The following is a 62,588-nucleotide window of genomic DNA, read 5'->3' on the forward strand; positions in this document are numbered from 1 at the left end:
ACGTGCCTAGAGACTGTGCTCCGCAACAAGAGGAGCCACCGCGATAAGCCCGTGCACCACAACGAAGAGTAGACTCCGCTCGCCACAAGTAGAGAAAACCCACGCAGCAATGAAGACCCAACGCAGCCAAAAGTAAGTAAATAAATGTATATGTATGTATATATATATATATATATTAAAAAAAAGGACTCTCCTGTCCACTGTCGCAGCACCAGCAAGCAAAGGACCCTAGATTCAAATCCTAGTGTCCAACACAAAAGTCTATGTTTACTGCCGCGGCCTCTCCCATTGCGGAGCACAGGCTCCGGACGCGCAGGCTCAGCGGCCATGGCTCACGGGCCCAGCCGCTCCGCGGCATGTGGGACCCTCGCGGACCGGGGCATGAACCCGTGTCCCCTGCATCAGCAGGCGGACTCTCAACCACTGCGCCACCAGGGAAGCCCAAGTCTATGTTCTTAACTACCAGTAAAGCATCCAAGAGCAACTCAAAGACCACAGAAAAAACAAAAAATAAGAACTTTCCAAAGCAAATAATTTATTTCATCGTGTCTCCTGCATTCAAAGAGCAATGTCAAAATCTAAGTAAGCTTAGAAAAATTACTAAAAAAAAAAAAAGAAAAGAAAAGAAAAAAATGCAACAGGTAGCTCTCATAGAAAAGCAAATCTCTTGTTTAGTAAAGCTTGTTTTTCTGTGCATGGTACACAAGAGGGGATAGAAAATGAGGGTGGAAATTGTACTGTTTTGGTATTAGTTAAATTTTACAGTTCCTGAAATGACACCATTGTATTTCTATTTTAATGCAAATTAAATGAAAACTTTCCTCTGCTATATTGGCATACTTGTTGTAAGAGGCCTGACATTTAGCATGTATTGGCTACTCTATGCATACAAATAGAACATTCTCTGAAAGAGAACGGGCTGAACAAATCTCGACTGCAGATAGCATAATTGATCTGTTTAATAGCTCAATAATTTTTCTGCAACTGATTTTGCATAACAACTTGCAAAAGTATTTTAAGATGAGACTGTTGCTCAATACTCACTTCTGGTAAACCCTTTTTTGCACCATAGTCCTGTCTGCAGAACTGATAAAAGTGAAACAAAAAAAGCGTAAGCAGAATGTAACAAACAAGCCAAGCCAGAATGTAACAAACAAGGTAATATTTAGTCATAAGCCTTTAAATACTGGTTTTGAATTTGAGTAATTAAATTAGTTCTCAAAAGTGTGGCTTTCACAGACTAAGTATTTTTACATCCATATTTTGTTCATTTAGAAGAATTTGTGCTATCCATTTAGAAACTATGTTTCTACAGCAAAAAGCCTTACTTAAGTTGTGCTATCCATTTAGAAACTACATGTTTCTACAGCAAAAATATGTGGTTTTCTTCTCTTTTTCCTCTTCATCCATTTTGTCCCCTTGCTGCAGCTCCATGTCTTTGTCTTATTTTTCCCTTTAACACACTCTTCAGATGGACTGATTCTTTCCTCAAAGATGGTTTATAATTTCTGTGAGTTCATGGACCACAACCAGCATTCTTTCATGACCCTAAAGAAAATGTAAAAATACAATATTGGTACCACAAAAAAAAAAAGTGTTTCAAAAGATGAGTATTTTTAAGATGAACTTAGTAAAAAGTGATACAGTGAAAATAGCTTGAAGTCTGAGAAGTGAACTCATAGATTCAATGCACAGTCTTTCCTTGAGGATACCTGCTCTTGCGATGATGATCTTGTTGAGAAGACTTTGGAGAAGCTGACAGATGTTCCCCTCAGGTCCACAGCTCCTTACCTTACTTACGTGTCCCAGTGTGAGCAGGAATCCTTGGTAGGAGCTGACCTGGTCCTGCATCACTAGCTCTGGGTGTTGAAAGCAGGCCACTCCATCTGACTTCTTGAAACCCTATTTTCTATAAGTTGATGGTGGCAAAGGTCAATTATGAAACAGGAACTTTTGACACAACTCAACATCCCTAGTCACAAAGAAACATTTAAAACACATGCCCCCGTGCAAATCAAAATTCGTAATTGATTACAATGCAGATATGAGTGCTGAACATAATCTATTCACGCCTTATTTCTTTCATGGTCATAGTACATCATTTCTCCAGCCTAAGTAATGAGTACACTCCTCTTCAAGGAAGAATATATGGCACCCAGTGTTGACAAATTACCCAAACATAATATAAATGCAAGGTAACATATAAACATGGTACAAATTCCTTATGACTACAGACTCTTTAAAAAAACTATAAAACCCAAACCAACCCACACATTACAAGTATAAAGTTAATAATATTAAAATAAACAGCATTGATTTAATGTACTTTTTTGTATTTTTTTAAATATTTGGCTGCGTTGGGTCTTCGTTGCTGCGCATGGGCTTTCTCTAGTTGCTGCAAGCGGGGGCTGCTCTTCATTGCGGTGCACGGGCTTCTCATTGCGGTGGCTTCTCTTGTTGCAGAGCACGGGCTCTAGGCACACGGGCTTCAGTAGTTGTGGCACGTGTGCTCAGTAGTTGTGGCTCGCGGGTTCTAGAGCGCAGGCTCAGTTGTTGTGGTGTACAGGCTCAGCCACTCTGCGGCCTGAGGGATCTTCCCAGACCAGGGCTCAAACCTGTGTCCACTGCATTGGCAGGCAGATTGTTAACCACTGTGCCACCAGGGAAGCCCTTGATGTTTTTTTTTGATGAAGCAAAACCACAAATGTTTGTTCCAAAAGTAGAAAAGGGCATTGGGGTTTTTTGTATTTCACTTATCTATATGGCTGTCTTTATTTTGAAGACAATGCTCATTTGAATGATCCTCCTTATCATGGCTATTATTTTTCCTTTTATTTCATTTTTTTAATATTTATTTATTTGGCTGTGCTGGGTCTTAGTTGCAGCACGCAGGATATTCGTTGCCGCGTTCGGGTCTTGCAGCATGTGGGCTCCTTTAGTTGCGGTATGTGCGATCTAGTTCCTGACCAGGGATGGAACCCAGGCCCCCTGCATTGGGAGTGCAGTCTTAACCACTGAACCACCAGGGAAGTCCCTGATTTTTCCTTTTAAACTATACATTCATCTTGAATCATTAAGGCAGCTTGATGATTTTTTTCAGCTTTATTGAGGTATAATTGACAAATAAAATTGTAAGCAATTTAAAGTATACATGGTGGTGATTTGATATATGTATACATTGTGAAAGGATTCCCACCATCTAGTTAATTAACACATCCATCACCTCACATATTTATCCTTTTTTTTTTTGGTGAGAACATTTAAGTTCTATTCTCTTAGCAAATTTCAATTATATAATGCAGTTGACCCTTGAAAAATATGGTGGCTAGGGGTGTCAACCTCCCACACAGTAGAAAATCGGAGTATAACTTTATAGTCAGGCTTCTGTAACCGCAGTTTCACATCCAAGTATTCAACAAACCACAGACCGTGTAGTATGCGTTTAATTGAAAAAAAAATATGTGTGTAAGTGGAACCATGCAGTTCAAACCCATGCTGTACAAGGGTACAAGGGTCAACTGTACAGTGTTATCAGCTATGGTCACCACGTTTTACATTAAATCCTCAGACCTTATTCATCTCATAGCTGAAAGTCTGTAACCTTTTACCAAACTTTCCTTATTTCCCCCAGCCTGCAGATTCTGACAACCACTTTTCTAATCTCTGTTTCTATGTTCGACTTTTCTTTTTTTAAATTAAAAAAAATTTATTTTGGCCGTGCTGGATCTTAGTTGCTGTGCATGGGCTTTCTCTAGTTGCAGTGAGTGGGGGCTACTCTTCGTTGCGGTGCGCAGGCTTCTCATTGCGGTGGCTTCTCCTGTTGCGGAGCACGGGCTCTAGGCGTACAGGTTTCAGTAGTTGCAGCACACGGGCTCAGTAGTTGCGGCGCGGGCTCTAGGGTACGCAGGCTGCAGTAGTTGTGGCACACAGGCTCAGTTGCTCCGCAGCATGTGGGATCTTCCCAGACCAGGGATAGAACCCGTGTCCCTTGCATTGGCAGGTGGATTCTTAACCACTGTGCCACCAGGGAAGTCCCATATGTTTGATTTATTTTAAAGATTCCACATATAAGTGATATGATGAAGTAATTGCCTTTCTGTGTCTGGCTTACTTCACTTAGCATAATGCCCTCAAGGTCCATCCATGTTGTTGCAAATGGCAGGATTTCTTTCTTTCTCATGGCTAAATCATATTACATATGTACTTTATGTATTGTTTATATTTATTATATAAATATAGATAGGTAGGTAGATAGATAGGTGTTTATGTATAACATATATTCCTTACCCATTTATCTGTTGATGGGCACTTAGGTTGTTTCCATATCCTGATCATTGTGAATAATACTGCAGTGAACGTGGGAGTGAAGATATATCTTTGATATCTTGTTTTCATTTCCTTTGGATTTATATCCAGAATTGGGATTGCTGGGTCATACAGTAGTTCTGTTTAATTTGAGGTGGAACTTCCATACTGTCTTCCATAGTGGCTGCACCAATTTACATTCCCACCAACAGTGCACAAAAGTACTCTTTTCTCCTCATTCTCACCAACAGTTTTTATCTCTTGTCTTTTTTTTTTTTTTTTTTTGTGGTACACGGGCCTCTCACTGTTGTGGCCTCTTCCGTTGCGGAGCACAGGCTCCGGACGCACAGGCTCAGCGGCCATGGCTCACGGGCCCAGCCGCTCCGCTGCATGTGGGATCTTCCCAGACCGGGGCACGAACCCGTGTCCCCTGCATTGGCAGGCAGACTCTCAACCACTGCGCCACCAGGGAAGCCCTCTCTTGTCTTTTTGATGATAGCCTTTCTAACAGGTGAGGTGATAACTCATTTTGTTTTTGATTTGCATTTCCCTGATGATTAGTGATGTTGAGCACTTTTTCATGTGCTGTTGACTATTTGTATGTCTTCTTTGGAGAAATGTCTATTCAGTTCCTCTGCCCATTTAAAAATCTGATTGGTTTTTTGCTTTTGAGTTGTATGAGTCCTTTACATATTTTGGACATTAACCCCTTATCAAGATATATGATTTGCAAATATATTCTCTCATTCGGTAAATTAACTTTTCATTTTGATGATGGGTTCCTTTGCTGTGCAGAAGCTTTTTATTTGATGTAGTCTCATTGGTTTATTTCTGCCTTTGTTGCCTTTGCTTTGGTGTCCAATCCAAAAAATCATTGCCAGTGTCAAGGAGTTTACCCCTATGTTTTCTTCTAGGACTCGTATGGTTTCAGGTCTTATGATCAAGTGTTTAATCCATTTTGAGTTGATTTTTGTGTATGGTGTAGGATAGAGGTCTAGTTTCATTCTTTTGCATTTGGCTGTCCAGTTTTCCTAACACCATTTATTAAGGAGACTGTCCTTTTCCCATTGTATATTCTTGGCTCCTTTGTGGAAAGTTAATTGACCATATATGCATGAGTTTATTTCTGGGCTCTCTATTCTATTCCATTGATCTATGTGTCTGTATTTATGTCCAATACCATACTGTTTCTGTGAAAATGCCGTTGGAATTTTGATAGAGATTGCATTGAATACCTATCAAACTGCTTTGGGTGTATGGATATTTTAACAACATTGATTCTTCTAGTTCATGAGCACAGAATACCTTTTCATTTATTTATGTCTTCTTCAATTTCTTTCAATTTTCAATTGATTGAAAATCAATCAGTCAGAATGGGCAAAAGTGTTAGGATTGGCCGACAAGTATATTCACCTCCTTGGTTAAATTTTTTCCTAGGTATATTATTCTTTTTGATGCAATTGTAAATAGGATTATTTTCCTAATTTCTCTTTTTAATAGTTTGTTCCTAGTGTATAGGAACACAACTGATTTTTGTATATTAATTTTGTATCCTCTACCTTTACTGAATTCATTTGTTAGCTCTAACAGTTTTTTTTGATGGAGTATTTATAGTTTTCTATTTATAACGTATCATCCACAAGTAGAGAAAATTTTTCTTCTTCCTTTCTGATTTGGATGACTTTTATTTCTTTTTCTTGCCCAGTTTCTCTGGCTAGGGCTTCCAGTAGTATATCAAATAAAAGTGACAAGAGTGGGCATCTTTGTCCTGTTCCTGATCTTAGAGGACGAGCTTTCAGCTTTTCACCATTGAGCATGATGTCAGCTGCCGGCTTGTTGTATGTGGTTTTTATTATGTTGAGGTACATTTCCTCTATACCCAGTTTGTTGAGAGATTTTATCATGAATGGATGTTGAATTTTGTCAAATGCTTTTTCTGCATCTACTGAAATGATTATATGATTTTTATCCTTCATTTTGTTATTGTGATGTATCGCATTGATTGATTTACAGATGTTGAACGATCCTTGCATCCCTGGAATAAATCCCACTTGATTGTGTACGATCCTTTTACTGTATTAGTGAATTTGGTTTGCTAATATTTGTTGAGGATTTTTGCATCTATGTTTATCAGGAATATTGGCCTGTAATTTTCTTTTCTTGTAGTGCTCTTGCCTGTATTTCGTATTAGGGTAATGCTGGCCTCGTAAGGTGAGTTTGGAAGTGTTCCTTCCTCTTCTAGTTTTTGGAAGAGTTAGAGAGGATTGGTATTAATTCTTCTTTAAATATTTGGTAGAACTCACCGGTGAAGCCATCTGGGCCTGGGCTTTTGTTTGTTGGGAGGTTTTTAAATTACTGATCCAATCTCCTTATTAGTAATGGAACAGTTCAGATTTTCTATTTCTTCATGATTCAGTCTTAGTAAGTTGTATGTTTCTAGGAATTTTCCATTTCTCCTAGGTTGTCCAATTGGTTCATATATAATAGTTCCTAGTGACCTCTTATAACCTTTTGTATTTCTATGGTATCAGTTGTAATGTCTCCTCTTTCAATTCTAATTTTATTTATTTGCGTCCTCTCTCTTTTTTTTTTTCTCGGTGGGTTTAGATAAAAGTTTGTCAGTTTTGTTTCTCTTTATTAAAAAAGAAAAAAAACCAGCTCTTAGATTCACTGATTTTTTTCTACTGTCATTATTCTCTATTTCTTTTATTTCCATTCTGATATTTCATATTTCCTTCTGGTAACTTTGGACTTATTTTATTCTTCTTTTTCTAGTTCCTTGATGTGTAGAGGAAGGTTGTTTATTTGAGTCTTTATTTATTCTTAATATAGTCATTTATTGCTGTGGACTTCCCTGTTAGAACTGCTTTGCTGTATTATATATGTTTGGGGATGTTGTGCTTCCATTTTCATTTATCTCAAGATATTTTAAATTTTCTCTTTTGACTTCTTCTTTGACCCATTAGTTGTTCAGTGGCATTGTTCAATCTCCACATATTTGTGGATTTTCGAGTTTTCTTCTTGTAGTCAATTTCTAGTTTCATACCATTGTAGTAAAAAAATATGCTTGATATGATCTCAATCTTCTTAAATTTATTAAGGGGTGTTTTGTGGCCTAATATATGATCTATCCTGGAGAAATTTCCATGTGTACTGGAGAAAGGGTTTATTCTGCTGTTGAATGGAATGTTCTATAAATATCTGTTAAGCCCATCTGGTCTAACATGCAGACTAACTCCAATTTTTCCTTATTGATTTTCTGCCTGGGTGAATCTATTCATTGTTGAAAGTGTCAAAGGAAGCTCTGCTTTGCATTTATAGTCATCTGGAAGAGAAGAATATGTAGATTTATAACAAACACTGTATAAAGCTCCATTTTGGATTAGAAATAAATGTTTCAAGATAGTTCTGTTTGATATTACCTATTTTATTGCTGCTGCTGCCATAAAGAATCAAGATGCTTATCAGATGGAGTGGAAAAAATGTTGATAGAGACTGCCTTTACAATCTGCTTCTAGTCACACCAATTTTCATCCCCTGACAGCTCCTCATTGAAAGCCCGCCATCTTGTCTCAATCTGGGTCTTACCTCTGTCTAAATGTGACCCAAGATGTGGGGAGGAAAAAAATCCCCCCTGAGAATTTGCATAAAGTTGATAGTCATAGAAATTTGAAGTCGGAATTCACATTACCTGTGTGGGACAAAGAGCCTCAAGGAGACAGTTTAATTTATAGTGGAATTGGTTTGGTTATGCCACCAGACTGGCTGAAGCAAAGTCACACCCTCTCTGAAATTTTATGCCATTTTAGCTTCCCTAGTGCAGTCTTGAGACTGTCATCCTCTCTCCTCTTCCTTCAGACTCCTCCAGCGGCTTCCAATTCTTTATGCAGCAATCCCTCCAGCCTGCCATTTAAAACATTCAACAAACTAGCCTCAACTTACCTGATCATACCTCCCCCTGCATTCCCCTCGTGCAGCCCAAGACTAAGTCCCTGCCAATTTATGCAACTTGCTGTTCTCTGAATGCATCTTCAGGCTTTCCAAGTTCTTTATGTAATTTCCAATTTCTTTATATAATTATTTATATAACTGTCCACCTAAATTCCCTTTTCTTTATCTTTGCTTATTGAAATTCAAGACTCCTTGATGTAACCTGTTCTTCTTACTCCACCTACTCTAAAAGAATCCTTCTTTTTCTGACCTTTCTGAACCCCTGTTTGTATATTCTTTCACCCTTCTTTCCTTCCTTCCTTCTGTCCTTCCTTCCTTCCTACCTTCCTTCCTTCCTGTCATTCATCAATCACTCAATAAATTTTGCCGAGCGTTTATAGTACTGAGCACTCTACTAGAACAGATGGTTCCTGTTCTGGAAGACGGTCACAGGTGGATGGGAGTACATCTAAGTGGGACCTGATGAAGGCCTGGGCTGGAGGGCAGTAAGATGCAGAGTATAAGAGTCAGACCACCTGGGCTCTGCCAGTACTAGCTGGACCAAGTTACTCACATCCCTCTGCTTGCTTCTTTATTTGTAAAATCAAGATTATAAGGGCACCTACCTCACAGGATCCATATGATGATTAAGTGAGTTTACTATGTAAAGATCTGAGAAGAATGTTTGGCAAGAAGTAAGTACTCAATAAATACTATTAGTATTATATTGTGAATGGAGAGAAAGTGGTGAATGAGAGTAGATTTTCCTGAAAATAAGTGTCTGAGAAACCCTACCCTCTACCCTGCATTCTCCACTACTTGTTGAAGATTAAATAGACAAACAGACTTTTGGCAAGACACCTCTTTCGGGTTGATTTAGGAGCGGGTTATGTACGTTTCAGGTGCATTTGATGACTTCTGTTCCTATAGCGAAGTTATTATCTCTTGACCTAGAGTGGCTTTTAAAGGTCACTATTCATGCTTGAAGTTTTTTAAGAAAGTCACTGTAGAACTGATAAATTTACAAAGAAGTTTAAAAAAATTTTTTTAAGCTTTTCTGTGAGGCTATATTAACACAGCCCTCTAGCAAAGCAGGGCGATCATAAGAGTGAAGCTAGAAGACTGATTTTTAAGATGACAGGTCACAGAAAGTATAGGTTACAGAGTCAGCAGGCAGGTAAATGGTGTTTTAAAATATTACAAAGTATTTTAATTAAAGTAGGGAATTTTGGAAGCAAATTATCTGCTTTCAATTTTGGGTTGTACCTTCCCTAGCTAGATACAGTGGGCAAGTTATTCAAAGTTCCTGGGCTTCAGTTTTATCATCTACATTATGGGATAATACCTCTATTCGGGATTAAATAAGACAGTGTACATAAAAGTGCTTGAAAATAGAGACAGAAGGGAAGAGAGGGAAGGAGGGAAGAAAGGAGGAAGGGAGGAAGGAAGAAAGGGTGAGTGCCAATTATATTCCAAAGAAAGAGCCAGAGAGTAATGCTTGACTTTTTAAACTTATACTCAAGGTTAGAGTGTACTTGAGAGGTGTTTTGTTACGGCATTGACTTTGTGAGTTAAATCCACCACTTTTCAAACTAAGTGCATAGAGTGCTTTGACTTTATTGAGCTGCTTGCTTTCTTATGTTATTACTTGAATGATGTATTAACCCATCATACACTTTCATCTTTGTAATAGTTGAATTGCATTTCAATGCCTGACCATGAGTTACTGTGGCTCAGAACACTTAAGAAAGTTGACTGCATGGAGAAAATTTGAGTAGCCGAGTGAGAACATGGCAGATTTCCATAAATCACTTTTATTGAGAGTTGAGTCCGTCTTTCCTATGAAAATTATTTTTAGGGCAATGTTCCATTTGAGGGAAAATGAAAATTAATGGCATTTGTCAAGATGATGATGAATATGTTTCAACACCAGTGGAAAAGAACAAGTTTCACAGAAAATGTAAACTCTGTACTATATATTTACCATTATAACTATTTCAGGCTCTTTGGTAAAATGTTAGGAAGTTTGGCTGAATTAGATATCGTTCACTGTGCTAGCTATTCTCTGTGTGTCCTCCCAGGTTCATTTTCAGCCATTCTATCTGCTTCTTTGATCCCCAGGAGTTCCAAAGGCAGGATGAGACCAGACAGAATATTTCTTTTCCACTCCCTTCCAGGTGACACCAAGGTTCTGGCAGTAACAGTGTCCCTGATCACTGTGGCTCCCGTGGAGCCTGGGGCCTGCTTGCAGCTCCGGAGAAGGAAAGCCTTCCTGCCGGTTCTGGATGCCTCAAGTTTCCTTCCTGGTTCTCTTCACCTGTCTTCACTTATGTAAACTTAATAGATTCTCACCTAAATCCTGCCTGGAAGGAAATTGTTTTTTGCTGGGGCCTAGCCGGATATATTCTCCATTAAACAAAGTGTTTAAAACCCTTCTGGGGTACTTGCTCTTACTCTCCCTCACTTTATGCCCATATTCCTTTCCTGTCTGCCTGTCTGGACTTCAGGCTCCAGTATCAGCCTTGCAGAGTCTGCTTAACCAGCAATCCAACTGTGTAAGGTCGACCCCCTGTGTGTATATGTATACACACATATTCATATATATATTCATGAAATTAAAATATCAATAATTCCTTTTGTACCTTCTCTTTCAGCACTTTAAAGTCTATATTTAATGTACATTTTTTCTAAGTTCCTTTTAAGGTTTTCCTCTATATTACTAACTTTCAATAGGTTGGTTATTATGTGCTTTTTGTTTTTGTGTATTCTTTGGAGCAGGGCTAGCTAGGCAAGTTCTTAGACATAACACCAGAAGTATGATCATTAAGGAAGACGTTAATAAATTTCCAGAATTTAAAACTTTTGGGCCTTCCCTGGGCACAGTGGTTGAGAATCTGCCTGCCAATGCAGGGTACAAGGGTTCGATCCCTGGTCCGGGAAGATCCCACATGCCGCGGAGCAACTAAGCCCATGCGCCACAACTACTGAGCCTGTGCTTTAGAGCCTACGAGCCACAACTACTGAGCCTGCGTGCTGCAACTACTGAAGCCTGTGCGCCTAGAGCCCGTGCTTCGCAACAAGAGAAGCCACCACAGTAAGAAGCCGCACACCGCAACGAAGAGTAGCTCTGCTCGCCACAACTAGAGAAAGCCTGTGTGCAGCAACGAAGACCAAACACAGCCAAAAATAAAATAAATAAATTTTAAAAAAAAAGAAAAACTTTTGTGCTATGGAAGACCTTGCAAAGAGGATGAAAAGACAAACTGCAAACTTGGAGAGGATTTGCAAGCCATATACAGTATCTAACAAAGGCCTTATACCTAGAATATCTAAAAAACTCTCAAAACTCAATAGTAAATGATCCAGTTATAGAGCAAACAAAAGGCATGAAAAAAATATTTCACCAAAAAGAAATAAGGATGGCCGATAAGCACGGCCATGAAAAGATGTTCAACATCATTAACCATTAAGGAAATACAAATTAAAACTACAATTAGATAACACTACACACCTATTAGAACTACTAAAATTAAAAATAGTGTTACCATAAAAGACCATATATTGATTCCATTTATATGAAGTGTCTAGAATAGGCAAGTCTATAGAGACACAAAGTAGACTGGTGGTTGCCAGGGGCTGGGGGGAGGGGTGGGGAGTGGGTAATAACTGCTAATGGGCACAGGGGTTCTTTCAGGTACGATTAAAATGTTCTGGCATTAGATAGTGGTGATGGTGCATATGTGAAAACCCACTGAATTGTATGATTTAAAAGGGTGATTTTTATGGTATGTGAATTGTATCACAATTTTTCAAAAAACAGAAAAAATAGTGATAATGCTAAATGCTAGCAAGGATACAGAGAAACTGACTTTCTCATACATTGCTGGTGGGAATGTAAAATGGTATAGGTACTCTGGAAAAGCATTTGGCAACGTTTTACAAAACAAAATATGCACTTACCATATAATCGAGCAGTCACACTCTTTTATCCCAGAGAAATGAAAACTTCTAGTCATACAGAAATCTATATGTGGGTGTTCATAGCAGCTTTATTCATAATATAACAAAACACTACAAACCACCCAAATGTTCTTCAACGGATGAATGGTTGAACACACTTACATCCATACAATGTAATGCTACTTGGTAATAAAAAGAAATGAACTGTTGATACAGGCAGCCACCTGTATAGACCTCAAGGGCATTATGCTCAGTGGAAAATGGTACTGCTAAAAAGTTACATACGGTGTGATTCCATTTATAAGGCATTCTCAAAACGATAAGATGATAGAGATGGAGACATTAGTGGTTGCTAGGGGACAGGGATGAGAATGGTGGGGTGGGGGAAGGTGAGAGGTGGGTGCAAATACTAAGAGTTTGTTCATGGAATCACTCTGTATCTTGATTGTGGTGGTGGTAGCATGAATCTATATATGAAATAAAATTGCATAGAACTATAGACACACACATATCAACAGTGCCTGAAATTTTTTTAAATGGTGAAAAACCAAATAAGTATAGTTAACAGCAAGTTACCAACATCAATTTCCTGGTGTTGATGTTGTGCAGTTATGTAAGATGTCACCAAAGTGGGGAGGGTACATGGAACCCTGTGCTATCTGTGCAACTTCCTGTGAGTCTATAATTATTTCAAAACAAAAAGCTAAAAGAAAAACACAATTACAAGGTCATCCCCAGGAATAAATACTAAATTTGAGTGTGCAAAGTCCAGATAAACACACACATATATGAAATTCTTTTATGAGGAATTTTTTTAATGTGCTATTTCAGATCAGAGAGGGAAATATATACCTCAGCAAGTGGTATTAGAATAACTGACTAGTCTATGGTAAAATAATATGAAATTAAACTGTGTTGTTTTTTATTTCCTTCACCAAAATAAACTGTAGAATATAAATTCCAAAGTAGGTACTCAGTAAATGTTGAGTCACTGGATCAGTGGGCATAGAGTTTATTTGTTGTTGAGGAATTGTAGCTAATACAGAAAGCAGAAGACAATAGGTGTTGACCACTCTGACATTCTCTTTTCTGGGAGCTTCCATCTCTAGGGACAGCCATCTCCCCAGAGGCCTCCTGAAAAGCTCCAGGGCAGAAACAACACATCCCCTTGTATATGTAGGATAACCAGGAGAGAGAGGTTGCTTTGCGGGGAATCTTGGAGTGTTCTTAGGGACAGGCTATTCTACTCATAGAGATGTACTGAGGATTCACTGAGATCATGCATATAAAGGGCTTAATACACTGCCTGGCACATAGTAAATACTCCATGATTGCTAGCTCCTGGAGAGCCTTGTCTGCAAGGCAAAGGAGTTTCAACAAGAAAGAGTTTGAAAGAGCACTATTAGCATGAACAAATAAATAAGCGGGCAAACTTTTATGGAAAAACAAAACTCTACTTGAGAATGTTGAAGACAATGTCATGGGACTAGGTCTTGAAGGTGAAGTCTTTCTAATCCGAAGGCATAGCAAGAGCAAAAATGTGGGAGCTGTGAGAGGACTGTGGGTATATTCAGGGAATGACATCACATTTAGCCTTTCATTCCCGCTAACCCACTGCTGTCCAGGTCCATCTCAAACCAGATTTGCTGACGTAGCCTTCCAAGGTGTGTCTCTGCCCGGAGTTTTTCATCTCTCCAGTTCTTTCAAGATATGGCGAGCAATCTTCTACAGTAGATTATATTCATAATTTCATTCCTCTGCTTAAAACTTTTTGTGGCTCTTCACAGCTCATGGATGGGGTGCTGTATTTAGGATTATGGCCAGCTATGAATGACAGAAAGCCGCAATAACGATGGCTAAAACAAGCCAGAAGTTTATTTCTCTCATATGAAGTTCTAGAGATAAGTATTCCAGTTCTCATATATAGAGCCAGGATGTCAGGGACTCGGGTTCCTTCTATCTTGTTGCTCTACCATGCTTGGCTTCCATGTTTGAGCTTACCTCATGGCCCAAGAGCATGACTGCTCCAGTTCTAGTCATTACGTTCCTATGTCTTATTCTGTTCAGGCTGCTATAACAAAAGTACCATAGGGCTTCCCTGGTGGTGCAGTGGTTGAGAGTCCACCTGCCGATGCAGGGGACACGGGTTCGTGCCCCGGTCCGGGAAGATCCCACATGCCGCAGAGCAGCTGGGCCCGTGAGCCATGGCCACTGAGCCTGCGCGTCCGGAGCCTGCGCTCTGCGGCGGGAGAGGCCGCAGCAAGTGAGAGGCCCGCGTACAGCAAGAAAAAATTAAAAAATAAAACAAAGATTTAATTAAATTATTATCTTGTCCCATAATCTTCAATGGGTCCCTATTACTTACATATTAGGTCCAAACGCTTTTACTGAACACAGTATTAAAATCCTTCATAATACCATTTCAACTTGTTCTCCCTCTTCTTCCCTACCCTACTTTATCCCTTTCAACTGGCCGTTCTCTGAATATACCATGACCTTTCCATTCTCCATGGTTTTTCCCATGACAGACCTTCCACCAGAATGATCTCCTAAAAGCCCAACACCAACTTTTGAAATGCTGCACAGACATCCAAACCTCTTCCAAATTATATTTCTTTATAAAGTCATTTTTCACCACTTCTACCAAAAATAACCTACCAGTTCTCTGAATAGTTGCTGTTTTTATGCTGCATTCCTTTATAATAAATTGTAAAATGTTCATATTCATAGCAACAATTATATTGTAAATTACATAGTACCCACTACATGTTCCTCACCTTTGTAGTACTGGGAACACCTAATCTCTGAATTTTTACCTAAGAGCTGCATAATACATATTCATTAAATGAGATTGGTATATAAGCACTAAATTTATAGAAAGAAGGAGAAAAACCTCAAGCCAGCTCACTTTGGATGAGGCACTCATTCAAATTGGATTAAAGGCTTTATCAACAATCTAGTATTAATTCTGTCTAAGTCTATATGTGCTCATTTGGAATTGTTTTGAGTGATTTGTGTTAATAATACAAAGCTGAATATGGATTTGCATCGGGAAGAACAACTAGTAAGAGCTATTTTCAGCTCTAACAGGGAAGTGACAGTTTTTCAATTTTTAGCATAGGTGTTATAACTTATCTCAGTCAAACACTTGCTAGGTCATTTAGTAGGTCACTTATGTTACTTAACTTTCTATTTTAATCTCTCAGGCCTATTCAGAAATAGGAAGAAAAGAAAATTATAGTTTTGAGTGCTACTAATTTTTTTGTGACAGAGAGTTGAAATGAAAATAGTTTCAACGTTGAATTGTCTGTATGTTAAAATAGGACTACAAATTCTATTTCATATTAATCATTTGTCCATGTTGGCCATGTTGGCTCTTTAATAGGTTAAGACAGGAAAAATATGGCTATATTTGTTAAAATAAACAAACTCCAAATTTAAGATTAATAAATTATTTGAAAATAAACCCCACATTGGCTTTATAAGGACACCTCTTCCTAAGAAATGGGATTTCATATTAACCCTTTTGTAATTTTATGTTATTTGTCCCTCTGTCTATCCCACATCTGACTTCTTTTTGTGGCCATAGTTCTTGTTTCTGATCTGATTAAAACTATTTCATGCACTTGTATTACCTTGGTTTTAAGGGAGGACTGGGACACCCGTCAGAGCTCAGGATTACACATCACTCCAGCAGAATCCTAAGCTAGAAAAGAAGGCTTAGGTAAATATATGGATGGAATGAAAATAAACCATAAGGCTGATATTTTTAGCTCTAATTCTATCCAATGTTGAGTCATTTTTTGATACAAGGAAAGTCAGTTATCTTTCTAGGGCAGGGGAAAACAAAAGAAAAGACAAATCATTCAGCCAGTGACTCATGGAATCATCTAGGTACAAAACAAAGCATTACAAAAACAACAAACCAGTATCTTTTTGCAAAGGTTAGTTTTGAACACTAGATACTCTAGGTTTTTGGTTCCTCTACTCACTTTGAATAAATAGTTGCCATTTTGGAATTTAATTTAAAAAAAACAGATTTTGACAGAGAGTTTATCATTAAATGAAAGAATTTGGGAGGGTGTGTCTGGGAGCTAGAGTGTTCCTTAAACTGACAGTAATTAAAATGTGTATTTAGGGTGCCTCCTTGGTGACATAGGGGCTCGAGTTTACGACACTGAATTGGGGAGGATGAATGGAATAATGGGTGGAATAATGGGAGTAAAGCTTTTGCACACCCAGCTGAATGTTCTCGACAGGCTAGAGCTGTAACCAAGCTTCCCCAGGCTTCATCAACCTGAAGCTGAGGAGGGGGCCTGGAGAATTTCTGAGAGTTCCCAGAGGGTTCACACATGTACTCACGAATGTGCACACCTGTCACCTGCTGCCACAGTCCTGCAGAGTCACAGTGCTATCTATTGACAAGTCTTCCCAGCACAGCTGTCTACCATCACACTGGAGGCAGTGAAGCCCTTAAGATGACAAAGCTGTTGATGTTCTGCTGTGAAGTGGGAAGTAGCTGCCCTGATCCCCACCCCCATTCACATGCAAGACTTCGTTAGATGAGTCCCTAAGTTGTGCTCCTTGTTTCCAGTATATTAGAGATTTTAGTAAAATACCCATTTGTTTTTCCTTATTGCCCCCAGTCTTTGCAGGTCTCCGACTTGGGCAGGCTCATCATGCCTGATTCATGTCCCAGGGCTTCTCAGCTCCAAGACAGAGAGGAAAGGACTTCCGATAGGTCACCTCCCCAACTTCCACACATTTAAACCAGTCAGAACATCCACAGCCTAGCAGAGTGCTGACACGTGAATGAAGAGCCCTAAATGTCTGTCAGGGAGTAAATGACCAAATGAATCTTAATAACAATCACAATTTGAATCTTCTCCCACAATGCTTTTTAATCTACATGCAAACAGGCTACTGGCAGACTTTGTCAACCCTTTTCCCCAGACATCCTGGCTTGTCCAAATTCCACTTAGATTCAAGCTGCCTATCATTTTATTTCCCAAATAAATCCGTGAACTAAGTATTGATATCCCTATTTTATAGATAAAGGAAAGTAACACGCAGAAGTTTCAGGATCTGCCCCCCCCTCAGATCACTTTTATCACATCCTTGTATCCATCCCCCAGCTGCTCTAGGCATTGGCTGCTATCAACTTTTGAAGAAGTGCTTTCTTCTCCAGGGAATTGCCCCATATTGAATAGGAGCCACCTTGCCCTTGGTGCAGACCACAGCTAGTGACTAACACTGGGATACTAAATACTGAGCTCCTTGTCTCAAGAAGGGACCAACTCTGAGGTGCAATTAATGCTCCAGAGTTCCCACTGAATCAATGTCATTAAGAAGTTCAGTGGTGGCTCTCTTCTGTAGGCTGGAATTGATGAAAGATTCTGTTATAGAACTAGGATCCCTAATAGCCATGGAGATGATAGGATTCCCAGAAGAGAAGAAGCCATATGGTAGCCCTTTACCACCAAAATCAACATGGGTATAATGTTCTTAATGGGCAGCAAGTTTGGAATGGAGTGGATAGGGGGCTGATCTCTAGGAATCTATGGAGATATTTAATAGAAGAAGGTGTTCTAAGGAGTGAGATAGATGTGCATCCACCAAGGATATTGCTTAAGAGACCAAGAATAGATGAGCAGAAGCCTATGATCAGCTGCCTCAATGGAAAGTCATGATCCCTTGCCCATTTTTCAAGCCTGAGCCAATTTTCAAACCGACCAGAGAACATCTCCATTGTCTGAAAAAGAGGCTAGATCCACATGAAGAAGGACCCTGCAACACCGTGGCAAGTGTATATAGTACTCATTCTCCCAGTTCTTCCCCAAAGGGTCTTATGGCTGTGCACTAGGGTAGCCATGCACTAGAGACAGGGGAATACATGGCTCTTTTAAGGACTATTAGATACAGAGTCTGAGTTGATGTTAATATCCAGAGACCCAAAGCACCTTCTGACACCCTTGTTAGAGTAGGAGTATGTGAGGGTCAAGGTATTAATAGGGACCTAGCCAGGTATACATGTCTACTCATCCACAGATCTACACAGAGATCATTTCCCCAGTGTTTGAAAGTATAACTGGAACAGACATTAGGATTTTACAGAACCTTCATATTAGTTCCTTGACTTGTAGAATAAGAGTTATTGTACTAGGAAAGGCAAGTAGAAGTCCCTGAAACTACACCCTCACCTCTCAGCCAAGACTGTAAATCAAAAACAATATTACATCTCAGGAGTGGAGTGGCAGAGTTTAGTGTCACCCTCAAGAATTCAAAGGTTGCAGTGGGGATGGGTCTCATGTCCTCCATTTAATTCATCATTCTGGCCGAACTAAACCAGGTGAATTGTCTTTTTTCTCTGCATATGACCTTGATTTTTAATAATAAAATAAAGGCTCTCATGTATGAATAAACTTCAGATGCTCCTACTTTACCCCCTCAGTGACATTTCTGCATTCCTTCTCTAGTCTTCAACAAAGGAGCACCTCTTTTCTCCTCAAATAACACCCTCCCATTTAGATTTTATCTGACCTTCAGCTTATTCCATCAACTTATTCTCCTTTCTTTTAACTTCATCTTTTCCCTTGACTTGTTCTCAATCCTCAGTATATAAAGATGCTTCAGTTAGTCCGAAGTTAAAAATGAATTTACCATTCTACTAGTAATGGACATTTGGGTTGTTTCCATTTGGGAATCTGCTATAAACTTTCCGTTTATGTGTTGTTCTGTATACATGTACAGAATAATCTCTAAGTCAGTGGTTCTCAAATTTAGTTTTCATCAGAATCATCTAGAGGACATGTTAAAACAGATTTCTGGGCCCCATTTCCCAAGTTTTTGATTCAGTAGATCTGATTAGGGCCCAAGAATTTGCATTGCTAACATGTTCCCAGGTGATGCTGATGCTGCTTGATCCAGGGACCCTACTTTGAAAACCACTTCTATACATCCAGTAGTGGAACTGCTTGAACATAGGGTATGGATATCCTCAATTTAGATAATACCAAACTGTTTTCCAGAGTGGCTGTACAATTTACAGTACATTTCCACCAAAAATTAGAATTCCTCACCAATATGTTGTATTATAAAACTTTTGATAGTTTGCTAATAATGGTGGGCATATAGTGGTATCTCATTGTTCTAATTAACATATCTCTGTTTACTAATTATATTAAAAACACTTTTTAATGTTTATTATCCATTTGGATTTCCTCTATTGTGTATTGCATAATCAAATGATTTATTTTTCTATTGGATTTTCTACCTTTTTAAAAAATCAAATTGTAGGGCTTCCCTGGTGGCGCAGTGGTTGAGAGTCCACCTGCCGATGCAGGGGACACGGGTTCGTGCCCCAGTTCAGGAGGATCCCACATGCCGCGGAGCGGCTGGGCCCATGAGCCATGGCCGCTGAGCCTGCGCATCCGGAGCCTGTGCTCCGTAACGGGAGAGGCCACAACAGTGAGAGGCCCGCATACTGCAAAAAAGAAAAAAAAAACAAAGATCAAATTGTAGAAGTTCTTTATATATTTGGAAACAAACTTTTTATTGTTGTTATTGATTGGTTACATAGGCTGCAAATATCTTCTCCCAGTCTATGGCTTGTATTTTTATTTTTTAATGGTATATTTTGTTAAGCAGAAGTGCTTTCTTTTAATGTAATTAATGTACTAATCTTTGCTTTAAAAAAAAAATACATGATTGCTAAGTTTAATTTAACTGCTCTACCCAATCCTGCCTTATGAAAATAACAAAATGTTCCTATCAAAATTACATTGCGGGCTTCCCTGGTGGCGCAGTGATTAAGAATCCACCTGCCAATACAGGGGACATGGGTTTGAGCCCTAGTCCGGGAAGATCCCTCATCCCGCAGAGCAACAAAGCCCATGTGCCACAACTACTGAAGCCCGCGCGCCTAGAGCCCATGCTCTGTAACAAGAGAAGCCACTGCAATGAGAAGCCCGCGCACTGCAACGAAGAGTAGCCCCTGCTGGCCGCAACTAGAGAAAGCCCACGCGCAGCAACGAAGACCCAATACAGCCAAAAATAAATTAAATAAATAAATAAAATTACATTGCAATGTTAGTACAGGTTTGATGTTTTGTTTTTGATACAACTCTACTAAAGTTTGGCACCAAATGCACTTTTAGAAAGTTTTAAGGCTTAAAAGAGACTAATAATTTCTCAATGCAGCCTAGAAGTTGAGAAAAGAATACTAAGAATTCTTGAATCTTCCAAATACAGGCAGTCCCCAATGCATAGAATTTCTTCTAAATACAAATGACCACCCCCATCAGGCTCACATTATAGAAACGCCTCTTCTGCTTCTCCCAGTGACCAGACTACCCAGGCATTGTAAACCCATGCTGACGGCCTCACAGAGGAAAAGAAGGGGGGAAAGATGAGAAGAAAGTAAGGCAGAGAGCTCTGTCACTGCCGCCAAGAGGCTTTTGCTATAGTTCACGTTTTACTCTTTCCCCCAGGCCTATATTCCCACCTCCTGTTTTCCCCATCTCCACTCCAGAAATCCCTGCCTTTGGGTAGAGCTAAGAGATTTTCCTATCATTTGGCCGACAGCAGTGAGTGGCTTGAGAGGGGTGGACCACAAGGGCCAGCGCTGCAACTTCAGGTTTCTTCTTGACAGTCCAATTTGGAATTCACAAACAATTTTCTTCTGTATTAAAAACAAAAACAAAACCACAGTTATAAATGGTAGCTCATTTCTACAACTAGAACATTACACTGTAAGTTAAACAAGTTAGTATGTTTGGGCTTAAAAAGCTAATCACCATTTATGACATTTTTTTAATGGGAGAAAAAATGCTCTGAATTCCAAACAACTTTCTTATAATGACTTTCGAACCACAAGCCACTTAAAGGATGGAGACAGGAAGTACTCAATAGAGTCACATGGAATGAGTTTCTTGGCTCCAAAGTCAGCGGGGCAATTGAAAGAGGGAAAACTATCTGGTTGACAAAGCCGCGTGCAAATCCCTGCAACGTGCCAAGTATAAGAAGTGGAGTTTGGCAGGTAGCTCTTGCAGGCACTTAAGCAGCTAGACTGATGGGAATATGACTAAATACAGTTACTGCTTTCCTAAATTTTTATAATGATGAAGGTATAATGATGGCCTCAGCTTTGTAGGCACTCATACCAATAGCTCCACCACCCTCTCTCCTTTGTTAACAGTTGGTCCAACAGGAGTGAAGGGTGGGAATTGAGACTGTAGCCCTTTAGGCACTCACTGGGAGAAACTTTTCACCTGACAGATTAAAGCAACATGACTCTTGCCATTACCTTTGGGCAAATATCATGGATTTGGCAGGCTGAAACTTTGCTGCCAAACTGCTTAACTTCCTGGCCTAAGGTCTCCAAGTCTCTTCTGGAAATTGTTTGTAAATATGGTCCAGAGGTTCTGCAAAACTTTATAAAGTGGTCTAAGCGAAATTTTCTTCCCCTTTGGTGTACCTGAAGAGCTGACTTTTTTCTGGAAAAGTATCAGAAACAGACCAGAGTCAGTAGTCATTTATGTGAAGCATAAATTGCTTTTTAGATATTATTAAAGAATTCAAATCTCAGAGCCCAAGGTTCTTGAGCATCTTCTTCCCACCATTAACAGGAAGAAAGACCTATGAAGGTTTTAAATAACCCATTGCCTGAATATATCTGGATAGATTTAAAATCTTGCAGAAGTCAGTGGGCCCAGAGAGAGGAAGAACGGTAGCTTTGGAAGGGAAATGTCCATGTCATTGGGAAAGAATAAAGGCCAAGACTTAAGGCTGGTGAGAGAATCAAAGGAACAATTCACAAGCAAAACCGCCTGTAAAGAGACCAAAGTCAGTCCCTTGTGAACGAAAGGCAGGCATTCCTATGTAAGACCTGGGAAAGGTTTTCCATGGCAGAAATAGGGCACCTCAGAAGATCAGGGTACAAAATCTTTCCATAATGCATAAGACCAAGAGCAACTTTTTGGTTTTTCTTGACAGCTACCGAGGAAAAGCAATCAAGATGTTCCAAGAAAAGACCGCAGAACAATAGGCGGGGATAAAATAGAAAGGATGCGTTGGGGTTTAGCAGTGGCAGTCTCAGGAGTGGAGACAGAATGGCATTCGGACTTAAATGCAGTATCCAGAGACTCCTCACAACCTTTAGTGTTACTGCTTATACCTTCCTTCTCTATCCCACAGCAATGGACAGATTGTTTGTTTTTTTTCAATGGCTTTAAACTCTGCTACTATTTTAGTCATTTCTAGATACCCAGTTAGCTGACAGATCGCTGGTGCAACAAGGATGCGGAAGGTCCCACTTCATCAAGCCTCACTGTGGCCTTGCACCCTACACCCCCCTCCCCAGCTCTTCTTACACTTCCCCTCGTAGGGAATTACAAATGAGCATCGCTAGGGAGTCACGCTGGGCAGTCTGGAAGGCAAAGCCCTCTGTGCAGCTCTCAGGAGACTTCAAATACACAAGCCCTCTTCCCACCCCACTCCTCTGGGCTAAGAGACACATTCATATTTGACAGCCTATCCCTCGAGTTTCTTGCTTGGCTACGGGGAAGCAAGTTGCTTCTCTTAATGGAAGGAGTTGAGGCCCGTACCGCAAAAATACAAAAAAACAAAACAAAACAAATAAATCAATTACATGTTTTAAATAAATAGAACCGTATTTATCTATCATATAGTCTAAAAGGCAAAAGTCTCTTAAGTATTACAAATACTTTGTTTTGTTTTGTTTTTTTGGCGGTACGCGGGCCTCTCACTGTTGTGGCCTCTCCGGAGCACAGGCTCCGGACGCGCAGGCTCAGCGGCCATGGTTCACGGGCCCGGTCGCTCCGCGGCACGTGGGATCCTCCTGGACCGGGGCACGAACCCGCGTCCCCTGCATCGGCAGGCGGACTCCCAACCACTGCGCCACCAGGGAAGCCCATAAATACTTTTTTTATTATTATTATTTTTTTCATGTTTCTCACTGCCTCTTTGATCAGGTCTTTATTCAAAATTAGCTGTCCAAAATGATTTGACCTTTACTGAATAAACAAATTTAAGCTTATGCAGCAGCCTTCTTTTCCTCTGTGCTGGGTTTCTTTTCTGTGGGCTTCTTTTTTAGCAGGCTTCTTTTCAGCTGCTGGTTTCTTGGTCACTGCAGCCTTTTTTTCCACCAAAGCCTTCTTTGGCTTCTTCAGCTTCTTAACGCAGACAGCCTCCTTTCCCTTCCTTCCCAGCACAGGCTTCTTGCCTGGAATCCCCTTCTCATCTGATTTGGCTTCTAGTGCTGCTGCTGCCCTATCCATCCGGATTTTGTGGTTCTTGGCCTGGCGAAGAATGGTGTTCTGGCGCATGGTCTTTGCATATGGGTTTAGCTTCGACATGATTCTCAGGTTTTTCACTGGATTCTTCTTCAAGACGGCGATGAATCTTCTTGCGTGGTGCTCGGAGGGCTCTTTGGATCTCTGGGCTTTTCAAGATTCTGCTAAGGTCTGTATTGAGCATCTTGTGCGTGGGGAGGTTGTAGTTACTCTTGAGGGAGGCAGCTTTACGCCAAGTGCCATGCAGCTCCTCTAACTTGCGGAAAAGCACTTTCAGTCCAAATGCAGAAACGCCCCACATGCCCACCAGGAGCCAGTTTCAAAATGTTCAGTTTGCTTACATTAAGCAGAGTAATTCCAGGGATGTTTCTGAAGGCCTTGATGATACCGTTGTCCTCATTACAGATGATGCAGGGTCCCCTGCGCTGGATATGGTGACAGTTTCTCATTTTGCCTTTGCCAGCTCTCATTCACTGCGACGCGTAGACCTTTTTGATATCATTCCAGGCCTTAAGTTTCTTCAGAAGCAAAACAGCCTCCTTGGTCTTCTTGTAGCCTTCAACTTTATCTTCAACCACCGAAGGAAGTTCAGGAACTTCCTCTGTACGATGACCTTTAGACATGACCGGCGCTGGTAAAGCCGAGGCAGCCAACGCACAGCAGATGGCATATTGCTTCTGCGTTGTATTCACTCTGCGGTGCCAACGTCACCAGGTCTTGGTTGGTGCAAACATGAGGGCCCCATGACACATAATTCCAAAAACATCCTGACCAGAACAGTGAGTGCCGCCACCTCGAACCCTGGGAATTCGAGCCACAGCTCTGCCAGTTCCCCAAGACTCAGCACTGGTTTGATGACCTGCTAATCCACTGACAGCATAGGGCTGTCTGTTGTTTTTGCTCAAGTTGGCGTGCGCAAAGTTCACAATATCTGGTCGAATGGGAGACCTGAACACAGCAGGCAAAGTGACATTTTTGCCAGATGACTCCCCCTTTTCAGAGTACACTGATATCAGTGGACGAGCACACGCCATGGCGGGAGAGGAGAAGGCCACGCTCCCCTCAACCCGGCGGCTACCACAGGAAAAGCTACAAATACTTTAAATAACATACATAAACAGATTATTCCTAAACCTAACATGAAAGTATTAATACTAATGGTATGATTTAATTTATCACCTTTGCATTTAATTATAAATCTTCCTCTGGTTAAAAAGTCATTCATCTACTAAATGAAGCAGCAGTTTTAACATTGAAGATGATCAGAGAGGTTCTGTTTCAGGAGAACTGAGGTTACCACCTGGAGCAAGTCATTGTTACTAATTATGCAATTTATAACCAGAAGATTACTTACCAGTAAGAAATTTGAGACTGGGAAGAGGACCTGGGGGAAATTTAGGTACAGGATAATCTTTTCTGAACTACAGGTGGACACGTGGGTCCTAAAAACCATCTCTAAGAGTGGCTTCCAAGCCCAAACCCCTTAAGTGGAATTTCTCAACCTGCCTCTTTGAGTTCATAAAGTAAATAACCCAGCCGATAGCCATTCCTTGAGCCCTCTGCAGGCCCAGGGGTGTGCACACCAGCAGCAAGTGAGCCTTTGGGAGGACAGGCCAGGGAAGAAGACTGCACAAGCCCCGTGATTCTTGGAATTTGTGTTTCGAAGCTTGGTCTATGTGTGTTTGAGCCAGGGGTTAAGGGAGTATCAGCAAGGATTGGGTACATCCCCTTGACCCATGGACTTTTCAGCTCATGGGAGGGTGCAGCTAGAGGGGAGCCATAGCAGGACCTTCGAAAGTGATGGGGGCCCAACACCAGGTCCACTCTTGCCTTGATCTAGGGGCAGAACTGCACCTAAACTAGGACGAAACTTCAGGTGCTTTTCTGACTTTTTAAAGTAAAGCTTTATATTTGGCTATTAAGCCAAATATAAAGATTATCCTAACAAATCAAGGGACTCAAAAGTAGAGACGAAAGCCTATACCAACAGTGTTTTGCTCTCTCGAGGGCCCCATAGAATAAGATGGTGACTGGACATATTTTTGTATTTCTATAGAACAAATCAGTTCCTCAGACAACTGAAACTGTTAACTCACTAAAACTTTATTACTAGAGCAGTCCTCAGGAGCTGTAATGCAAGAATTCCTTTATAAGAGAGGGTTAGAGGCAGATACCTAGTTGGAAGTGGGGAGACTTGAAACTGCATTTGCAGAGTGGTTTACATAAGCTGAAGAAAATGTGAAAGGAACAGGTGGGGAAAGGGCACCATTGGTACTTTGCCATGACTGTGTGTGCCAGTCTGTTCCATCCCCCAAATTCCTTTTTGACTTTAAGCTACCATAAATAAATTAACAGCATTAAAAGTATTGGGCTTCTGTGTCATCTTCTTTTTGGGCCACTGTACACAGCATATTAACACAGATCCTTTGGGGAATGCTAAGTTAAACACTCATAGGTGACAAATGAAGGAGAAACAATACAAATGAATAAAATCACAAAAATACACATACAGATTTTGAACTATGTTTCTGTTTTATGAAAATAAGTGGAACTTGTGAAAAGTGAAATAAACCATACGTTGATAAGCCCAAAGGCTTCTCTTCTATGCACATAACTTGTTCTAAAAATTCAAGATGAAACAACTTCCCTGTGTTGAATCAAAACTACCAGGCATTAAACCTCCCCTAGGAACTAGACAAATCTTATACTTTCTCAATTCAAATCAGAAGAAAGGTATAAACTCAGCTCCTATCCTCCAGGTTAACCTGTGACTTTTACTCTATGTAGACCATAATGAATCACATGTTTAATTGGATACCTGAAATGTTGCATAGAAGGTCATTCCTATCCAATTCACTTTTTTTTAACAGTAGGTCCTTGTTGGTTATCTATGTTAATATAGCAGTGTGTACAGGTCAATCCCCAATTCCCAATCTATCCCTCCTCCCCAATCCATTTCACTTCTTGTTCTCAGATTCCGTATGCTAATTTTTGATTACTGATGTTCAAGGACCTCAGCTGAACTGACTCAGCTATGAAAAATTATTCCTTGTACTCTATATAGATAACCGATTGAAGCAACTCTAAAACAGTTAAAATTTAATATATTCATAATTTTGTAAAGCCTTGTCATGGGTCTTTTTTACTGACATTAACTCCATAGAAAAAGTTGTTCCCCCCAAATCCACATATTTTAGGCTTAAAGTAAAGGATGGTCATGACTTTGAGGTGGATAGTCCCAACTCCTGGGGAATGCTTTGAGATTTGGGGGCATATCCATGCTTAATCCAGTGTGTTAATCGAATTCAATGAGTATTTATTGAGTGCCGACAATGGGTAAATCACTATGCTAATATAATGGAGAAAAGAGTTACGTATTTCAAAGGAACTTATGTTCAAATGAGATATGCCAGTTTACAGCATGATTTGTGTAACTATTCCTTTACTGTTGTCACCAAAATTGTTTCCAATCTTTTGTTGTCATTTAAGATGCTATCGTGAACATTCATCATTCATTCATTTTTTCACTGAATATTGATTCAGTACCTATGTCAATCATTAATCTTAGTGCTGCAAGATTTCATATTACTGCAACAAATGGAACATGTACCTAATACTTCAAAGTTCCTTTGTGAAATTTTTCCTGTGAGAAATTTTTGTTCAGAAATTACACCAGCTTGTGATTGAATGTTATCACTAAACAGAGAAGGACCAGCCTATAAAATCTCAAGTGAAAAGTTATTGAATACATGCCCATGGCAATCATATCTGCTCTAGGAGAATTTTAAAAGTACAGAACACTTTATCCTTTTGAAGTATATGCCCAATTAGAGATAAAACCCTCCAAAAATTGAGGGTTCTAGGTCTGCTCAGATATATGAAACCCATGGTAGCTGGCAAAAGAAAAGCTGAAGCTAAAGACATTTTTGACCACAGCAAAATAGGATCATGTCCAGCAAACTTCTTTTTAAAAATTCCCTAGATTCCATATCACCTAAATTCCACATCATCACTTAATCCAGCTAAACATAAAACCCCAAAGTAAAATATGTATGATGATAAGGGAAAGATTGCTTGCTTTTCTCCTAAATTATCAGTATAGTTGCCTTTGAAAACATAGCACAAAGTTTTGTCTTCAGCATTTCAGTCACAATGTAACTTTCCTCCTTACCATGGTTGAGAAGCTCAAGGTTCCTAATTATAAAATGTTCTCTGTCACTGGTCTGTTTGTTGGCCTTAAATACTGTTTTGGCGACCCCTAGTGTGAAACATGATATCAACACCTGTACGTACAGAAAATCCTTTTATAACTTTAAAACTTGCTTACAGAAAAAGTGTATCTAAAATAATTTTTCACCAAATGAGATGTGATTTTTGTTCATTTCAATTTGAACTTTGTATTTTTCTGCAATAGTAATAAAATTTAAATATAATTTCTGGATACACAAGATCTTTGACAATCAATAAGAGGGTAGTTATTTAGAGTATAATACACCCATACAGTGGAATAGTATGCAGCTTTCAAACAAGACAAAAAAACCAAAAAGAATAAGGAAGATTTTTAGGTACTCATATGAGATGATCACCATGATATGTCAAAGAAAATAAAACAAAAAGCAAAGAAAAAAGTCAAAGTAGAGAACTATGGTGAGTATTTTGCTACCATCTAAATTTTAAAAGGGGTACAATATCATATATATCTGCATATACTTAAATAAATATATCATATATAATTGTGTTTTCATTTTAAAAATCTCCGGAAGGATAAATAAGATATGCATGGCAATGGTTACTTACTGAGGATGGGCATGGGAAGTGAGCACATGTTGGGAACTGCATTCCTTTGTATACATTTTTGGTTTTGAACAATGCCTTGACCATTCAAAATATTAAGTGACTTTAAAAAAATTTTAAAGCCCGCAGCTTTAAAGACAGACCAAGAAAAGATGAAAAGAGAAGACTGTTACCTCACATTTGCAGACTTAAAAAATAGACTAGACAAAATGTAATTTTCTATCTAAAAACATATATTTTTTCTTTTCCTTATACATTCTTTTATTCTATATCCTTTCCACTGGCATCTTGTCTTGCTTATTTTCCTTACTCAAATGCCAAATTGTACGATGGCATTTGATAGTTACATTGAAGCAACCTAACAGGCAGGATCCACTTGAGGTAGTATCTTGGGACTGGAAATAGTAACAGCTCTCCTGGCATGTCTTGCCAACAAGGCCACTGGTTCCAAACCAAAAGTCTTTATTTACAAGAAGTGTAAGAAAATGTGATATTCTTTACTAGGTGACAATTTAAGACTCATAAGGAACATCTTTAAATATATATAGCAGATACCCAGGAATAAATCTAATCGACGATGTGAAAGATCCATATGGAGAAAATTATATAAGCTTTATTTAAAGTCAAAAAAGTAGACTTACATAAATGGAAATATTTACTATGTGCATAGATGAGAAAACTCAATATAGTTAAGATGACAATTCTCCCCAAATAAATCTATAAATTCAATGTAACTACAATTAAATGTGAAGCAGGGTTTCTGTGTTATCTGTAAGCTGATCTTGATACATGGAAGGGTTTTTTTTGATGTCTTTGAGAGTCATTTGGGGCACTAAGAGTACAAAATACAATTCAGAGATTTATTTAGATTTTAAAAGTTAATGTTCAATTTACTAAAGTTATAAATTGAAAATCTCTTTCCTTAAGCATTTAAGCTCAGCAAAAAATCCTAAACTATTTATTAGCTTAGTAAATTTTCACAATCACTTTTAAGAGGCTTTTGGATAAAATTTAGTTTCACTCCAAATTTTTACTCTTAAACATTTTATACCATACCTTTTAATGTAATATTTCAATTTTCCTTTCAAGTATTGCAATTGTCTGACCTAACAAATCAAACCTTCTCATGTACTTAAATTATTTTCACAAATCTAATTAATTAAATTTACAAATATGTTTTTTAAAGTTCTCATATATTCCACATCACTGTATAAAACAGTGATGAATTGTGCCCCAGCCCCGCCAAATGGTGGGGTTAAAGTCCCCAACAAACATTTAACTGCTAACCCCTAGTAACTCAGAATGTGACTGCATTTGGAGATAGGACCTTAATGTGAAATGAGGTCACATGGGTGGACTCTAATCCAATATGACTTGTGTCTTTCTAAGAAGAGGAGATTAGAACACAGACACACAGAGGGAAAACCCTGTGAAGACACAAAGAGAAGATGGCCATCTGCAAGACAAGGAGACAGTCCTCAGAATGAAACCAAGCCTGCCAACACCTTGATCTTGGACTTCTAGCCCCCAGAACTGTGAGGAAATAATTTTTTATTATTTAAGACACTCAGTTCTTGGTACTTTGTTTTGGCAGCCCTAGGTAACTAATATACCTTGGCCTTAATTAATACATGTAAATGTATTTCCCATCTAGCTCCAAAGGTCTTTGAATTTGAGGTTTTTCCTCTCATATCCTTAGAATCATTCTTAATGATACAGAAATAATATTAATTTTCAGGACTTTATTTGATTACTCAATCACAATTTCCATGAGGATTTTACTGACAATTCTAAATTCATGTGGAAGAGCAAAGGATCAAGAATAGTTAAGACAGGGCTTCCCTGGTGGCGCAGTGGTTGAGAGTCCGCCTGCCGATGCAGGGGACACGGGTTCGTGCCCCGGTCCGGGAGGATCCCACGTGCCGCCCCGTGAGCCATGGCCGCTGGGCCTGCGCGTCCGGACCCTGTGCTCCGCAGCGGGAGAGGCCACAACAGTGAGAGGCCCGCGTACCGCAAAAGGAAAAAAAAACAAAGAATAGTTAAGACATTTATGAAAGAAGGTACAGGATTTTACCCTGTCCGATATCAAGACTTACTGTAAGGCTACAATAATTAAGATCTTGTGTTACTGGTATGGGTACAGACAAAGAGCCTAATAGAATAGAATGCCCAGAAACAGACCTACACATGTACAACAGAAGCATTAAAGATGAGTAGGGAAAGAATGTATAATGAGTGATTGGTTATCACTGGGAACTAGTTAGCCATATATAGATCCGTAAAGCAAAACAAAACAAAAAATTCCAGGTGGATTAAGTCTCTAAACGTGAAAAAGCAAAATTCTAAAACTTTTTAAAGAAAATGAAGGAAACTATTTTTTATGGTCCCAGAGCAGAAGAGAGTTTTGTTTATTTTCATTTTTTTAAACCCAGTGCAAAAAGCACAAACCATAAAGGAAGGCTGATACATCTGACTACTTTAAACTTAACTTCAGTGTAACAAGAGATACCCTCTCTTTCCATAAAGAAAGGGTAAAGATGAGCCCCAGACTGGAAAAAAAATATTTTCATTGCAAATAACTGGCAAGCAAAGTATCCTGATTATTTAAAGATCTCCTTAAAAATTAGTAAGACAAACATCCCAATAAGAAAATGAGCAAAGGATATGAATATGCAATTCACAGAAGCAGGAATATAACAGGCCAATAAACATTTTTTAAAAAGCTAGATAAAACACATAGCTAAAGCTACATGTATCAACAGGGATACTGACGAGGAAAAAAACAACTTTAATAACAATACATACATAGTGTCGTTTATATGATGCTTTTAAACATGCATAACAAAAACATCTATTGTTTATGGATATACAAACTTTCAACAATCAAAAACACAGGATCAGGATAATTAATTCTAGATTCAAGACAGGATCCTGAAGTGAATAAATTAGGGAGGGGAATACAAAGAAATTTTCAAGTTCATTTGTACAGTTTTATTTCTTTAAAAAACAAAACCAAAACAAAATAACAAAGTTGGGAACAAAAATGGCAAAATGGCAAGGTTTGGTATATCTGGATGGTAAATCCACAGGCATGCCTTATAATAGTCTCTACGTTTTAGGAACGATACATTTGTTATAACAGAGTTTAAACTGAAGGGGCAATTTTTTTTTTCATTTTTGATACTAGTATTTATCTGATCCCATAAGGAATATTTTTGTAATTTAAAAAAATTAAAAAAAAAATAAAGTGGAGGGCTTCCCTGGTGGCGCAGTGGTTGAAGGTCCGCCTGCCGATGCAGGGGACACGGGTTCGTGCCCCGATCTGGGAAGATCCCACATGCCGCGGGGCGTCTGGGCCCGTGATCTATGGCCACTGAGCCTGCGCGTCGGGAGCCTGTGTTCCACAACAAGAGAGGCCACAGCAGTGAGAGGCCCGTGTACCGCAAAAACAAAAAGCAAACAAAAAAATAAAGTTGAATGTATTTAAATCATCATGCTGTACATTAGATCTCTAGACTTACTGGTCCAACATAACTGCAACTTTGTACCAGAATAAAAATATTTTAAAGTTATCTTTCACCTAGTAAAGAGTTCTATTTGGCTGTCATGCAGTTGTTTATCCATTCATCAAACGTTTTTTGAGAAACAATCTCTGCCAGGCTATGAGGATATCATAAAAGAAGCTTATGATACAAGACATCATCGAAGAAAGTAAACAATTTTTCAAGTAGTTTGTATTCGCGTGAGGAAGTTCTTAAACCGAATATTGGTTATAAAGTGATAATAACAGAGACGTACAGGATAAAAAGAGGAAGAATTTACATCTGTCTGGAGTAGCCAAAGGCAATTTCAAGGAGATACTTTCGAGCTGACTTAAAGGGAGAAATGTTTGCCAGGGGAACAAAAGCATTCCAAGCGGTGGGAACAGTTCCTACGGAGAAATGGAGAGGCGAGCCGCCCGGAAAGATGAGAAGGAAGTATAGGCTGAGGGCGTGTAGGGTGGGGTGAGAAGTTGGAGGGAGGATATCAAAATTAGAAGCTTAAGAGGAAGGAGGGGCTTGATGTGGGCGCCGGAACGTGTCGGAACTGGTGTACTTTTGTCACCAGGCAGGAAACGGCGGCCCTGCAAGCGTTGAAATAACTTTCCACACAACTTGTAAGATACTTGGTTGGCACCAGAACTCGCGTCTCCTGACTTCAGCGTGGTCCACCCCTGGTTGTGAAGGGGCTACTGTGCCTCGTTAGCTTCGAAAGCGGAATTACAGCAAGAGTTCATTTGCCCAGGTGCTTATAGCCCTGTCCTATTAGACCCAGCATGCAAAGCTCCTGTTAGAAAAGGGCCACTAACTAGACCAGGATGCAACGCTCTGCGAAGGGGGCGGGGCTCTCTATAGGGGCGGCCCAGTGGTAGCGTCGCCTGGGCAACCCCAATTCGGTGACAGAATACACTTCCGCTTCCGCCTCTGAGCCCTGGGACCGGGAGTTTGCACTACTTCGTAGATGTGACGCCATCCGTCTGCGACAGCGCGGCTCCGGAGGTTACGCCGGGTGGCCCCTCTCCGGTTTGAAGCCCCAGAGCAGTTCCTTGTCGTCTGCGGCCTCTGACCTGGGAGCAAAGGGAAGAGCGGCGAGATGACGGACCGCTACACCATCCACAGCCAGCTAGAGCATCTGCAGTCCAAGTACATCGGCACCGGCCACGCCGACACCACCAAGTGGGAGTGGCTGGTGAACCAGCACCGCGACTCCTACTGCTCCTACATGGGCCACTTCGACCTTCTCAACTACTTCGCCATTGCCGAGAATGAGAGCAAAGCGCGAGTCCGCTTCAACTTGATGGAGAAGATGCTGCAGCCTTGCGGCCCGCCAGCCGACAAGCCGGAGGAGAACTGAGACCCCGCCGTGTCACCGCTGTACGTGAGCACCTCTCCCTGAGTTCCGCCAGTTTGCCGTCGTTCCCGCGTGTTCCTCCCCCAAGGGGACTGATTTTCCATGCCTCTGCTTCTCGTGTTTTACTTGTGCAGAGGTGCTTACTGGGGGCGTCCCGCCTGACCTGCCTTCCTGTGGACCCTGTTTTCTTGTGGAACACAGCGTTGGGAGACCGTCAGGACCCCTGAAAACTGTTACCGGACGGTGGAGAGAGTCTAAAGCCAGCAAACGTTAGAGAAGACGGCACTGGAGTGAGACGGGATTTAGAGGCTTGTTTTCGGCTAGTTGATTGTCGTTGTTGTTTTTTCCATAAAGTTTGGAAATGTTTCAGTCTCTTGGTGTGGACTACTTGTGTTTTGGTGGAGGGGTCCAGGGGCGGCTCTGGAACTGTGGTTTCAGGGGAGGCGGGAGGATGGTGGGGGGATAAATAAGGGGAGGGTTACGGAGGGGTTGGGCGGTAGTGCAGGACCAACGTTCATTGCCGGACACTTAAATGCGTCCTGCACAACCTTTAGAATGTTCCCCAACCCCGACTTTTCCCAAGAGCTTTTTTCAGGCCCATAACGCTTTCAGTATTGAGGTTTGTGATCATTGTGTCCCTTCTTTTTCTTTCATTCAAAAATATCTTTGCTGGCATTGCCCTCTCTCTGTAAATTGCATCCTCTCTTTCTTTTGGGACTTTGTGGACGTGTCTCGAGAATTGACAAGCTGTCAAAACGAGTTCTTTCATTAATTCACCATTCAACAAATATCTGTTGAGCGCTATGTGGCAGGCATTTCCCAAGCTTTAGGGGCTTGTATTACACTAGTTGGGGGAGCAGGAGGCCCCACGAACTGTAGACATAAGTAAGCAAATGTTAGAAGGTGCTGTGGAGAATGGGAGTAGCAGTAGGGTTGCAGTTTTAAACAGGACGCTCATGTTAGACTATTGAGAAGGTGACATTTGAGCAGAAACTTTAAGGAAGTGAGGGAAATAGCCATGCAAAAACTAGGGATATTACTTTCCAGGCAGAGGGAACTTCAGTGCAACGTTCCTAACACAGGATTGTGTCTGACTTGTTGGAGGAACAGCAAAGAAACAAGTATGGCTGAAGGGAGTGAGCAAGGGAAAGAGTACAGGGATAGATTATGGAGAGGAAACAGATAAGAGTAGAGCCCGGTAGTCCAGTGTAGACTTGTGGCTTTTACCCTGAAAAGGTCGGGAGCCATTGGAAGATTATTAAATGATACGATCTGACATATTTCAGATAAGTGGGTCTCAAACATTTTGGCCTTGGAACACCATTACATTCTTAAAAATTCTTGAAGACCCCACAGAGCTTTTGTTTTAGAAGGTTATAGCTGTTGCTGGTCACCAAATTAGAAATCAAAACTGAGAAAAATTTTAAATACCTGTAATTCATTTTTAAATAATAATAAAACCATTACATGTTAACAAAAACATTTTTTATGAAAAATAACTATTTTCCAAAACAAATAATTTCGTGAGAAAAATGGTGCTTTTTTTTTTTTTAAACAATTTTGCAGATGTCTTCAATGTCTGGCTTAGGATAAGACAGCTAGATTCTTGTATCTGCTTCTGCATTCAAACTATTGGGATATGAAGTTTTGGTTGAAGTATTTTAAAAAAGCCACTTCACGTAAATATATAGTAAGGGAGAAATCTTTTTTTAATTTATTTATTTATTTTTGGCTGCGTTGGGTCTTTGTTGCTGCATGTGGGCTTTTCTCTAGTTGCAGAGAGCGGAGGTTACTCTTCATTGTGGCGTGCAGGCTTCTCATTGCAGTGGCTTCTCTTGTCGTGGAGCCTGGGCTCTGGTGTGTGGGCTTCAGTAGTTGTGGCACGCGGGCTCAGTAGTTGTGGCAGTCTCAGTAATATCTTCGAGGGATGTGGGATCTTCCCGGATCAGGGCTCAAGCCTGGATCCCCTACACTGGCAGGCGGATTCTTAACCACTGCGCCACCAGGGAAGCCCCAGGGAGAAATATTTTAATAGCCTTTTCAAATAATTGTGGATATTCTTTGACACTCTAGCAAAACCCAACAAGTGGTAATTTCTTAGAAATTAGTTACAACATGGGGTCCGGTCAATCAACTTTTCATTCTCTATTACATTAAAATTCATTAATCTATCTTGAACTTTGTGGATCTTTTACCCATACGTGATTTTGAAATATCTTGCATTGCTCATTTGGAAAGTGTTGGCTCACTGAGTTACACAGGCCCTCTAAGTGTTGACACATGTCATTGTGTCAACATATCACAATATGTACTTCGTACATATTATTAGTATCACCACTGATCTCATCAGGAAAGTCTTATAGTATTTGAAAGCTGAAAAACTAACAGCGGTGGTATAAGTTTTCCACAATTTGGAGTTTTTGCTTGATAGCTTAAATTTGGTCACTGATAGCAAATACCGTCTGCTGTTTTCCTTGAAGTGACAGGCCCATTTGGTTCATTTTCAAGAAAATATCTGTCAAATACCCAGAGTAACTGCAGTTCGTCAATCTTTCAAGTAAAACTGATGTTCCTAAAGGAAAAAAAGCCAGTTGAGTTTGTAACTCAATAGCAAGTGCTTTTTCTTGAGAAAACTGTTGTGCTTTGGTGGCAGCAGAAATGCTTTATGCATACCACCAGTTTTGTCATGAGAAATATTTAAAAAGATGTGTCCTCATGGGCTAAGAGTTCATAAAATCAGTACGTTTTATTGCTTCATCAAGGACATTCTGAAGTGAAACTGAGTTGATTTTTTTATTTTGTTTTTATTGAGAGTACATGGCAGTGGAGAATACAATGACTTCCAGTAGTTCGGTGCCACTATCTTGATGGATGCTAAGTGCTAGTAGTTTTACTCACTGTTGCTTTTGTACCATCTGTACAAATATTAACACAGTGAAAATGGCGAATAAAATCTTAGTATTATTAAGAAAATAGTGTTGACTTCACAGATCTCTGAAGTTCCTTTCCTACCATTTTCACTTGAAAATAAAACTGAGAGACTGACAGATTAAACTATAGTTATTTAGACTTGAGTATTTAGCAGATATTTTCTCCATAAATGAATGAGATGGGCCATCACTTCAAGGAAAACAACTGAACTGCTGTTTCAGAGGATCTTTCTGGCTGCTGTGTTGAGAACAGATATAGGTAATGTAATAGAGAACAGATTGTAATTGTCAGCAATTAAATAAAAGTATCAGTATAAATGCTTTTCCCCCCATAAACAGTAGGAGAGAGTCAAACTGTAAATCCCCATCCTTACAAAATTGGCATGAGAGTGAGCCCTTGTCCCTCATTGGAGTCTGTAGCAGTAGACCAAGAGAGATGACAACCTGAATTGGAAGTAGAGAAGAAGGCACTGGATGTTTAGTATGGGGTAGCTTATATAAAGAATCAAATGAGGACTTCCCTGGTGGCACAGTGGTTAAGAATCCGCCTGCCAATGCAGGGGACACGGGTTCGATCCCTGGTCCAGGAAGATCCCACATGCCATGGAGCAGCTAAGCCCGTGGGCCGCAACTACTGAGCCTGCATTCCAGAATCCACGAGCCACAACTACTGAACCCACGAGCTGCAACTACTGAAGCCTACGTGCCTAGAGCCCGCGCTCTGCAACAAGAGAAGCCGCTGCAACGAGAAGCCCGCGCACCACGAGGAGTAGCCCCTGCTCGCTGCAACTAGAGAGAGCCTGTGCACAGCAACGAAGACCCAATGCAGCCAAAAATAAATAAGAATCAAATGAGTAATGTGGAAAATAAAGAACTGCAAGAATTTAGAAGAAAGTTAGTAACCTAAAGACCACCATGAACTGGCTTGGTTTATATTGTTAGGATTCATAGGGACAAGGATTTTGGTCTGTTTTATTACCTGATATAGCTCAAGTGTGTAGAATTGTGCCAGCACATCACAAGTGTTCAATAAATGTTGAGTGTTGAATGTGGAAAGATAGGGCTTAATCTAGACAATACTCTAATTTATGTTTTAGGCAGTCTTCAAGTTCACCAGAGTAGGTCAGACCAAAGAAAAGAGATATTTGAAAACATGCTTCTTAGATAGTAATAATAGCTAACATATTGATAGCTTTTATGGTGTACTAAGTGTTCTATCTTATGTGATCTCTGGGAGGTATTATCTTTGTTTTACAGATGAAACAGCTTCAGAAAAGCTATTTGCCCAAGGTCACACAATTACTATGTGGCTAAGCCAGGATTTAAACCAAGTCTTTCTAGTTGCAAAGTACAAAGTCTTAAATATACTGTTGCCCAAGCAGGTCTAGTATATGAAAATCATATTAGAATAATTTGAAATAAGTTACTGTCTCAGATGAAAAATGGAAATATTAAAAGTTTAGTAGGTTCTAATGAAGGAATATCAGACCAGTGTGCAAGTTCTTATATAACTCTAAGTAAAAAAAATGTAATTTGAAATATATTGCATAAAGATAATTTTAATGGGTATAATAATTTATGTGGAAAAACTCCATTGGAAAATTTGAAAGTAAACAAAATGCAGTTCATAAATTTACTTGAACCTGTTACTCTTTTTCTGTACTGGTATAGAATAATATTTGTATCAAACACAGGAGGGCAGCAGATGATACTCTGGTAGAAATTGCTTTTGGAAAGAGCTCTAAACTTGTAGATTTCTGCTAATGGGAGAAAATCAATTCTTTTTATATTTATTTTCAGTGATGTCATTAGAAAGCCACTTTATGAACTATAAAGTGATAAACATGTTTATCTTTGACAAATATGTAGTGAATACTACAGATCACGGTATTATACTTACAAGGATGGGACAAGGTAAGGACCCTACCCTTAAAAGGATACTAGTTAGGGAAATGAATACAGCACCACATAAATAACTCTGATCTGTAATGGCAAGAGGTGAGTGCTAAAGAAAGATATAGAAAAAAGGTGGTAGAGTTTACAAGAAGAATTTTTGAACTGCCTGTGCGGGAGTGAGTGGATGAAGACATTGTTGAGAAAGAGGCTTTTAATTTTTAAGCAGGACCTTGAGTGATAAGTAAGATTTATTTTATTTTTATTTTTTTATAAATTTATTCATTTTATTTTTGGCTGCTTTCAGTCTTTGTTGCTGCACGCAGGCTTTCTCTAGTTGTGGCGAGCGGGGGCTACTCTTCGTTGCAGTGTGCGGGCTTCTCATTGCAGTGGCTTCTCCTGTTTTGGAGCACGGACTTCAGTAGTTGGGGCACACGGGCTCAGTAGTTGTGGCTCACGGGGCTCAGTTGCTCTGTGGCATGTGGGATCCTCCTGGACCAGGGCTCGAACTCATGTCCCCTGCATTGGCAGGTGGACTCCCAACAACTGCACCACCAGGGAAGTCCCGATAAGTAGGATTTATATTTGCCAAAATAAGGGCAAGGCATGAGGAGCCTCTGGAGATATGACCAAGCTGCCCTAGCAAGGCCAGGAGAATTCAAACTGCTTATTCCTATTTAAAACCCTTCCATTACTTCCAATAACTTACGGCTTATAGGGCCCTTCACTCTTTGGTTCCCGCTCTCTTCAGAAGGCTGGAAAAGCAAGTTAAGGTCTAAATCCTAGGATAACAATGTTATCTCAATTAATCTTCACAACAACGCTGGAAAGGTTATTATCCCATTCTACAATAAGCAAACAGAAATAGGAAAAATTAAGTTGTTTGCATAATATCACTCAGTTAGTAAGCAGTTGATCAGGGACTTACACCCAGGTCTGATTTTCATAGGGTAGGTCAAGGTTTTCAAACTATGTCTCACAGAATTCTAATTGCATGAAAAGTTATAGATGGTTTTTTTGTCTTGGGGGAGGGCGGGTGGATAAGGAGAAGGGAGTATTTTGGTTAAATAAGTTTCAGAATTGTTCCACACGATGGAGGTTCATGCTTCAGATTAATTTTTTAAAGTTCTGCAGTTAGAAATTTTGTTTATCATTTCCTAAAATTTGAACTTGGAGTTCCTTTTCTTAAGAAATACCAAGATAATTTTGAGCAATTTTTGGGAGGGATACTGCTTTTGTCAACGAAAGAAATTTGAATAGAGAAATGATGTATTCAACCCTGGGCTTGAGAAAAATGAATTTGCTGGCAGTGTGTGGGTGGAACTCATAACCACAGATAACTTTCCTTTCCTTCTTAGATTATTCTAATTCCTTCAGCTGAAAATAAGTACATTTGTGAGTGAAGAGTTCTTTGTTCTCAGCTCTGATGCTTTTCATGTCTCCAAAACTAGTAACTTAAAGACATTAGAAACAAAAAAGACTTAATTATATTGCACAAATTAGTTATGAAGCTATCTAGGGTCCATTCTTTTCCATGGCAAGGATGTGAAAAAAGCAATGTTATTGAGGAATTTGGACATTTTTGTTTACTCATTTTATTAGTGTCTGGAAGATGTATACTGAACAACGCATCGGCAGTGAATGATCTGACAGCCAACAGTTGGTCTACTTCAGAGTGATGACAATTTGTTCTTATTTTTTTAATTTATTTATTTTATTATTTTTTAAATTTATTTTTGGCTGCATTGGGTCTTTGCTGTGCATAGGCTTTGTCTAGTTGCGGCGAGCAGGGACTACTCTTTGTTGCAGTGTGCGCGGGCTTCTTATTGCAGTGGCTTCTCTTGTTGTGGAGCACAGGCTCTAGGTGCGCAGGCTTCAGTAGTTGTGGCACGCAGGCTCAGTAGTTGTGGCTCGCGGGCTCTAGAGCGCAGGCTCAGTAGTTGTGGCGCACAGGCTTAGCTGCTCTGTGGCATGTGGGATCTTCCTGGACCAGGACTCGAACCCATGTCACCTGCATTGGCAGGCAGATTCTTAATCACTGCACCACCAGGGAAGTCTGACAATTTGTTCTTAATTTAACTGGCTTTTTATCTCACATCCCACATTCCTTCCAGGCTCCCCATGTCCTTCATTTTCCTTACCTGCAATACACACATCACACATACCTGCCCACTCAATCACTTAGCACGGAAATAGTGATTAATTAATAGTGATTAATAGTGGGAAGGGGTAAGAGGTGCTAGGAGGAAATCAAGACATGGAAGAATCCATCTCATCTTTCACTGGGTGCAAATGGCCTGCTACAAATGGCCATTTACCTCCAGATCCTCCCTTTCCTCCACTTCCCTCATTTCCTATCCACTGTTCTCAGTTGTTATCTTGTCCCCCAGCCTTGCCTCTCATCACTCTATCCTCCTGCTTTAGTGAACCTTATCCTTTCTTCCTCCATGTTGCCTCACAAAAGCAGTAGTCTTCAAAACAGAAATATCTTCATACCATTAAAAATGGGGAACAAGTGAAGTAGGCAATTTTAGGGGTTGTGGCACACAGCATTGAAGTGTGTTCACCTTCTCAGCCTCCCTTTCCAATCCAAGCCCTCTACTAAGCAGACCAGAGCACTAGTCCTGGTTCTGGTCTACCACTGTCTATTTCAGAATTCTACCCTTTATAATGAGGATAATATCATGGTCCTATCTCCTTCACCAATTTTGATATGGATCCAGTGATATTGTACTTTTTAGAAAAATTTGTCTTTTCCTAATTAATAAGAAAGGTATAAAGAACAGTATAACATGGATATACCTTCTTCCTCAAATTGACAACTGTTGATGTTCTGTCAAATTTACTTCTCTCTTTCCTATTTTTAAAATAATTTTGCAAATAATGTATGTAAATGTGGCCCTTCTAAAAAATGAAAGGAAGCACTACAGATAAAACTAATGTTTTCTTTGACCACTCCTAGCCTAGTTTTTTCTCTCTCCTCATATCAATCCCTACCACCAAAATGATCTCTATGAGTATATTTTCAGTATATCCATTAGACCAAACATATGTCTCTATCTATCTATCTGGTATAGAAGTATTTTGTGTTTTAAAAAATACACAAATGAAACTATTTGTCAGTTCCTTAAAAAAGCTAAACATATAATTACCATACAATTCAGCAACTCCATTCCTAGATACATACCCAAAGAAATTGAAAGCAAGGACTCGAACAGTTATTTGCATGCCAATGTTCAGTGCAGCATTATAGCCAAAAGTGGAAACAAGCCAAGTGCCCATCAACAGATGAATGAATAAACAAAATATGGTATATACATATAATAGAATATCATTCAGCCATAAAACGTATTGAAGTTCTGATACAAGATTCATAGATGAATCTGGAAGACATTATATTACATGAAATAAGCAAGACACAAAAAGACAGATATTGTATGATTCTATTTATATGAGGTACATAGAATAGGTAAAGTCACAGAGACTGGAAGTTGCTTAGTGATTATTAGGGGTTGTGGGGAGGCACAGGGGTAATTATTACTTAATAGTTATAGAATTTTTGTTTAGGGAGCAAAAAAGTTTTGGAAAAGATAGTGGTGATGGGTGCACATTTTGAAAATAATTAATGGCATTGAATTTTGTAATAACCTATATGGGAAATGAATCTGAAAAGGAATGGATATATATATGTATGTGTTTAACTGAATCACTTTGCCCTACACCTGAAACTAACACAACATTGTAAATCAACTATACCCCAATATAAAATAATAAGTTAAATTAAAAATAATTAATGCCATTGAATTTTACACTTAAAAATTATTAAAATGGTAAATTTTATGTTACATGTATTTTACCACAATTCTTTAAAATTAATAAGATAATATATCAAAACCATTAAATAGTATACTTTAAATGAATTGTATGGTGTGTGAATTGTCTCAATAAAGCTGTGTTTATATATATATTATATATAGTATATTGTACATGTAATTCTATGCTTTTTCACATATTATATATATATTATTGAATTATAATTGACATACAATATTATATTAATTTCAGGTGTTCAACATAGTGATTCCATATTTTTATACATTACGAAATGATCACACACATTATATTTTTAAGATCTATCCTGTTTGAGAGATATGGACATGTAGTTTATTTCTTTTAATGCTACACCGTGAGACTATACCACAATTTATATATCCATTCCCTAATTAAGGGCACAGAGATTGCTCCCAACATTTCACTGTTTCAAACAGCGATGTACTGAACAGCCTCGTACATGTCTCCTTAGGTGTGGGCAAGGTGTTCTATCAGGATACAGATGCGTATCGTGTTTTGAAAGGAGTAAAGCATTGTATAAATGTAGGGTTCTTACTTTCAGAACCTTTACTCTTGGCCGTTCATTTAATGAATGTTTATTGAACCTGCACCAAGGCAAACAGGGTCACGGGCTTTGTGGATCTACAGTCTGTGGGGAAGAAGACGAGTAATCAATTGATTAGAATCAGAGGTGACAAACTCGTGAACACTTCGGTCTCTCCAAGGCAGTTCCTTCTGCTCTGTAGTTTTCATCTGGACCCACCTCAGCTTCTCACTCTTCCTTCCCTCCACTTGCCCCCTTTCCCTCCCACTGTTTCCATTTGTTATTTAACCCCCTAGGCAGCATTTTAATCATCCCAACCTCTTTTCCAAGAGTCCTTCCTTTATCCTTACTTACTTGCAAAATAAGTAGAAGCCTTGGAAGAAATTTTTCAGAAAATGAGTTTAAAAGGGCACAATGGACATTTTCCCATGAAATTTAGGGCTTAAACATTTCTTATCTTGTCTTTCTGCTAGGTTAACTCTAGCATTAGATGGTAAAGAATTATTAAGCAACGACAATGATTTTAGCTGATACTATTCATCATGTAGCTTAGCATTCAACACACCACAGATGCTTTCAAAATATTTATTGACCAACAACACTAGTAGATTCTGTTATCAGACCATGTAAAGCACAGTCCTAGGCACTGAAGAGATACAAAGATGATAAAAATAAGGAAATAGTTAATGGGGAAAACAGTACACAAATGCATCTCCTGATTCTAGAATAGTGGACACTCATTAACTTCATTTGTTGAATTGTGAATAAGTGAATGAACAAATGAATAAACAAATACATAAGAAGCAATGGGAATTGGGTAAAGTTGAGATGGGTATTGAAAATGCTGAACATAGGGGCTTCCCTGGTGGCGCAGTGGTTAAGAATCTGCCTGCCAATGCAGGGGGCACAGGTTCAAGCCCTGATGCGGGAAGATCCCACATGCCACGGAGCAACTAAGCCCGTGCGCCACAACTACTGAGCCTGCGCTGTAGAGCCCGCGAGCCACAACTACTGAAGCCCACGTGCCACAACTACGGAAGTCTGCGCACCTAGAGCCCATGCTCCGCAACAAGGGAAGCCACTGCAATGAGAAGCCTGCACACTGCAACGAAGAGTAGCCCCTGCTCACTGCAACTAGAGAAAGCCTGCATGCAGTGACTAAGACCCACGCAGCCAAAAAATAAATGAGATTTTTAAAAAAAAGAAAGAAAAGAAAATACTGAACATAGATTGCCTATCACTTGGCATATGAATAAGCAATGTGAAAAATATCAAATACCCAAACAACTTGACAACTGCACATAAATGAAAACCTTAAGCTAACTAAATCTCAAAATATATTTTTGATTTAATAAGCAATTTCACAATATCCATTTTTATAGGATCACATGAGAATTCTTTTTCTTAATTTCTTGGGGAAAGGATATTTTGCTGAACACAGACATCTCCCATAGGTGGTAGAAAATAATTATCAATTTATGGAAAATAAAATCTGGGATACATACATCTCAGTAAGGACCCACTTTGGGGATGATGAGTATAATATGGCAGCACAGGACTAAATATGCACCTTGTTTTCCAGTTAATTTAAATGGACCTGTAATTATTAGAGTCTGAATTGTGAAAATATATTTATACTCGTAAGGTTGTCAGCTGATTTGGCATTCATTTTTTTCTCTGCTTTTAGTATTCCCTCTGGTTTTTGTTTTATCTCCCTCCTCACTTATCTCCTCTTGATTCTCGTTGTTCTGTCATAAGAAACTTAACAGATAATTAGTAATGGTACCAATACATCTTTAACCTTTTCTCTCAGCCCTAAAACTTCTTTAGGATTCATATATTAAGACGTGCAGTGCTAACTAATTTCACATACTCTGAAGTTCATGTCATAGAGACATGAAATTCTAAGGTAGCAAATAAGACATATTTGTGTGAAAAAAAAAAAAAAAAAAAACACATATTTGTGTGAAAGATTCCATAGTTTGTTAGCACACATTTATTTTTATAAATGAGCATTGTTAATGGGAGATTGAATGCTAAATAATACTTATATATCTTTAAGAGTGGGTACAGTAGAAGGAAGTTGTCAGGGTTATTCATTTGTATTAGGAGCACTTGAGTATGCTTAATGTACTAATTATATTTGAGCTGGTTGTTCATGCTTCTGTATCAAACCTCTTTAAAAAATTTAAGGGTGATGAATTTAACAGAAGTATTTTTGAATAAGACCATAAACGTGGGTTTATTCACTATTTAAGCCAATAGTTTTGCTCACTACAAACTCTATGATGAGATAAAATCTACAACCCTACCTAGGCCAGGACTCTTGGAAATGTTTCTAGTGAGAAGATAGAGGAAGCTGCCTGGATGCTGTTACCTGAGAGCCAACCAAAGGACATGTCTTGCCCAGAGCGTCATGTGTGCTGTAAAAGGCCAGGGTTGCCTCCTAATAGTGCTCTTTAAAGAGTCAGAGTTTGGACAGTGGTTATTGATTTTGTATTCATGGAAGGATTATTTTAATTTTTAGAAAAAAAAAATATATATATATTTCTAGATATATAGAAAGAAATAGATATAGATATATAGAAATAGATATCACCATACAGAAAATTTCTTTGATATTCAAAGCCTGTAAAATTACTCATACTTGTTCTTTGTCAGATTAGGGCTGCCTCATGCCTTTATGAAAATCATATTTGTATGTATTCAATTGACTCTTCCTCTATAAATGAGGAGTTTGCCCTACATCTAGGTAATTTTACAGATCATTAAGGTCCCTATCCATTCTAATGTATCATTACTAATTTATATGAAAGCCCACTTTTGCCTCTGACACAAGGTCCGGGCAATTAACAGGGTAAAATTTGGCTCTCACTGTGTGTGATGTCCTTTTTTTAAGTTTTAGATAATAATGTCATACATGTACAGATTTCTACTGAAACCTTGTGTTTACGCTTAGCCTTTGATTTTTAAAATTCCAATTAGTATTAATAATAACTGGCTCATTTTTTCGAGTATGCATGTAATAAAACTGATTTTTATGAGCTTTATGACTAGGTCTAATTTGCTGAAATCTTTCATTGTCAGACTATTTGTGGGAATGCTAAAGTGCACTTTTATATGCCCAGCATGTTAATAGTCAGCATCAGTTGGCTTATCTGTCATATTAAGCATTGAAGTGAAGACGGCATTGATTTGTACACCACGTACTGTACCCAGGATGGCACCTCTTTTCTTTGTTCTTCTGCCTAATCTGCCGAATATTTTCTGTTCCAGATTTCCACCAAGTAACTGAACCTTAAATATCAGAAGTGCACAGCACATAAACCTAAAAAGGATTGAATTCAAGCGACCCTCTAATTTCTATGTGGTGTATTTAGTAACAGCTTCCTTGAAAGAGCACTGCTGCTTTTAAGAGATAATGTTAAATCTACGTTCTAAATTGGTGTCATGGCTTAATTTTTTGTAATGAGAGATTATGGTTTTCTAAAAGGATAGAGTTTACCACAAATATGTGGTTAATAAAAGTCCAAACTGTATCCGTTATAGCACTACTTCTAGAAATTCCTCCCAATGCAGCCACTTACATGAAGTTTGTATTTATCCCGTTCAGGGTGTACAGAGGAGTTGAGGTAGAATGCCAAACTGACCTGGGAAAATCTGGTGAAGGATTTGTCCTTTCTACCTAAAAGGAACTTGAATGGAGAGACAATTTTAATCATTTTTATATACTCATTAACTATATACAGTGCTGGGATATAGTAGGCACACAATAAATATTTGTTGAATGTGTCTGTATGCCTAGGGATTTGTCTTCTCTATTCTAAATCAGGATTATTTTAGTTGCAAAAAAGAGTATTGAGAGCCACACTGCCTGAAGTAAAAAGGGAACTTAGGGGCTCATGTTACTAACCAGTCCAAGTGCTTCTGTCCTGGTGCATCATGATGCAGGATTCAAACATATTACATGGTCAGAACTTTGTTTTTCTCTGTCTTAATTTCTTATTTCTGATTCCTCAGTGCTGCCTCCATTTCCTGAAAGTTGCCAGTAGCTCCAGGGACTATATACTTCCAGGTTCAAGCCCCAGACTTTTCCTGAACCAATCATTTTGGTCAGGGGTATTAATATAGTGACTAATTTAGCCTTGGGCATGTGTTCCACCCCTGGATTCCAAGTGGAGTCAATGCCTCCAGAGGTGCCTGACCCCACAGTAGGCAAGGGTGTAGACCCATTGAGAGAAATAGGGCAACAGTTATCAGAAGAAGATTGAATGGACACTAGAAAAAAATAAACTATAGTTGTCCTCTGTAAATACTTACACTTTGTCAAATATTTAGTCAGCTACATGCTACATATTTCATTTCACTTATTTGAAAATGCATATTCCCCCCCCCCATTTTTATATCTCTGAAATTGGGTTGCATCGTGTAAGCAGGGACTCTCTTCTGAAAGAAGTGGGTATTGAACTTGGCATTTTATCAATAGTAGGCATGTGACTCAGATAAACAAAAATGAAGATGAGAGAGGTGTTCTAGAAGGAATAGAACAGATGGTAAGAAAAAAGTGGAGGTACAAATATGTACCTTGGGAAGAAAGATGCCCCTGGCCAGAATGAGTGGTTCAGGGAAAGTCAGGAGTGGAAGGTTTTTAAGGAAATCTATGTTGGAGGCCAGATTGTGAAAGATCTCCAAATGCCCAATGAAGGAGAATGAAGGAGTCTGGACTCAATGTTATGAGTCTTGGGGTAATGGGGATATCCAAGCAGAAATTTACTTGTTCAAAATTATGCTGTTAGAAGATTAACCTGGAATCAATATGAAGAAAGTATTAGAGACGGAAGAGTGAAGGAGGTAGAAGGGGCAGGGTACAGAATGGAGAAGAAGAAAGTTCTGTCATCTGTCACTGAAGAATGAAGGCAGAGCAAATAATCTGAGAAAGAAATAGAAATGAAAATAATAGAAGGCGAGCAGATCCATTCTAATATGCGATTCAGGAGGGTTCCGAGCTCGTGGCCTCCCACAGACACAGCAAATCTACAGCTACATATGGAACAGTTTCCTCTGGAAAAAACCCAGAAACTAGCTGAGCAACTCCTGCAGATTGGGTGAATGAGAAAAAAGCCACATTGAAGCAGGTAGGAGAGGCTGAGAATCAATTTTACCATTAACCCCAACCCCAATGCACCAACCACAATAAGAAGGAAACTCAGACCCCATGGCTTCTCTTTGAGGAGTGAAGGATTTGGCCCATATCTGGTACCCCGACTTTTAAGGCCTGCCCCGGAGAGTGAGCCCCCAAAACATCTAGCTTTGAAAGCCAATGGGGCTTGCATTTGTGAGATCCATAAGACTATAGTGAACTGATAAACAGTTCTTGAAGGGCTCTCACAGACTCACCCAGGCCGGGGCTCAGCACAGAAGCAGCGGACTGAAAAGCAGCCAGACTTTCTCTGAGAGAGGCTTATTTGCTTATCTTAAAGCACCCGCCTGAGGCGGAGGCATCTAATCGAACACACATCTAGGGTTCCACTGAAATACTCTTCAAAGATGGAGGCCAGTGAGTGCCATCTTTCTCTGCCTCACTGCAACTCACTGGTATCTACTAAAAACAAGCTTATGTACTCATCTGGTACCCTGATTTTTGCAGCTGTCTCCCCGAAGATACCTCTAGCTCGCTGGGCTCTAGTGGCGGGCAGGGTTTATGCTCACAGATCCCCCAGGACTGTAAAAAAAAACTGAGAAAGAGTTCTTAGCTACCAACCCTAGGACACAGCAGAGGCAACAGACGTAGGTACCCAGTCTTTCTGTGAAAGAAGCCCATTAACTTATCTTCATAGCTGTGGCCTGAAGGGCAGGCTTCTAATTCAGCCCACACCTAGTACTGATTACAATCCAATCCAGAGAACAGGGAGGCTGGTGGGGGCCATCATCATGCTATCTGTCTGCTGCTCCAGGTCATTGTTGTCCCAAAGAAAGAGCTTGTACATATCCAGCACCCTGAGTTTTGTGTCTGCCACCCAGAGGACACATCCCATGATATCCTGGCTCTGGTGCAAGTGGGACTTGTGATCAGTAGCAAAGAAAGAAACACTTCTTAACTGGCTGTTACCCCAGGGCTCAGTGCAGAGGGAGCAGGCAGAAACACTATTCTCCCAGTCTTCCCCTGAAAGATGAATATTCACATACTTTAAAAGCTGCTGGCTGAGGGTCCGGATTCCAGTCATCCTGAATCTACGTACTGAGTGAGATCCTCACTTTTGAAACACTGACAGTTCTTGGCATGCCCTTAACTACTGGGAACCACTAAAAAATAAAGTAGGCTGCTTCAACAATCACAAAGATTTGAAAGACAACCAAGAACTAGGGCAGGGTTAAATGAAAAGTTTCAACTCCTACATGAGGCCACTCCTTCAAGACTGTGAAAGGTGGCTGCTTTATCTAATGCATAGAAACCAAGAAATAGAGTCAAAGAAAATGAAGAAACAGAGGAACATGTTCCAAATGAAAGAACAAGATAAAACTCCAGAAAAAAACCTGATAGTTCAAATAACAGTCATAAACACGTTCACCAAGCTAAGGAGAGGAGCGGATGAACAAAGTGAGAATTTCAACAAAGAGATAGAAAATATAAGAAAGTACCAAATAGAAGTCACAGATTTGAAGAATATAATAACTGAACTGAAAAAATACAATAGAGGGAATCAACATTCTTCAAGTGGAAGAAACAATTAGTAAACTCAAAGATAGAACAGTGGAACTCACCCAATCAGAGCAGCAAAATGAAAAAAGAATGAAAGACAGTGAAGATAGCTTCAGCAACTTACGGGATAACATCAAGCAGACCAACATTCTCATTATAGGGGTGCCAGAAAGAGAAGAAAGAGGGGAGCAAGCCGAAAATTTATTTAAAGAAATAATGGCTGAGAACTTCCCTAATCTGGGGAAGGAAACAGACATCCAGATCTAGGAAATCCAGAGAGTTCTAAATAAGATGAACCCAAAGAGACTCACACCAAGGCACATTATAATTAACGTGTCAAAATTTAAAGATAAGGAGAGAATCTCAAAAGCAGCAAGAGAAAAACAACTTGTTTTGTACAGGGGAACCTTCATAAGACCAACAGCAGACTTTTCACCACAAATGTTGCTGGCCAGAAGGAAGTGGCATGATGCATTCAAAGTGCTGATAAGAAAAACAAAACAAACAAACAAAAAAAACCCTGCCAAACAAAAATAATCTATCTGGCAAAGTTGTCATTCAAACTGAAGGAGAGATAGAGAGTTTTCCAGACAAGTAAAAGCTAAAGGAGTTCATCACCAGTAGATTGGCCTCACAAGAAATGTTAAAGGGACTTCTATATGCTGAAATGAAAGGACAGTGATTAATAAGAGGAAAAGATGAATTATAAATCTCACTGGTAAAAGTAAATATACAGTAAAATTCAGAATAATCTCATTTTGTAAAGGTGGTGGGCTAATCACTTATAAAGCTAGTATGAAGGTTAAAAGACAATTGTTTTAAAAAAAACCTATAACTACAATAATTTGTTAAGGGATACACAAGATAAAAATATATAAATCATGACATCAGAAACATAAAACATGGGGGAGGGAATGAAAATATAAAGCTTTAGAACATATTCAAACTTAAGTTGTTATCAACTTTTTAAAAACTGTTATAAATATAAGTTGTTTTATGTAAGCTTCATGGTGACCACAAAGCAAAAGCCTGTAGTAGATATACAAAAGGGAAAGCAAAAGGAATCTAAGCAGACTACTACAGAAAATCATCAAATCACAAAGGAAGAGAGCAAGAGAGAAAAATCAACAAAGGAATTACAAACAGCCAGAAAACAATTAACAAGCTGGCAATAAGCACACACCAGTCAATAATAGCTTTATGGAAATTGACTAAATTCTCCAATTAAAAGACATAGAGTGGCTGAATGGGTAAAAAAATAAAAAGACACTCTATTTGCTGCCTACAAGAGACTCACTTCAGCTTTAAGGACACACACAGACCGAAAGTGAAGGGATGGAAAAAGATATTCCAAGCAAATGGAAGCTAAAACAAAGTTGGGGTAGTTATATCAGACAAAATAGACTTTAAAACAAAGACTGTAATAAGAGACAAATAAGGTCATTATATAATACTAATAGCATCAATCCAACAAGAGTATATAATATATGTGAATAGGAACACCTAAATATGTAAAGCAAATATTAACAGATCTAAAGAAAGAAATAGAAAGCAATACAATAGTAGTAGAGGTTCTATCAACAGACAGATCATTGAGACAGAAAATCAATAAGGAAATATTGAAAAAATAATAAGGAAACATTGGCCTTAAATGAAATATTAGACAAGATGGACTCAAGAGACATATGCAGAACATTCCAACCAAAAGCAACAGGATACTCATTTTTCTCAAGTGCGTAAGGAACATTCTCCAGGATAGATCATATGTTAAGCTACAAAACAAGTTTTAATAAATTTAAGAAGATTGAATCATATCAAGCATCTTTTCTAACCACAATGGTATGACACTAGAAATCAATTACAAGAAGAAAACTGTGAAATTCACAAATATGTGGAGATTAAACAATGCTACTGAACAATCAGTGAGTCAAAAAATAAATCAAAAGAGAGATTTTAAAAAATATCTTGAGATAAATGAAAATGGAAGCACAACATCCCCAAATGTATGTAGTACAGCAAAAGCAGTTCTAAGAGGGAATTCCATAGCAATAAATGCCTACAGTAAGAAAAAAGAAAGACTCAAAACACAACATTACTCTACACCTCAAAGAACCAGAAAAAAAAAAAAAGAGCAAATGAAGTGTAAAGTTAGTAAGAGGAAGGAAATAACAAAAATCAGAGAGAAAATGAATGTCATAGAGACTAAAAAGACAATAGAAAAGATAAGTGAAACTAAGAGCTGATTTTTTTTGGGGGGTGGGGGCTGTATCACAGCATGTGGGATCTTAGTTCACTGACCAGGGATTGAACCCATGCCCACTGCAGTGGAAGCATGGATTCCTAACCACTGAACCACCAGGGAATTCCCAGGAGCTGATTTTTTTTTTGAAAAAATAAACAAAAATTGACAAACCTTTAGCCATACTTACCAAGAAAAAAGAGTATATGAAATCAAACATATGAAATCAAAAGTGAAAGAGGAGACATTATAACTGATACCACAGAAGTGCAAAGGACATAAGAAACTACGATGAATAATTATACACCAAAAAAGTTGAACAACCTAGAAGAAATGGAAAATTCCTAGAAACATACAACCTACCAAGACTGACTCATGAAGAAACAGAAAATCTGAACAGAGCAACTATTACTAAGGAGATTGAATCCATAATTAAAAACTTCCCAACAACAACAAAAAAGTCTAGGACCAGATGGCTTCACTGGTGGATTCTACCAAACATTTAAAGAAGAATTAATACCAATCCTTCCCAAATTCTTCCAAAAAATAGAAGAGGAGGGAACACTTCCAAAATCATTTTATGATGCCAGCATTGCCCTCATACCAAATCCAGACAAGGATATGACAAGAAAAGAAAATTTCAGACTAATATATCTGATGAATATAGATGGCAATATCCTCAATGAAATATTAGCTGGTGGAATTCAAAAATAAATTAGAAGGATCATTTACCATGATCAAGTGGGATTTATTCCAGGGATACAAAGATGGTTCAACATCTGCAAGCTAGTCAATGTGATTCATCAACAAAATGAAGGATAAAAGTCATATGATCAACTTAATGATGCGGAAAAAGCATTTGACAAAATTCAATATTTGTTTTTGATAAACACTCTCAAAAAAGTGGGTATAGAGAGAACATGCCTCAACATAATAAAGACCATATATGAGGCTTCCCTGGTGGTGCAGTGGTTGAGAGTCCGCCTGCTGATGCAGGGGACACAGGTTCATGCCCCGGTCCGGGAAGACCCCACATGCTGCGGAGTGGCTGGGTCTGTGAGCCATGGCCGCTGAGCCTGCGCGTCCGGAGCCTGTGCTCCGCAACGGGAGAGGCCACAACAGTGAGAGGCCCGCGTACCGCCAAAAAAAAAAAAAAAAAAAAGGCCATATATGACAATCCCACAGCTAACATCACACTCAACAGTAAAAAGCTGAAAGTTTTTTCCTCTAAGATCAGAAACAAGACAATGATCGCCACTTTTATCAACATAGTATTGGAAGTCCTACCCACAGCAATTAGGCAAGGAATAGAAAGAAAATATGTGTACAAGTTAAAAAGGAAGAAGTGAAACTGTCACTATTTGCAGATGACATGATATTTTATATCTAGAAAACCCTAAAGACTCTACCAGAAACTGTTAGAATATATGAAGTCAGTAAATTGTTGGTTACAAAATCAATATACAAAAATCTGTTGCATTTTTATACACTAATAATGAACTACCAGAATGAGAAATTAAGAAAATAATGCCATTTCCAACTGCATCAAAAAGAATAAAATACCTAGGAATAAATTTGACCAAAGAAGTGAAAGACTTGTACACTGAAAACTGTACGACATTGATGAGAGAAATTGAAGACTCAAATAAATAGAAAGCTATTCCATGCTCATGGATTGGAAGAATTAATATTGTTAAAATGTCCATATTATCCAAAGCAACCTACAGATTCAATGCAATCCCTATCAAAATCCCAATGGCATTCTTCACAGAAATAGAACAAACAATTCTAAAATTTTTATGAACCACAATAAACCCCAAACAGCCAAAGTAATCTTGAGAAAGAAGAAAGGTGGTGCTATCACAATTCCTGATTTCCAACCACACTACAAAACTTTAGTAATCAAAACAGTATGGTATTAACATAAAAACAGACACATAGGTCAATAAACCAGAATGGAGAGCCCAGGGATAAATCCACATGGATATAGTCAGCTAATTTATGATAAAGGAGCCAAAAAAATACAATGGAAAAAGAACAATCTCTTCAAAAAATGATGTTGGGGAAACTGAACAGCCACATGCAAAAGAATAAAACTGGACCACTATCTTATACCTTACACATGGATTAAAGACTTGAACATAAGACCTGAAACCATAAAATTCAAAATCCTAGAAGAAAACATAGGTGGTAAGCTCCTTGACATTTGTCTTTTCAAGGACTTTTTCAATTTGACACCAAGGCAAAGGCAACAAAAGCAAAAATAAACTAGTGAGACTATATCAAATAAAAAGCTTATGCACAGCAAAGTAAACCATCGACAAAATGAAAAGGCAACCTGCAGAATGGGAGAAAAGATTTGCAAATCATATATATGATACAGGATTAATATTCAAAATATATAAAGAACTCATAAAACTCAATAGCAAAAAACCAAGCAATCTGTTTTAAACATGGGCAGAGGGTCTAAATAGACATTTCTCCAAAGACATACAGATAGCAAGCAGGTACATGAAAAGATGGTCAACATCATTAATCATCAGGGAAATGCAAATCACAATCACAATAAGATACCTCACACCTGTTAGAACAGCTGTTATCAAGAAGACAAGAAATAAGAAGTGTTGGTAAGGATGTGGAGAAAAGAGAACGCTTGTGCCTTGTTGGTGGGAATGTAAATTTGTACAGCCGCTATGGAAAACATTATGGCAATTCTTCAAAAAATTAAGAATAGAAAAATTTTTGTTGTGTAAGCTACCCAGTTTGTGGTACTTTGTTACAGCAGCCCTAAGAAACGAATACATATAGTTTTGACAGCAATTTTCCAGGTGGTACAATTAGTTTCAGATACACAGAGGGGTTTTTACAATAAAACAAAACAAAGCCCAACCAGACCAATTGCAACCTTAACACAATGTCTTTTGATTGTAGACAGGCTTTCTTTGCAGTAGTCTTTGAAGATCTAAAGTCAAGTATTCAGCATGAAGGATAAAAAGGCATGTGTGACAAGCAACTTGTCACCAAGTCAGTTCCCTCAGAACTAACCTTCAAAACGAAAACTCCACTGTCTGTCCTCAGTGTTCTTGGAAGGCATGGTGGGTCTAGGCAATGCGGCCTTACACAGACTAGATCCACACTCCTCCAAAGGCACTTACATCCACTTCTTTCCTGACCTGCTGCAGTCTCTATAAACTAACTCTGACTAGTTCTGTCAGAAGAGACAGGAAAGGAAATAGCTAGATTCTTAGAGGTCTCTCCATGGCTGGGGCTTTCCACTGCTCTTCAGCACTATTCTCAGATCCATCCCACACTGCCTTATTTGGATGGGGATTCCCTGAATCCCCTTTGAAACTGGAGAAGTCCCCTGGAGCCACGGGGGAAGTGGGCACTGGCCTGCACAGGCTGAGAACTAATTAGTGACTTCTGCCTGCCTCCCTGCTTAGACCACTTTAATACAGGCTTTGCACAGCATAGAAATTAAGGATCTAAGGCTCAGGATCAGACCTCTAAGGATCAGGGGGTTAAGCTGCCTAGATTCAAATCTTGTCTCTGCTACTTACCGGCTGTAAGAAAAAACGTGGAACCTAATTGGTTTGTGACTCTAATTCCTCACCCGTTAAATAGGAATAATTCTAGAACCTATTTTTAGGTATGTTACGAAGTTTAAATTCTTTATTACATATAAAGAGTGTAAACTAATACCTGCAACATTGTAGGTACCTAATAAATGTAAGTAATTATAATTGTGCCATATCCTTTATGAAATTCCCATAACATGGAGAAATTATCAAGTCTAAAGAAGATATTTAGAAACTACATCTTTATGAGAAATTTATATATATATGATAAAATATATAACTATAATATCTATATATACTTGGGAAAGACACTTCATCTTATCAAGTTCCAGTTTTTAACCTGTAAACACAAGATTCTGCACGTACACTGCCAAGAATAGCGTGTCTGCACACACATAAGCTAAATCCCTCTAGTTATTTAAAAATAATTGCCTCTATACATCTAAAAGCTTCAAAATCCAGCCCTCATAATCAAGAAAGGTAATTGGTGTGTGGGAGTATTTTATTTCTTTTTAAATGGGTAAATTTTTAAAGAGAGAATATTCTTACAGTAGAGCATACTGAATCAAAGAACATAGTCATATAAAACAATGATAATCATTTCCTGAATTTCTTCTAGAATAATTTTGACTCATGTTTATGTGTCTTCAGATCCTACACTATGTCATCATTCTACTCTTAGGGAAACCATTAGAATATGACTAATTCATTACAATTAGTACCTATTAAAAGATTAAGAACCAACTGAGATGAATTCAGGGAAAAAAAGGCATCACTGAAAGACATGTTTTTATGAGTGACCCATCAGGTAGACGAAAAAAAAACAAAATGTAAAAAAAAAAACAAGTAGCATAAGTTTACAGGAAATATGGGGCTAGAGAAACAAGTACCACAGGAATGAAGTAAACAGACAAATGCAGAATGTGGGACATTAAGACATTATGGACCTGGTTTCTTTCATAAATCAATGGCATAGAAAATAAAAAAACATTAAAAAGAACTTAGGAGACATAGCAATCAAATGCACTGGGAGGAACTAGTGTGGATCTTGATTGAAACAAAACAAAACAATACAAAAAACAGTTGTAAAAACACATTTTTAGACAATTGAGAGTTTGAATATGGACTAGGTTTTATACAATTCCAAGTTATTGTTAATTTTGTTAGTGTGTTAATGGCTTTGATGTTGTATAAGAGGTACAGCGTGAAGGAGGGGTGAAATAAGCTGATGTCTGGGGTTTGCTTTAAATACTTCAGCAAAGGAAGAAAAAATATATATACATGTGGCAAAATCTTGGTATAGTTGTCCCTCAGTATCCATAGGGGGTTTGTTCTAGGACCCCTCAGATACCAAAATCCGTGGATGCTCAAAAACCTTATATGAAATGGCATAATATTTGCATATAACCTACGTATATCCTCCCATATCCTTTAAATCATCTCTAAGTTCCTTATAATACCTAATACAATGTAAATGGTATGTAAATAGTTGTGAATACAATGTAAATGGTATGTAAATAGCTGTCCACACTTGGCAAATTTCAAGTTTTGCTTTTTGGAACTTTCTGGAATTTAAAAAATGTATATTTTTTCAAACCAAGGATACAGAACCTGCAGATATGGAGGGTCGATTGTAATTATTAAATTTGAGCAGTGGTTATATAGGGGCTCATTTTACTATTTTTTCTTCTTTGTATATTTAGATTTTTCATAATGTATCAGTCTGCTAGGGCTGCCATAACAAAAAAATCACAGACAGGGTCACTTAAACAACAGAAATTTATTTTCTCACTGTTCTGGAGGCTGGCAATCTAAGATCAAGGTGTCAACAGGATGGTTTTCTGGTGAGGATCTCTTCCTGGCTTGCAGATGGTTGCTTCTTCCCTTCCCTGTGTCATCACATGGCCTTTTCTCTGTGCATGTGCATCTCTGGTATCTCTTCCTCTTCTTATAAGGACACCAGCCATATTGGGTTAGGGCCCCATCCTTATTACTTCATTTTACTTTACTTACTTTTTTAAAGGCCCTGTCTCCAAATACAGTCATTTTGAGGGTTAAGGCCTCAGCATGTGAATGTGGGGGGAACGTAATTCCATCCATAACACATAATAAAATTAAATTACTTTTGCAAAATGTATAGTTTTAAAATATTACTAGTTTTTTCTAATAGGTAAAAATATCACTGCATGTAATTTTAGCCTATTAAAATTTAAAGGTAGAGGTTGAGTTTTACATCTCATCCTTGCCATAAATAACATTTTTACAGAGTGAATAATAATATTAAGTATCTAAATAGAACTATTTAAATTTCCTTTACAGATTTTTTTCTCTTAACATTGTCACATATTGTAATTCAAGACAAGGTAAGACAGGTATCATAAGAATATACATGCCAAGCATATTCCCAGCACACTTGTGATAAAATTTGGGGAGTAGTATATGGGAGAAAAGGGACAGAAAAAAAACCCCAAAAAGGCACTAAGTTTTCAAGTTGGGTGTCTAGGAGAATGGCAGAGCTGGTGGAATTATGTAAACTGAAATACGAAGCTAGTTATAGTGACAAGATACTGAGTTCAGGCTGGAATATTGAGTTAATAGGTCAGGTAGGAAGCCCAGGGGAAAATGACTCACAATCTCTCAGGGCTAGAGATTCACAATTTGTTTGCCTGCAGGTGATTCAGAATAAGCTTATTAAGGACATGAGTAGAGAGGAGAATGAGAGAAGACAGAAGAGGGAGAAGGTTTGAAGCTGGAACACTGAAGAACCACCCACATTTAGGAAAGGGGAAGAGGAAAGTATGGAGATAGAAAGCGCTTGAGTGTTGTAAGAACCAGGAGATACAGAGTCACAGAAGCTAAGTGAGGAATTGTTTGCTGCCAGAGCTGACATTATTTCCTCAATTCAGAGATAATAGCTTTGAATGGACAGATAATTTCATGTAGGATTTCCTTTAGCTTCTTGATAATTGCTTTGCTTCTGCTTAGAGATGTTAGATATTTCCTTGAGGCTCTTTCCAATCCTTTCTCCCTCTCCCCAGCAAGTGTACAGGTAGAAAATATTGAAAGACTATATAAAATGTAGGTATGTGAAACCTACATAATTTTGGATTATTGATATATGACATGGGATGCCCAGGAATCTGGCTTGTTTTGAAGTGTTCAACCTGATGGATTACCAAAGGAACTTCTAATTAGGGTACTATCAGGTAGATGTCATGTAGCCAGTTTTTAAAAATCCATTAATTTTCCTTTAAAAAAAGAAAAAGCCCTGGGAGGAGAGTGCGAAGGAGGGGCAGGTCAACCTGGTAAATGGTTCAGAGAAGTCAACGATGCTGAAGACTGAGCCCAGTGTGTCAGCAATTAGGACATGACTATTGATTGCGAAGGAAGGAGGTAAACTAGAATGGTTGGGAAGCCCAGATTCCAAAGGGGTGGATTCTAAGATGCTCTGCAGAGAGTAAGGGCCAGAATTTGAGGCAATGGCGATAGATACTCACTGACAAAGTTTGATGGTAAAGGAACATTAGCTATAGGTAAATAGTTGGAGGGAATGGCAGAGCTGTTAGACAATTTTATATTAATATTAATAATTTTTTATTTAAAGAATAATAGAGGCCTTAGCTTGAAGGTAGAAACCCAAGAGCCAACAAAGGGGAGGACTTTGAAAACACAAATAAGAGGTGACAATTGATAGAGTCTAATCCTGGAGCAGTTGGAGGTTTGAGGTTTAAGGCACAAGGATTAGCTTTTGCTGGGAGGAGCAGTTTCTCAGAGAGGAGAAGGAAGAAAGATAGATAATGGGAAGATGAAAAGATATTTGTGGAAACTCCAGGGGGAAGGAAGTACTTCTACTGGAAGTAGAAGGCAGCTCCATCCATTGAGAGTGAGGAGGGGCATCAGTGGAGGTCTTGGATGGAAAAGGTTTAGAACTGTGGAGATAGAACATGCAATGGAGAGAGGATGAAAAGGATACTAAAAAGTGGTAAATGCTCTTCTGAGATTATATGAATTCACAGTGGATCCAATTAACATATTCCTCTGGTGTTCCAGCAACACGAAACAATTTGGGAAAGTAACAGTAAAAGTGGATGGGGGGAGATTCCTGACCCCGACTGGAGGGAGGTCTAGGGAATGAAGAGTTTCATGGTGGTAAGGAAATACGTGCATTAGGAAAAAAAAAAAAAAAAAAAACCTATACTGGGTAGGGAGATAAGGGAAGTCAGAATGGAGGTAATGGACTGAGAAAATAGGAAGGAGTTCTAGGGATTAAAGGTCATAGAGGCATTTTTTTAGAATAGGAAGCAAGACAAACCAGGGCAGAACGAGAGGCTGCCGTGTGAGATGAGAATTCTATAACCTTGGAGTGATATATTCACTAAGTCAGTCCCTTACATGGGTAACTAATGAGTTCCCGGAAATGTGTTCAAAAGGCAAATGTATAAGGAAAGAAAACCCATAAATGTTATAAATGGTTCTCATTACTACAACAAAGAAATGATTACAAAATTCCTCATTATGGTTTCTGCCAGCTCTGGCTCCTTCAGGCTTGAGCCAACTGGGGAGCAAGTAAGAGTTATAGCCTCCCTGCCCCCACCCTTGAACCCCAAGCAGGAAGATAGACAGTGGCTGGCATCAAGCCACCCCTGACCCAGGCACTTAGAGAGATTAAACCTGGCTTCCAGGGTCAGGCCAGGCTGTCTAGTTGGAACAGGGGAGGGGACAGGGATTGAAGCTGTCATTAAGGGGTAGAGGCTGTCTGCCAGAACCATCATGAACTACCCCACCACCCACTGGGTGGAGCACGGTCTAGACTCTGGGACATGACCCCCCCAGCCTCCTTCCAGATGCCATCTGTGGGGCAGCAGAGGTTGAAGAACACTGTCATTCGGTCTGGAGCACTGGGTATTGGGGCCATAAGCCACCAGCACTACTCAGGCTCCCCTAGGAGCCTGACCTGTTGGTGAGCAGCTGATAGCAGCACTCATTACTCAGCAGCTCGTGTCATCTCTCAGCAGATGATGACCCAGGTGGAATTTGGTGTATGAAAGGTAGCTGGGGTATGGGGGTGGGTATTAATGTAGAGTGTACAACTGTGCAGTCTGTTCACAACTAAGATACTGCATTTGCAAGTTGAGGTCTGCTGGATTTGCCAGTGAAATTTGGATATGAGGGTTGTCCTAACTAGATATGTAACTCAGGAGAACTGTATTCTCAATCTGGGATTGGGGGATGAATTTGCTTTATTTTATTTTTATATATGTCTGGTAGATCAAGCTTGTTATTTATGTTTTTCAAACTTCCTATATCCTTACTATTTTTGTGTGCTGAACCCAACAGTAATGTAGAGAGATTCTGTTGAAATCTCCTGCTATAGTAGTTTTGGTTCTTAAACTGGCCCCTGTACACAGAGGGCAAGGACAGACTTAAGAGGTAGACCACTCCAGATTGGTAGGTGGCAGGTTTAATAAGCAAGGGAACTTACACATGAGGCTTGTCTGGGGCGGCTAAAAGGTGAGTAGAACTCTGCACCTACCAATCTTAAAAGTTTATATAGAGGCCTTAACTGGGTTCAGTCACGTACACAGTCCAGATGGTCTCAGCAACACCTTTCTCTCTCAAGGCTATGTCCTTGAACATGGCTTGCACTGTGGGAAGGGTGGGTAGAGCAAGTATTCCAAGGACGGGGGTGTGGTGGGGGGTTAAGGACCTCTGATTGCCCAGGTCCAGCTCTCGAGTCTACCAGTGGTCACGTCCTCTCGATGACCTCCTCCAACAAGTAGTGGATTTGTCAACGTTTCCTTGCATTTCCACCATTTTTTGCATTTTATATTTTGATGTAATTTTAATAGAGTTGTTCCATAGCTTTGCTGCAACAAAACAGTTATAATACTTCAGGATATACTGTCTTATTACCTTACTCTTGAAATCTGTGAGTAGAGACAAGTATCCGTTTTAATCATTGTATATTTTTTTATTGGTAATACATTTATTGTTTGGTCTTGTTAGAGAATTATACCATAAGTGATTTGCTATTCATCTATTAAAAATACAGAAGGGGGGCTTCCCTGGTGGTGCAGTGGTTGAGAGTCCGCCTGCCGATGCAGGGGATGCGGGTTCGTGCCCCGGTCCGGGAAGATCCCACGTGCTGCGGAGTGGCTGGGCCCGTGAGCCATGGCCGCTGAGCCTGCGCATCCGGAGCCTGTGCTCCGCAACGGAAGAGGCCGCAACAGTGAGAGACCCGCATACCGCAAAAAAAAAAAAAAAAAAAAAAAAAATTGAAAAAATTATATTTCATTTGCTGAGCATCAAAGCTGACCTTGTGCGCAATGAAAAAATGCAGAGTGGAAGTTATTTTCTCTCAATATGCTTAACTTTATGTTTATTCGTTCATGAGCTATATGTATACATTGTGATAAAAAAAATACAAGGCTGAAAATACTAAATATTTATTGAATGAAAGTTGAATGAGTAAAGTCAATTGTGTGTTCTTGTTTTTTGTAAGAGGTGACTCAGATTGCAGTTTGGCCAACATATTCATTCATTTAACACATGTGTTTTTGTTTTTGACCTTTTGATCCCCTTCACCCATTTCTTTAAACTTTGCTTTAAATTTAGGCTCAAGAACCTCACATCTTCTGCAGGTCATTTAAGAAAGCACCTAGAGTTCCTTTCCCCCTCCTTTTCTACTCTCCAGCCTGCTGTATCTACATCAGATGGTCTAACGTGCTCTACTTGGAAGTGCTTAACTGCATGGGCTAAAGAGCACGGACTCTGAGTCAGCTTGCCTGGGTAAACATTAAAATGTTCACTGTGATTCCCTTCATTAGAGCCACCATTTCATCCCCTCCTCAGAATTTCTGAAAAATCACCTATTCCTTGAAAGTTGCATGTATGCCCCCTCTCTCACTTCCTTTATTGAATTTGTTTTTGAAAGTCTTTGAAAGTTCACTTCCTGCATGAATGCTTCCCTGCCTGAGGGAGAGGTAGTGAACTTGCCTTTTTTATCTAAACCTGTACCTCCCATCCCCCAGCCCATCCAAAGCCACAAGGTGACTAACTAGTTGGGGGGGGGGGGGAGGCACCAACGGATTGCTTAGAGGCAGGTATTTTATTTTCTGTCTTAACAAAATATTGTGGGTTTTTTTGCACAAATACAATAAAAACAAAACTATGGCTTCGACCTCACAATTTACAGGATTTGACGTCCTTTTGAATTTTTTTTTCATATTTCTTAGATATAAAATCTTTTCCCTCTGAGAAACAGGCAAGAAAAAGGATGTCCCTCCTCATTCTTCCCCCACTCTTGCTTATGGTCCTTTTATTCTTTGTTCTCTCCTTTTTCCTTTTGCTCCCTCTTAATTTGATTTGCACATTTTATTGGCCAATAGTGACTCAAGAGTGGAGACAGCGAGAAAAAATAGAGGGGAAAGAAAAAGCTCTTTGCTATGGTGTCATTTTACAAGAATCAACACCCATTGACTTAATAAGCACCACTGGGCTTCCCTGGTGGCGCAGTGGTTGAGAGTCCGCCTGCCGGTGCAGGGGACACGGTTTCGTGCCCCGGTCCGGGAAGATCCCACATGCGGCAGAGCGGCTGGGCCCGTGAGCCATGGCCGCTGAGCCTGCGCTCCGCAACGGGAGAGGTCACAACAGTGAGAAGCCCGCATACCGCAAAAAAAAAA

General features: G+C 39.2%; 1 protein-coding gene, 1 long non-coding RNA gene and 1 pseudogene across 3 annotated transcripts; 1 reads left to right on the top strand and 2 right to left on the bottom strand.

Moving 5' to 3' along the window:
• Positions 1-518: 518 nt before the first annotated feature.
• Positions 519-2,005, bottom strand: LOC113608340 (uncharacterized). 2 transcript variants are annotated; one of them, XR_003428312.1, is made up of 2 exons: positions 1,792-2,005; positions 519-1,548 (listed from the first exon to the last, which is right to left on the bottom strand). It is a non-coding gene; the product is annotated as an uncharacterized LOC113608340 (long non-coding RNA). The 2 variants fall into 2 exon arrangements; XR_003428313.1 differs by having other exon boundaries at positions 1,713-2,005.
• Positions 2,006-23,163: 21,158 nt separating this feature from the next.
• LOC113608346 (60S ribosomal protein L4 pseudogene) lies at positions 23,164-24,769 on the bottom strand (annotated as a pseudogene).
• An 8,044-nt stretch (positions 24,770-32,813) lies between these two features.
• On the top strand, positions 32,814-33,563 carry SF3B5 (splicing factor 3b subunit 5). Its single transcript, XM_027084502.1, has 2 exons — positions 32,814-33,214; positions 33,326-33,563. The coding sequence occupies exon 1, from the start codon at positions 32,934-32,936 to the stop codon at positions 33,192-33,194; it is 261 nt and encodes an 86-aa protein (XP_026940303.1). The 5' UTR covers positions 32,814-32,933; the 3' UTR covers positions 33,195-33,214; positions 33,326-33,563.
• Positions 33,564-62,588: the final 29,025 nt, after the last annotated feature.

The sequence above is a fragment of the Aethalodelphis obliquidens genome, unplaced genomic scaffold (assembly GCF_003676395.1).
Source record: "Aethalodelphis obliquidens isolate GAN/ISIS:26980383/991018 unplaced genomic scaffold, ASM367639v1 scaffold3, whole genome shotgun sequence".
NCBI lineage: Eukaryota > Metazoa > Chordata > Mammalia > Artiodactyla > Delphinidae > Aethalodelphis > Aethalodelphis obliquidens.

Bases quoted from the DNA above. Each gene is read 5' to 3' on its own strand.
- SF3B5 (XM_027084502.1), top strand. From the start codon at position 32,934: ATGACGGACCGCTACACCATCCACAGCCAGCTAGAGCATCTGCAGTCC.